This window comes from Glycine max, chromosome 16 (genome assembly GCF_000004515.6).
Source record: "Glycine max cultivar Williams 82 chromosome 16, Glycine_max_v4.0, whole genome shotgun sequence".
NCBI classification, from domain to species: domain Eukaryota; kingdom Viridiplantae; phylum Streptophyta; class Magnoliopsida; order Fabales; family Fabaceae; genus Glycine; species Glycine max.
The window spans coordinates 27,750,816-27,814,079 of NC_038252.2; the positions used below are offsets into that span (position 1 = coordinate 27,750,816).

At 30.9% G+C, this 63,264-nt stretch overlaps 3 protein-coding genes and 2 pseudogenes across 4 annotated transcripts; 4 read left to right on the forward strand and 1 right to left on the reverse strand.

Annotated features, from left to right (window-relative positions):
- Window positions 1-7,875: 7,875 nt before the first annotated feature.
- Window positions 7,876-9,712, forward strand: LOC102668819 (receptor-like protein EIX1; annotated as a pseudogene).
- Window positions 9,713-10,047: 335 nt separating this feature from the next.
- LOC121173690 (receptor-like protein 38) lies at window positions 10,048-20,199 on the forward strand. The gene is made up of 4 exons (XM_041010366.1): window positions 10,048-10,589; window positions 10,997-11,123; window positions 16,127-16,181; window positions 20,045-20,199. Exons 1-4 carry the CDS (start codon window positions 10,048-10,050, stop codon window positions 20,197-20,199), a joined length of 879 nt encoding a protein of 292 aa, XP_040866300.1.
- Window positions 20,200-20,512: 313 nt separating this feature from the next.
- LOC121173691 (secreted RxLR effector protein 161-like) lies at window positions 20,513-22,966 on the reverse strand. Its single transcript, XM_041010367.1, has 2 exons — window positions 22,514-22,966; window positions 20,513-20,575 (listed from the first exon to the last, which is right to left on the reverse strand). Exons 1-2 carry the CDS (start codon window positions 22,964-22,966, stop codon window positions 20,513-20,515), a joined length of 516 nt encoding a protein of 171 aa, XP_040866301.1.
- A 13,248-nt stretch (window positions 22,967-36,214) lies between these two features.
- On the forward strand, window positions 36,215-39,094 carry LOC121173721 (mediator of RNA polymerase II transcription subunit 15a-like). Of its 2 annotated transcripts, none has more exons than XR_005889025.1 (4): window positions 36,215-36,292; window positions 36,497-36,800; window positions 37,525-37,599; window positions 37,866-38,562. XR_005889025.1 is itself a non-coding variant. In XM_041010462.1 (4 exons), exons 2-4 carry the CDS (start codon window positions 37,534-37,536, stop codon window positions 39,059-39,061), a joined length of 297 nt encoding a protein of 98 aa, XP_040866396.1. In that variant the 5' UTR covers window positions 36,299-36,800; window positions 37,525-37,533; the 3' UTR covers window positions 39,062-39,094. The 2 variants fall into 2 exon arrangements, 1 of the variants encoding a protein (XP_040866396.1); XM_041010462.1 differs by lacking the exon at window positions 36,215-36,292 and adding an exon at window positions 38,956-39,094 and having other exon boundaries at window positions 36,299-36,800; window positions 37,866-37,990.
- Window positions 39,095-46,646: 7,552 nt separating this feature from the next.
- LOC102668069 (receptor-like protein EIX2) lies at window positions 46,647-58,302 on the forward strand (annotated as a pseudogene).
- Window positions 58,303-63,264: the final 4,962 nt, after the last annotated feature.

Consider the following 63,264-nt stretch of genomic DNA (forward strand, 5'->3'; position numbering starts at 1 on the left):
TAAAATAGGTTCAACTTATATATTTGGCAGGTTAAGCATGAGTTATGTAACATCCTATTTTTCGTAAGCTAATTTAAAAAAATAATTTTTATTTATAAATAAATAGAGTTTTAAAAAAATGATGAGATTCTATAAATAAATAAATAAGGAGATATAATCATTAATTAAAATAATGATTTGAGAGAAAATAAAGAGGGTATTTTATTTATTTGTTTGATAGAGAATAAAATAGAATTTATCTTTATAAAATAATAAATAAATAAATAAATAGAGTAAACCTAGCTATAAATAGTGTTAGGTCAGTTTTTACACTGACGCTGTCTCTTTTTTCCCTCATTTTCGTTTTTTTCCTTCTCCTCTCAAAATCCTTTCTTTTTTCCCGCGGCCCATCATCTCAGAAAAACGACGATCTCGGACTCATTCACCGTTGGATCGTCGTGAAATTTGAGCACCACGTTTGCAACACAATTCCGAGCATTCTCACCGTTTGTAATTTTGATATCATGTCTGAACTGAGAGAAACACCCTTCGCATTGTAGCCTTTTTCTTTCCCGCAGAAACCCAGAGCTGTCTTGATAAAACTACGATCCCGGTTTCGTTAACCGTTGGATTATTGTGAAATTTGGATATGTTGTTAGAAATTCAATTGCGCACGCTTTGACCGTTGGGATTTACGAGATGATGTTCGTGGAGAGAGGAAAAGGAATCGCATGAAGATAGTCCAAATGGAGGCTTCAATTCCTTTTACGTTTCTCTGACGTTTGGGAACTCTATCGGAGCAGTCATAGGAGAAACTGGAGAAATCTTAGGGAACCGCTCGAGATGCTGTTATCGCTGTTGGAAGACACGTGAGTCCACTTAGAGGTAAGGGATGAGCTATTCACAATTGGGGATGAGTGAGAACATGTGTAGGGATCCTTAAAGAATTAAATTGGGGTTTTATTTTGGGATGTTTATTAAATTACAATTTTTCCTTTATGATTATAAATAAAATATTGATGTCCTAATGAAGATTGCTTGATAAATTGTGCTCTTGATATTTGTATGTTTCGATCTATGATTTTGATATAATTGTGTAATATTATTTGATGGGTTTTAGTTCTCATGTTGTGATGGTCTTTTATATAAATTGTTATATTGAGGATATGAAATGATGATTCAAATTGTGAGTATGTGATGAATTGTAGAATAACATGTTGCTTTGAGATTATAATATTGTTATTGAGATTGAGTATAAGTGTAAAGTTGTACATGTGTTAATTTGTGAGATACGTGTAAACATGTGATGGTGGATTGTGACATTATGAGATGTGAAATTGTGAATGGGTTTTGGTTGTGAATAAGTGTGTGGTTAACTCTTGATGTGACATTATTTGTGTTGTAAGTTGTGAATTGTACAATAACCCGACCAGTGTTATCTTGAGAAAAGTGTAAATGCGCAGTGTTAAAGAGAAAATGTAGGTTTCCTATTTAGGAACCAGTGTTAAAGAGAAAGTGTAGGTTCCTATTTAGGAACCAGTGTTAAATTGTAGCGCAATATGTTGTACGTGCTTAAGACACGAGTGTGAGGTCGTGGGTATTGTATAATTCACTAGCAGTGTCTGTGTGCTAAAATGATTTTAGGGGTTGGACCTGAATCAGGAGGGAGAGGCCCTGACGGACTCTTCGGAGTGTAGGCCTTGGGGGTCACCGGGTTTGAGTGCTCCTTTAAGTCTATGCTGATCCCATATGGTTGGAGCATTCTCGCAAAACATCGTGACCCTGACTGGTCTCCCTATGATCTTACTTAGTGAGAGTGACCTGACAAACCCATGGTGTGGTGTGTCTTGTTATGTACTCCTAAGCGCCCCAGGGTGGTTTTTCACTGACATGGTACCACATTGCATATAGGATTGAGTCTTAGCATAACTGTTGCATATGCTTGCTAATTGATGTGTTATTATATCTTGATCAAAGTGTGAGATTCTTGTATAATGTGATTGATGATTGAAAAGTAAATTTTGAATGATGAAGTGGTGAAGTTACGTGAGCTATGTTTAAACAAGTGGTATCTCATTTATATAACATGTATATTTAATTGTCTTGTTTCTCTATTAGCTAGGAATGTGATAACTCACTCCCTGTGTGTGGTTGTGTTTGGATCCTGTGATGATCTTGAACTTGTGTTCGGGGGAGCAGAAAATAGGTGGATGACTATGAAGAATCTCATGCTAGAGGACACGGGAACACAACGCTCTGATAGGATGTGACATTAGGATATAGGTTCTATATTAATTGTATGAAGCTTAGACGACCTTGTTGAGTCGAGAATATTTTATTATTTATTTGGACAAGTTTGAATATGATGTGAAAGAAAATGAATGTGAACCTTTTTCCCCTTTGAAAGACTTGTAAAAAAAAATGTTTTAAAAATACTTTTAATTAATATTTGAATTTTTTTATTCCTTATTAGTATATATGTGAGGGGTAGAGGGTGTCACAAGTTAGGTTGGATCAACCTGTCGAGTCAACTTATCTTTTGATTTTTGTTTCTTGTATTTGTTATAACTCATCTGAATTTGTTGAGGAGGAGGGTTGTTTTGTTATTTTTGGTTTTTCTTTTTACATTTTGTGGTTGCTTTGTTCCCTTTTATTTTTATTTCATGAGTTTTAAGAGTGATTATTTGGATGGGGAAAAGAACATTTCAGGTGTGATTTTCATGTGGATGTTTGTTGATTATTATGGGAGAGAAATTGATGATAGAAAGAGTGGTCATGGTTGTTTCATAACCGATGTAGAAAAATACTTTTTATGTTGGTTACTGTTGAACGATTGACAAGTGCACCAAAATAGCACAAGTAATAAAGTTAAAATGGAGGTTTGAGTGTCGAATCTTTAGGGACTTTGTTTGTACTTAGGAAGATGAAGTTTTTATTAATAAAATAATTTAAAGAAAATTTATTTAAAAAGGTTGTGAGAAAAATAGTAAATTAAATTGGTAGAAAAGTAAATTAAAATAAACAAGATAAGAAATTAAACATGAATTTAACTTAATTAATAAAAAATAGAAAAGAGAATAAAACCAATTTTTATAGAAGTTAAATTCAAAAGATGAGAATGTTGGAAACTTAGCCTACCAGAACTATTCTTTGATGTAATATTAATTATTATTTTTTATTTATAATTTTTTTAATTTACACCTGCATCTACTAATATACCCTAACCAAGATCCTTCGAGTGGAATAGCCTAATTTATCTATCTTTTCTCTCAAATTCCTTTGTTGATAGCAAATACTTAAATTGCATTAAGAATAAATATGTATAACATGCTAAATAAAATCAATCTATCCCTAGTGATGAACTTATTTTAGATATTCTTTTCTAGTTATATTAGAAAATAACATTTCCCAGTATGACCCCTAAAACTTACTATGCGAATTAATCCATAAACAAAGAAATTAGGCACATGAAAGGATAATGCAAAAGTAATAATATTAAATAGATTGGAAGAAAAAATTACATTAAGAGTAGTTTGTTAGCCAAGTTTCGAAGAATGAGAGTTCAACCTCTCATAGTCATAGGAAACCTTACAATTGCAAGAAAGATGTAAATATAAAGGGAAGAAGATAAGAAAAGGGGATGAAGGAAAGAAATAACTCTTAATGATAACTTTTCATTCTTCTAGTCTTTGTCTTCTTTAAGAAATTATATTCTCTTGAAATTTAGGTGTATTTTTTCCTTCTTCTCTCTCTTTCTTTTATAGGTATAGATCAACTTAAATTTTATGCAACATTCGTGCTTAGTGAGTATGACGTATTTGTGCTCAGCGTGTGTCTCGCGCTAAGTGTGCCTTCACTTTCTTGATTTGACTAACTTTCCTAAATTAGTCTTACTTCGCTTAGCGTGTTGTACCTGTTAAGATTGTGCGCCTCGGGCTAAGTGTCTGAGATGCGCTAATATGCTCTTTTGGATTTTACTTTATTTTCCCGTGCTAATTCTATAGTGAGCATTTATAAATTCAACAATTTTAATATTTTCTGTACAAAACCTTAAATGATGTTAAAATAACAATTATTTGCATAAAAAGGAAGAAATGAGAGAGAGAAAATATCAATTTCTATATCATTTAACCCCTAAATATACTTATACATAGAAAAAATAGCAATTTCTATATCATTTAACCCCTAAAAAGGGAATACATTTTACATAAACAAGATTTACACATTGGTGTTAGAATTGATTCAAAAAGTATGTTTCAACTGACACAAAATATCTCCCCTCCATTGGTAAATTTAAAAACAAGTGGAAAGACTGTTTCATTTCTTGGGGACAAGTGTAAAGACTTGAAATTGTTGGTCTATGCAAAACATCCATGTAAAGACAAATTAGTCTTGCATTTCTTCTACGTTGACCAAATAACACATCATATTTCTTGGTGGTGGGCTGAAGTAATTTTTTGGTCCCTATAGAATTAGGGATTCTTTTAATACTTCAAATATTTTTTTAATATTTTAGTCCTTCTAATTTTGATATTTGATTTTAGTCCTTGCTATCACCTATCAATATTTATTTATTATGTAACATTGATGTTGGTAAGCCATTGATTTGTCACGTTACCAATGAATTTAACAGGGTGTCATGTGTAAAATTTTTAAGTAAGCCGGATTGTTCAAAACAAAGAAAGATGTAAGATTAGTCGATGAGAGATTTAAAAATGTAATTTATAAAAAATAATTACATATGAATTATAGATAAAATCTTTGATAACATGATAAGTCAATACACTATTAATGTAACTACATGTTATGTCATGGATTGATGTGCAGCTCACGTGTTATTTAGTGATATTACAAAAATTTCCTTGATAATGTAAAAATAAAATCATAGTTATATTTTTTATTTAATAAAATTATTAAATCATTTTTTTTTCAAATTATCTGATGAAATTTTTGTTGTTACAACTTGCTGGTACTATATGAAGAAGAGCTTGATGAACCTATAATTAATATATGAAATAATTTTATTACACAATTATATAATTATTATTATAAAATATATTTTTCCCATGAAGAATAGTAAGATTTTATAAGAGTGTTTATTTTAAAAGTCATGTTTTAATTAAAGAAAAAAATCAAATAACAACTTTTAAGAAATATGAATAAATAATGGTACAATAAACCATACAAACAAAAACAAGTTTAAATTACTTATTATCGCTGAGTTTATTAAAGGAAATTAAAATATATAAACCTCGTATATGGAGTCTTCGTATTTTAATTTTAAAAATATTTTTTTTTAAATTTCCACGAAATGTATATTTTCTAGTGTTATATAAAGGGTTGGACAAGCTAGATATTAATTAAAAACAATGAATTTGACAGGGTGTCATGAAATGTATATTCTCCTCATGCTATTTCGTTGATCAAGGCTCCTATCATCGTGACTCATCGGTATGCTTCTCTTATTCAGAATATGTCTTTACCTGAAAATATTAATTAATATGTGACACCTACACCCAACGAAGAATAGTAAATTTGTCGAAGTGCTTTCCATACACTTGAAAAATAAAATTATTAGAGACATTTATAAACATATTACAATATAATGAATTAATGATTGTTTGTTCGTCACTGATAAAATTGAGTGGAGCTTGGAGACCAATAAGTACATCACAGGAAATTAGTTAAAAGAATCTCTCAACGAATAATATAGTTGAGAATTTGATTTTTATTTGAGTCTAATAGTAATACAATACAAATATTATAAATGTTATTGTTATATAATAATGATATATATAATAATAATTAGACAAATTATAGTTTTTTATTATATTCATATTGATTGTATGAGTATGAAATATTGATATTTTTGTATTGCAATATAAAGATTATATTTTAAATAAACAGCGTATATTAAAATTTTCATATGTATCAAAATATATTAGTACTTTTAAATAATGACAAAAAAATGATATTATGGTCTTTTTTGTTTTCTAACTCGATCTTTTAATGGGTTAGAAAATTAAGCACACAATCACATCAAATTTTAAAAGTAAAACGATTGCATAGACTTTGAAATTATTAGTCTTTGTGGAAATTTTATATCAAGACAAATTAAGCTTGCATTTTCTGATTTAGCCAAATGATAAATGATATTTATTCATATTAGTTCTAAGTAGACTTTTCAGGATGGTATGATATAAATCCTAGAAAGACTAGAAATACTCTGACGTGCAACCACTTTTTTTATTTTTTGGGGACTCAAGTGCAAAGACCTAAAATTAGTAGTCTGTGTAAAACATTCATGTAAAGATAAATTAGTATTACATTTCTTGTACTGTTATAAAATAACACATCATATTTTTGGTGGGTTTAAATAATTATTTTTATCTCTATAAAATTAAGGACTCTGTTAGTACTTTAATAAATATTTTTTTATTTATATTTTAGTGCTTATAATTTTAATATTTGATCTTATGGTTTGCTATAAACTATCAATAGGTTATTATGTAATAGTGATGTTGGTAGTCGATTGATTTGTCCACAATATCAATAGTTTGACATGATATTATATGTAAAGTTTTTGGTAAATTGAATTTTTAAATTAAATTCTCATATGTTTAAGCCTTGTTTGTGTTAATTTTACATAAACTTTTTCTAAGCATGGTGTGTTCGTTAAAGTGACAAACTCAAATACTTTTTATGGGAAGCTCACTGTGTCATTTAATGACATTACAAAAATTCCCTTGATAATTTAAAAATAGAATCATAGTTATATTTTTTATTTATTAAAATTTTTAACATCATTTTTTTGTCGAATTATCTGATGATATTTTAGTTATTACCACTTGCTGCTACAATACAAAGTATATCTTCATGAACCTGTAAGTAACATACGAAATAATTTTATTACAAAATTATATAATTATTGATTTTTTTATTATATATTCTATTTTTTCCTTGAAGAATGGTAAGATTTTGTAAGAGTAATTTTTTAAAAGCCATGTCTTGATTAAAAAAAAATCAAATCACAACATATAAAAATATGAATAAATAATTGGTACAATAAAACATACAAACAAAAACAAGTTTAAATTGCTTATCACCATAGTGTAATAAAGGAATTTCCTTCAAAAATACCCGTGAAAAAATACAATATTTCTTTTGGTGGAAAATATTGCGTCAGAAATATATATTTTTTAGTGATGGATTACTAAAAAAAATTAGTTTGTTAATGGGGTGATTATAATTTGCTTATTTATTAGTATAAAATAAAGCAAATATCATCAAAATAGAGAGAATGAGAGGGATAGAAAGCATGTTGTGGGTGAGTAGAGGTTTCTTTAGCCAAAAAGTTCGACACAAAGTTTCCAATTTTCTACCCCATGCAAAAGATTGCTATAGTGAATTTTGTTTTGTGTTGACTTGGAAGTCAATTTATGCAAAGATGGAAGGCAGGTATGTCAAAGAAATTAATAAGGTTGTTGCAACATTGCCATCGAAATTAATTTGCAAGTCATTATCAGAAAATATGACAATAACAAAATTAAACTAAAATAAAACTTAAGTGTTAAATATTAGGAATAGAGAAGGCAACACTATCCGATCAATATTTTTGTTAAATATTAGATGTATGAACAAAAAATTATATTAGGAGATTTGTGCTCAAGTCGAGAAAATTAAACTATATAAACCTCGTATATGGAATCTTCGTATTTTAATTTTAAAAATAATTTTCTTAAAAGAGAAAATTTCCTTAATTTTGTTGTCTTGGATAAGTGAACGAGAATAAACAACTGTCATTTAGCCATATACTATCAGCTATATAAATCCTGCCGCAGCCTCCATCTTTCATACTTGACAATTAAAGAGAAAACTGGTCACAGTAACCGATCTTTGTTTTAATCTTAGTCATTTCATATCAACAAAAATATAATGAGTTGTTATTTTCTGAAACTATTTTATGCACTTTTGCTGCTTTTATTGCATGCTGCAGGATCCATTCTTGGATTCAACAGCCTTCCCAATAGCGCAGAAATTAAGTGCATTGAGAGTGAGAGACAAGCACTCCTCAACTTCACACATGGCCTCATAGATGGCTATGGCATTCTCTCTACATGGAGGGACCATGACACTAACAGAGACTGTTGCAAATGGAAAGGCATTCAATGCAACAATCAAACTGGTCATGTTGAGATGCTTCATCTCCGTGGTCAGGATACACAATATTTGAGTGGTGCAATCAATATCTCTTCATTGATTTCCCTTGAAAATATTGAACACTTGGATCTCAGCAATAGTGCTTTTGAAGGGAGTCATATCTCAGAACTCATGGGCTCGTTCACCAATTTAAGATATCTCAATCTCTCTTATTCTTTATTTGGTGGGAGTATTCCTTCTGATCTTGGAAAGCTTAAACATTTACAATATCTTGATCTAAGTGGTAATGATCTAGATGGGGAACTCCCATATCAACTTGGAAATCTCTCAAAGTTGAGGTATCTTGATCTTCGTGTGAATTCATTTTCGGGAGCACTCCCTTTCCAGGTTGGGAATCTTCCTTTGTTGCACACTCTTGGACTTGGTGGCAATTTTGATGTGAAATCTAAGGATGCAGAGTGGTTGACTAAGCTTTCTTCATTGACAAAACTTAAGCTAAGTTCAGTACACAACCTTTCCTCTTCTCATCACTGGCTACAAATGATCAGCGAGCTTATTCCAAACTTAAGAGAGTTGAGGCTATTTGATTGTTCTCTTTCAGATACAAATATTCAATCTCTGTTTTATTCACCTTCCAACTTTTCTACTGCTCTTACCATCCTTGATCTTTCTTCAAATAAGCTCACATCCTCAACATTTCAACTGTTGTCAAACTTTAGCCTTAATCTTCAGGAGCTTTATCTTGGTCATAATAACATTGTTTTGTCATCTCCTCTCTTTTCCTTCTCTTGTGATCCTTGATCTTTCCTATAATAATTTGGCATCATCAGTCTTTCAAGTTGATTTCAACTTCAGCTCAAAACTTCAAATTCTTGATTTGCAAAATTGTAGTCTTACGGATGGAAGTTTTCTTATGTCATCTTCTTTCATTATGAGTTCTTCATCTTCTCTTGTTTCCCTTGATCTCTCCTCAAATCTGTTGAAATCATCAACTATATTTTACTGGCTCTTTAACTCCATCACCAATCTTCATAACCTTTTCCTTTATGATAACATGTTAGAAGGTCCCATTCCAGATGGATTTGGGAAAGTAATGAACTCTCTTGAAGGTCTTGACCTCTACGGTAACAAACTGCAAGGCGAGATTCCATCTTTCTTTGGTAACATGTGCGCATTGCAGAGTTTAGACCTCTCATATAACAAGTTGAATGGGGAAATTTCTAGCTTCTTCCAAAATTCTTCATGGTGCAACAGAGACATATTTAAGAGCTTGGATTTATCTTATAACCGGTTGACTGGCATGTTACCTAAAAGCATTGGATTGCTATCAGAGTTGGAGCTTCTTAACTTGGCTGGGAATTCTTTGCAGGGTGACGTTACTGAATCCCATCTTTCTAATTTTTCCAAATTAAAAGACTTGACGCTATCAGAGAACTCGTTGTCTCTGAAATTCGTCCCGAGTTGGGTTCCTCCATTCCAATTAATTTCATTGGAACTCAGATCTCTGATATTTCTGATAACGGGATTAATGACTCTGTACCAGACTGGTTTTGGAATAACTTGCAATATATGAGAGATTTAAATATGTCTTTCAATTATCTCATTGGTTCAATTCCTAATATATCATTGAAGCTTCGTAACAGACCGTCTATACTTCTGAATACAAATATGTTTGATGGTAAAATTCCATCATTTTTACTACAAGCTCCCGACCTGATGCTCTCTGAAAATAATTTTTCAGATTTGTTTTCATTCTTATGTGACCAAAGCACAGCTGCAAATTTGGCCACTTTAGATGTATCACACAATCAAATAAAGGGGCAACTCCCAGATTGTTGGAAATCAGTAAAGCAATTAGTGTTTCTTGATTTAAGCAACAATAAATTGTCAGGGAAGATTCCTATGTCCATGGGCGCCCTTGTTAATATGGAAGCCTTGGTTTTACGAAACAATGGTTTAATGGGTGAGTTGCCTTCTTCTTTGAAGAATTGCAGCAGTTTATTTATGCTGGACCTGAGTGAAAATATGTTGTCGGGTCCAATACCATCATGGATTGGAGAAAGTATGCATCAATTGATAATCTTGAACATGCGAGGAAATCACCTCTCAGGAAATCTACCCATTCATCTCTGTTATTTGAAGCGTATTCAATTGTTGGATCTTTCAAGAAATAACTTGTCAAGTGGAATTCCATCATGCTTAAAGAATTTGACTGCATTGTCTGAACAGAGCATCAACTCAAGTGACATTATATCTGATATATATTGGAATGATAAGACTTCCTTTGGAATTTATGGTTACACATTGGGAGGTTATACGCTAGACATAACATGGATGTGGAAAGGTGTGGAACGGGGGTTCAAGGATCCAGAGTTAGAGCTCAAAAGCATTGATCTTTCTAGTAACAATTTAATGGGTGAAATACCAAAAGAGGTCGGATATTTGCTTGGGTTAGTTTCTTTGAATCTATCAAGAAACAATTTGAGTGGAGAAATTCCTTCTCACATTGGGAATATAAGTTCACTAGAATCACTTGACTTGTCAAGAAATCACATCTCTGGGAGAATTCCTTAATCTCTTTCTGAAATTGATGATTTGGGAAAATTAGACTTGTCACACAACTCTCTTTCTGGAAGAAACCCATCAGGAAGACATTTTGAAACCTTTGAAGCCTCTAGTTTTGAAGGAAATATTGATCTTTGTGGCGAACAACTTAACAAAACTTGCCCTGGGGATGGAGATCAGACAACAAAAGAGCATCAAGAACCACCAGTCAAAGGTGATGATTCTGTTTTCTACGAGGGATTATACATGAGCTTGGGGATTGGATACTTCACTGGATTTTGGGGCTTATTAGGGCCATTACTATTGTGGCGTCCTTGGAGAATTGCTTACATCAGGTTTCTGAACAGATTAACAGACTATGTATATGTATGCTTATGGTGAATGTGGGAAGTGTTGCTGATCGCTCCAAGGCAGAAAAGGTATGTTCTAGATTTTATTTGTCAAGTTCATGCTTTATGTTCTGACTTTGTTTTACATATATCAAGAATTGCTTTACTGATAAAAAAAAAAAGACGATATGTATTTCGAACATAAAGCTCATATTGACTGTAAACCAATTGTTAGAAGTTAATAATTTATTTCTTCACCCCAACTTGACAAATCTATTGCTGCTACTCTAATAATTATTATTTTAACTACAGTGCTATGTGAATAGAGGTAATCTATGAGAAATGAAAAAATAATTACATATATAAAATGATTTTGTATAATTATATATGTGCACTTCAACATTAGAAATACTTTATTATTACCTTTAATTTATTTTTATCTCACTTTTTACCATCACACTATCACATTATATTATTTATTATACTTACACGTTTCTCTTCTTTTTTTTCTCCCCGTAAGTGTTAACTACATGTATTATTTTAAATATTTTTTCATAAATTTTAAGGGAATCGACCGTAATTCTTTTTACATGGTATTTTAAATACACTTTGTGAAAAACTTGGGGCCATGGCCCCTGCATGTATACTTCCATTTTCAATTTTATTTAACAAATAAAATTCTGTCTATATCTTTTAATCCACCACATTAATTTTTGTGCAAAAAAATGCTGTTTGTTGCAGATGTGCTGCGTGCTTCTGATCAGAGAAGAAAGCATTATTGGCTGCTACAAGTGCGAAATATTTCTTTAGTATATGAGTTTACAATTAATGTTTTGTATTTAAGTAATGAACTGCAAAATCTTGTTTCCGGAAACTTGCTATGATATTGTTGTATTTTATTGTATAATATATTTGTAATGCTGTTTATTTTTCATTAATGTGCTTACATCTGCGAAATCTAAATAAAATTTGACCACTTCATATTTCATCTTCATCGATGCTTTCTGCTATATTCTCCTAGTTCAGCTATACTTACTGTGAATCAAATTTGTGCATGAGAAGAAGATTGCAAGATACCCTATTTGTTTCCTAGTTACTTCCAATATATTTGTATCCTTGTGTTAGACCCCTTCAGTACATGCACTTTTGGTTCGCCTAAATTTGAATGTTCAATCTTGCTTCAAGAAAAATATGACATTTTAATTTTACGAGGATGAAAAATATACCGAAATTTTATCAATAAATTTTGAATATTTTAATATTTATGAGAATTAAAAAAATATTTTAGTCTTATAAAAATGTCAACAACTAAACAAAATGTATTTTGTTTAACAATTTTAAGAATTAATTAATTGATAGTAATCATAATTTTAAAAAATTAATTAACGTATTATACAAAATGCTGAGCTAAAGATCAATTAAGGGTATTTTTGAATGTTCATGGCCCAACCATTCTTTTACAAGCTAGGTCACTGCCCATGAAACCTACTGATATCGCATCAAAATTTTCTCACTTCTTCCATTAAAGGAACTGGAGGCTGAAAGTCGTAATCATCATTTTTATACTTTTTAGATTATACAAAGTTGGAAAAATTAAAACATTAATGCAAATTAAACAAAATATTGATAATGAAAGTGGCGAAAAAATAGAGGACAAAGTATGAGATCTGCACAGGTTATTCTAATTTAATTCTAATTAAGCAATTAATTATTTTCCATTTTACTCCCTTTATGACAAATTTAATTTTTACTTATAAGCCGGTCTCTGATAAACCTTGTACCATATTTTAAAGCAAACCATAACACATCATAAAACTTAATTTATGTATTTCAGGTCTCACATAAAGTTTGACGATATTGTAATTAAATTGGCATGGATAAAAAGAAAGTTACTAAAATGTTATTCACAATCTCTTGTTTGGTAAGACACTTTAGAGAGCTTATAAGCTTCTTTCACTAACTTAAAAACCAGTTTGGCTGAGTTTTGTTTGACACAAATTTATTTTAGTAGCTTTTGGGTTTATTTTACTTTAAGTATTAGAACATTTTTTCTTTAAAGTGTCTTACCAAACAAGAGATTTATTTGAACTGGAGCAAGTCAGAGGTGTCATGAGGGTGGCATAAGGAATGAGAGGGTGAAAAATAAAGGAAGAGCAAATGGGAACAGAGAAGGAAACACCACATCCATGATTCCATATTCTACTCAAAACTGTTTACGTGCCCTTACTATAAGGGAACCAAACATTAATATTTACAGCAAAAATAAAAAGATGATATGAAAAATTAAGCATTGATAGCTGTCCCAGCAGCTTGGAGACTTCAACAACCCATCCATCACTCAAAAACGAACGTTCATTTTCCAATCCTCTCATCACGCCATTCTAATTAATTCACTCGGAACACATTTCCCCAAACATGATTTATCTGATTTTTTTTATTTCATTTAGAATACCAACTTACTATAAGTGAAATCACATCATGAAAGTAAACCTCTGGCTTGTATTTTATTGATCGAGAGGCAAAATATATACAAGTGAATACATTGTCAATTACATAGCATTAGGAGAGAAATAAGTTAAATTTCTAGAAACTAGACAACTATCTTTCCTATATCAAGTAGGTATTCTTATTTAAGCTAATTACAATATTTGACAATAATTAAAATCATATCAAAGAGTTGAGTGAATAATCAAAATATATCAGAATCAAATCCTTGACTGAGTAATTAAAATCAATCATAATCAGATCCTTGATTGTGTAACAAAGAGCATTTTGTACACCTTGAATGGATCGGATGAGGATGATCCATTTTAGTAATTAGTTAAGTGGAATGAAATATTAAATGAGTTAACTCCAATAAGTAATGAATAACACACATATATATAATGAAAAATATTAATCCGTGCCCACTTAAATTTAGGTATTTTCTATGTAGTAGAAATATGTAGTACATTTTAATTTTTTATTATTTAAAATTAGGTATTTTCTATTATTTTTTAATTTAAAAAATAAATAATAATTCTTAACAATAGTAAAAATTATTTAAAAATATTAAATACATTAAATAAAATGAAAAAAATACAAAAATATTAAATAAAATCATATACAAATATTAAATAAAACTAAAAAACATTAATTTATCAAATAACCAAAATAAAAAAATTATTTATGATTTAAAAAAATACATTAGGTGTAAAATAAATTGAAGTCATAAAATAAGTTACGAATTCAATAAAAAAAGTTTATGACTTTAAAGTCTATGAAAAACAAATTTTACAACTTTAAAATCATATTTTAAAAAAATAAAAATGAAAGTCTGTAAAATTTCTTACAACTTTAATGGGAAAAAAAAAATCATAACAAATGTCACTACTTCTAATTTAGAAGTTGCATCATTTATTATGACTTATTTCCTTTGAGAATATCAACTTAAATTGTATCTCCAAATGATAAATTTTAAAAGAAAAAAATATCCTTGATCAACAGTTTTGAGATTTCTTATGTGTTTGGTTGACGTTGGAAAATTAAAGAAGAATATAAAATTGATTTTAATTTCATAATTGATTCTAAGTTAAAATATCTTTAAATAATTTCAGTATTGGATCCAAAATTTTATAATAAATTTTACTCCTAATTTAATTTTATAATAAAATATACAAATATAAATTATATCATTTTAAAATCAATTTTATTAACACTCAACGAAACATACACTTCAACAACCCATCCCTCGCGCAAACCAACATTCATTTCCTAACTCTTTCATTATTATCTCGAGGTTCTGCCCAGAATTTTCATTTGAATTAATTTGGAACTCTTTGCAAACACGATTTATTTGGTTTTTCTACTTTGTACATCTATTTTATCGTTTTAATTTTTCTCTTTAAAATGTATTTTGTAATTTTTAAACCTTCCAACTTCAGCAAAGGCGGATAATCAGTTTTAGCAAGTAGTAAACTGAAATTAAATAACACTGAATAAATTAATTTGAATAAATAAAATTAATAAACTAAATACTTTGTCACATTCTTTTCCTTACTAATTCTGTTCTAGTTTCTCTGAACAATATTAATTCAGTTTGATAATTAGAAAACTATATTGATACGTTTCATATGAACTATTCATTATTTCTTGTTCATGCCTATCAAAAGTGGAGTTTTTTCAAGAATGCTTGACAATTTATGACTAAAGATTCTGAAGTTTTTATTTTTTAATGTATCATTAAACTTTATCAGATGTCAAATTAAAATGAGGGAAATCTAATTAAAATGCATACTTCAAACACTAAAAATGCTGAAGTCGACTGATATCCAGAATACAGATTGATAGTTATTGTTCTGCAAGTACATTTAATTGGGAGGTTCTCTGTATACTTGAGAGGTGATGTATTGCTTCTGATTTCTGGGTTTGCAGAAATTTTTCTATTATTTCTTTATGTTCTTGTTTATTCTTAATGGTCAAGCAAAACGGTTTTCTGTATTTCGAATAAAGGTATTCCTAGAAAGCCTCAATAGAGGGAACAGGCGCATTGGAGCAGTAGAACCTATAATTTATGTCCAAATAAATTACAATAAAGCAATACTTTTGGCATTATGAATTTAATACTATGAATAATATGATAGGTAATTGCTGTTTTTATTAAGACACTTTTAATGGAGTGGGAAATGCATGGTATTTTTTTTCCTGTCACCAACGAAATTTGCTAGTTGATAGCAACGGACTAATTCCTTTTGAACATCATACAGATCACAAACGGCATTGGAGCAGTAGAACCTATAATATCTGTCTAAATAAATTGTAACCAAGCAATAATTTTGGCATATTAATTGAATGCGATGAATAATATGGTTGGTAATTGCTGTTTTTAATAGACACCTTTAATGGAGTGACAAATGGTATTTTTTTTTTTGTGAAAAAATGTAAATTATATTAAACCCAAAATGATACAACAATAAACTGGGCATACCCGCAGCTAGAGAAAATCAAAAGTCTCCCTAATGCAAGAAGACTTATATCAAGATGTTAAAACAAATGCAACAGATGCGCTTGTCTATACATAAGAAACTTAATCTTGCTAATAATTTCTATTACAGAAAATTGATAATCTTCAAAATCAGTTTGTTCCTACACAGTCAGATGCAATAGACTGTAATTGAATTGTTATAGCCAGACAACGAAATTTTTCTTGAATACCTGATATGGATCTGTCCCTAATTAAAGAATCAGTAAAGCGCTACAAAGTAATGAAACGCCTACGAAAAGGAACCAAATCACGAATGTGAGTCCAAACTTGGAGAGATTTCTGGCAAGAAAAGAACAAATGAGTATTTAACTCAGCCTCATTTTTATTTAAGCATCAGCATGACTAATTTCTTTTAAAATATCGAGATCATCCAAATAAATTTTGTTTCTTTTCGTAAAGTCTTTCTTAGACACATGGTCATTAAGGATTATTAGGCATGATTGCAATTGAATGGTCGGTAATTGTCAATGGAAAAAAATATATATTGATGGATAAATTATTGATAACTTAGTTAAGATTGTCACGAGATCAAGTCAATGTGTAGTGCATAGAATCATCATAAGAAAATATAATGGTTCATCATTTTGGAATTCAAAATGTATTGTGGGGAGTTGTTGGAGATTTCGAATCATGACCAGAAAAAGTAAGTAGTAATTGTAAGTCATGATCTAATAGAAGGATCCCTACAACTTTATATAAACTGTCTATTAACTTTAAGATGTATCTAATTTCTTGTGCTCCATATTTTAGGAAGATAATCAATCAAATACAAACTTATTATATCTTATATTTTATCTTTTACATTTAATTTCAGCCTTTATTATTTTCCTTCATTGTCTTTTTTTTACCACTTTGATTTCTTGTTTTCATTTACATTTCAAACCTTTGTCTTTTACACAATCCTATCTTTTACATTCTTCTTCATTCACCTAAACCTAATTTCTTTTAGGACTGGTTTGAGAACCCATAATCAAGAAGCATATTCCCCCTTCTTGCACAAATCGTTTGATTATTCTGGCCTTTCCAGATCTTGTTGAGATAAGACTAGGGAAAACATATTTCGTCTGATTTTGAATTTTTAAGCGACATTAATGATAAAATTGTTTTTACTTTTATTTTAAATGAGAATTATAGTAATTATAGCAATTCTTGACATCAATTCCTGATATCTTGCCTTACCTACAGTTGAAGCTCCAAGTCAATCATAGTCTCGGCTTCTAAAAACTCTCATGTAAAGTAAAAACTCTTGCAGACCTTTCATGTCATGTGTTCCACCAAATGATATACGTACATGTCCTGTCAGATTCTCTTTGCAATTGCCTTGCCATTGAAGCAGCAGTTTAACATAATTACGCTCTTAGATGAGATCATTTAAATTGTATTAGAAAAAATGGGTGTGCAGACCAATGAGATGCAAATGTTTTGGGATTTTGGCAGTGCATATGAAAATAGTAAATAAGTTGAAACTCAACGGCTGGTAGAAACAAATGAAAAAAAATCGGACGTATCTCAAAATAGGAAACTCTGTCTTGAGTGGCTCCAAAAGCCTTGGAAATTGAGAGAGAGAAAGTTTTGCAGTTTTTAACAGCATAAAACTTAAATTTGATTTTGAAATGTACTTTGTTGTTCAATCATCACAAATGATGTTTTTAAATATTAAATGGACATTTCATTATTCTTTCCAAATATTAGGAACAAATAAGATATGAAGCAAAAATGAGAAGCAAATTATTTAATATATATATATATATATATATATATATATATATATATATAATATTTTTTTAGGTATAAGATCGACTTTATGATTAAATAATGAAGGAAGGAGACAAATGATAAATTTGAATCTCTTTTACTAACAAAAAAATAATAAACTTAAAGTTAATATTTGAATAAAAAAACTTAATATTTTTTATAAAAAACTATACAACTATATCAACCACAAACACATTACTATCTAATTAATTGTAACATTTATATGAAAAATAAATAGATACATTTTTTTCTTCCTAATTATTACAAACATAAACTCTTTCAAATATATTAATTATAGATTTATAGAAGAAACAAATAGATGCATTTCTTTTATGCTCTTTATTGTGAAGTTTACAAATTAGACAATCAATCATTTCATACAAAAGTGGATATATTTATTGATTTATTAACAATTTAAGTCAATCTTATAGGTGAAAAAAATTATTCAGTAATATTATCAAATATAACTACTACTTAAATTATTTAAATATATGCGTATTTCTAGAATAAAATTTTAATTTATGACATTTTTAATTAAAATAGTTAACTTGATTATTTTTATTGATTTTGATGAATTAGTTATTTATTTTTTAAATATATAAATAAAAGTAATATATCAAAAAAGAAAAAAAGTAATTAGATATATAAAATGATTTTCGATAATTATATATGTACACTTCCTCATTACAAATACTTTATTATTATCTTTAATTTCTTTTTTTCTCACTTTATACTATCACACTATCACATTATATTACCTATTATACCTTCACTTCTCTTTCTTTTTTCCTTTTGTCTCCCTAAGTGTCAACTAACATGGCATGTATTATTTTTCAATATTTTTTCCATAAATTTTAAGGGGACCGTAATTCTTTTAACATGGTATTTTAAATACACTTTGTGAAAAACTTGGGGGCCATGGTCCCTGCATGTATATACTTCTATTTTCAATTTTATATAAACAAATATAATTCTGTTTATATCTTGGAATACACCACATTAGTTGTTGTACGAAAAAAATGCTGATAAGTGCAAGATATTTTTTAGTATTACAGTTTACAATATTTTGTATTTAAGTAATGAATTGCAAAATCCTGTTTCCAGGGACTTTCTATGATTTGATTGGATTTAACTTGTAATCCACTATTAACTCTTTGGCAAATATACCAAATTTGTCAAGTAGTAAAATAATGAGAAGTTCGAGTGTCGAATCCACAGGGACTTCGTTTGTACTTAGATTAATGTAAATCCAATTTAAAAATAATAAATTAAAATAAATATAAAAAAATATAATAGATAAGATAAAGATTTAAAGATGAAAATAAAAGATTTAAATTAAAAGATGATAAAGATAAAATATAAAGGAAATAAAATTAAAAGATAAGAAAAATAAGATAAAAAAATACTGATTTTATATAAACAAATATATTTATGTCTATATCTTGTAATCCACCACATTAATTTCTGTACAAAAAAATGTTGATTGTTGCAAATGTGCTGCACGCTTCTGATCAGAGAAGAAATCATTGTTGGCAGCTACAAGTGGGAGATATTTCTTTAGTATAGGAGTTTACAATGCTTTGTATTTAAGTAATGAACCGCAAAATCTTGTTTCCAGAAACTTAGTATGATGTTGTTGTATTTTATTTGATAATATATTTGTAATGCTGTTTATTTTTCATTATTGTGCTTGGATCTGTGATATCTAAAATTTGACCACTTCATATTTCATCCTCAACAATGCTTTCTACTATAGTCTCCTAGTGCAGCTATACTTACTGTGAATCAAATTTGTGCATGAGAAGAAGAATGCAAGATATCCTATTTGTTCCTACTAACTATCAATATATTTGCACCCTTGTGTTAGACCCCTTGTGTACTTGCACTTTTGCTTCGCCAAAAGATGCAAGCAGAGCATTAAAATTTGCATCAAGCTAGTGTTAGGTTGCTGGTCTTATCACATTTTATGAATTTATCTCACAATTATCATGAAGATAGACAAGGGATCTGTAAATGAAATTCACCCAATGAATGCTAATTTTACTTTTGAAAAACTTAGTTTGTTTTCTTGTCTTTGAACAAGAATTAACAACATATTCATATAGTCGTACTATCATCACTGTTCCTGATCTTCATTTTATTGAGTTGTTTCATATCAGCAAAAATATAATGACCAATAGTTGTTTTCCAAAACTAATGTATGCACTTGTGCTGCTTTTATTGCGTGCTTCAGGTTCCATTCTTGGATTCAACTGGCTTTCCAATGGTGTAGAAATAAAGTGCATAGAGATGGAGAGACAAGCACTGCTCAAATTCAAGCAAGGCATCCTAGTTGAACCTGGCATTTTGTCTACATGGAGTGACGACGACAGAAACAGTGATTGTTGAAAATTGAAAGGCATTCAATACAACAATGAAAAAGGTCATGTAAGAATCCATGATCTCCGTGGTCAGAATACACAATATTTGAAAGATGCAAACAATATTTCTTCATTGGTTGCCTTGCAAAATATTAAACATTTGGAGCATTCCTTCTGAACTTGAAAAGCTTTCACATTTACGGTATTAGGATCTAGGTGACAATCTTCTTTATGGAGAAATCCCTCACCAACTTGGAAATCTTACACATTTACGATATCTTGATCTCAGGGGTAATGATCTCCAAGGACAAATCCCTTATCAACCTGGAAAGCTTATACATTTAAAGTATCTGGATCTGAGTACTAATGATCTCCATGGTGAACTCCCTTAACAACTTGGAAATCTGTCAAAGTTGAAAGTTGAAGTATATTGATCTTACTGGAAATTCATCTTCTGGAGCACTCTGATAGGTTCCAACACTCAGAATAATGCTGGAAATGAAAAAAAAAAACAAAACAAGAATACTAAGGTAAATTGGATAAATTTTTTCTGTGTACTCTTCTCATTCATACTTCCTTATTTATACATAAACTTCTATACCAAAGATGTAACTAACTTTGGCCTGTAGGTCTAATAACAAATTCATAACAGAATGTATATATTCTTTTATTACAGTAACTAACTAAATGGGAAGGATAGTGAAATAGGTAGTGGGGATAACAGAATGGATTTAGTGCTTGCTTAGTAGCTTCAAATAAAGTCCCAGAAGCGTGTGGGTTTTCTGGTATTCCATCTGGGCCTGCTATGGTCCAATTCCCTGTCGCTATTATGCTCTTCATGTTCCTGTATGTCTGAATTGCTATCACACTCCCTTTCCAGGTTCGGAATCTTCCTATTTGCACACTCTTAGACTTGTTGGCAACTTTGATCTCAAATCTAAGGATGCAGAAAGGTTGTCTAATCCCTCTTCCCTAACAAATCTTGACTTTAATTCTTTGCATGATCTTGACTCCTCTCGTAACTGGCTACAAATGATCACCAAGCAGCTATTCAAAACTTAAGAGAGTTGAGGTTAGTGGATTGTAGTCTTTCAGATAATGATCACCAATATGCTGACATCCTCAACATTTCAAGTGTTGTTAAACATTAGCCTTAATCTTTAGGAGCTATATCTTGTAAAAATTCTTGAGGGTTTTCTAGACTAACAATTATAGAAAACCAACAGGATTTTGAAATTTATGGTTCTCACAAACAATCAATAAAGAATAATAGATAATGATGTGTACCTTTCTCCATAGGAACTTCTCTCTGGTGCACTTTGATTTCCTTGATCTTGAGAGAAATAGGATTTCACTTCCTTTGGCCTTTCTTTTCTGTCTCTCTCCGTTCGTGATGACTATGGGTGAGAAAAGAGCACTTTCTGGTCAGGAAGGGGACCTTATTTCACGTTAGTGGGTATTAAGCCCCTTTTATAACCACTACTCCCATCAAGTAGCAGTTAACCTAGAAACTTCTCCTATTAAGCCCAATTACAATTTAGCCCTTAATCGTTAATTATTTATTTATTAGTCCCTACTAAGTCATATGCCTCTCACATGAGACATTAATTCTAACATTCTCCCACTTGGCTCATGTGACATTAATAAACATTATGGACTAAATAAATAAATAGATTAACTAACATAATGCGCATTAAAAGTTGACTAAATTGTTTTATACATTGGGTACATCATAATTTCATGATTAAGAATAGGAACCAATTCGAGTCATGGCGGTTGTACATCATCTAATCGACATAGTCCCTTCCATGTACTACAAATTAGTCTTCTCCTTAATATGACCATTAGTTAGGAGTACATAATTGGTCCAACATAATGTCTTCATTCAAGACAAAACCTGTTAACATTACTTTAACACAAACATGCATGCAAACATAGAGAACAGGTAATCAGAAACATATCATAATTGAGCTCAGAGTGTCAGCAAAATTACATAAGGTAAATTACACTTAATGATCATCAATAACAATAATGCCCATACTTTCAACATGTTCTATAAATGTCTTGGGCGGTAATCCCTTTGTCAAAGGGTCAGCTATCATAAGCTTTGTGCTAATATGTTCTATTGACACTCTTTGTTTCTGAACTTCTTCTTTCACGGCAAAGTACTTCAATTCCATATGCTTAGCACCCGTAGAGTACTTGTCGTTCTTAGAAAAGAATACTGCTGCGAAGTTATCACAATACATTTTCAGCGGCCTAGCAATACTGTCGACAATTCCAAGCCCTGAAATAAAGTTCCGCAGCCAATTAGCCTGAATTGTAGCCTCAAAACATGCTACAAATTCAGTTTCCATGGTGGATGCAGCAACAACTGATTGTTTTGCACTCTTCCATGATATTGCTCCTCCGGCTAAGAGAAATACAAAGCCAAGAGTGGATTTTCTTGTATCCACACATCCAGCAAAGTCTGAGTCTGAATATCCAATCACCTCTAGGTGATCAGACCTCTTATATGTAAGCATGTGGTCTTTTGTTCCCTGTAAGTATCTCAGAACTTTCTTTGCAGCTTTCCAATGTTCCATTCCTGGATTACTTTGATATCTTTCCAACATTCCGGTTGCAAAGCTTATATCTGGTCGAGTGCAGGTCTGAGCATACATAATACTCCTAACAACTGATGCATACGGAATTGCTTCCATTTGCTTCCGTTCCAGATCATTTTTAGGACATTGTGCGAGACTAAATTTGTCTCCTTTCTGAATTGGAACGGGAGATGCTGAGCACTTTTCCATCCTAAATCTCTCTAGTACTTTATTGATATATGCTTTTTGAGACAAGCCTAATAATCCTTGTGATCTATTTCGGAATATTTCTATCCCTATCACATAGCTTGCCTCACCCATATCCTTCATTTCAAAGTTACTAGAAAGAAACTTCTTAGTCTCATGAAGAAGACCAAGATCATTAGTTGCAAGCATTATATCATCAACATACAGGACTAGAAACATAACCTTACTCCCACTGACCTTCAAATATACACACCGATCAACAGTGTTTTCCTTAAATCCAAAGGAAACAATGGTATCATTAAATTTCAAATACCATTGGCGAGAAGCTTGATTAAGACCGTATATTGATTTCTTTAATTTGCACACCATGTGTTCCTTCCCTTCAACTGAGAATCCCATTGGTTGGTCCATATAAACATCCTCCTCTAAATCTCCATTCAAAAAGGAAGTTTTCACATCCATCTGATGTAGCTCCAAGTCATAATGGGCTACTAATGCCATGATAATCCTGAAAGAATCCTTTCGTGAGACTGGTGAAAACGTCTCTTTATAATCAATGCCATCTTTCTGAGTAAATCCCTTAGCAACAAGTCTAGCCTTGTAACGTTCAAGGTTGCCATGAGAGTCACGTTTAGTCTTGAAGACCCACTTACAACCAACTCTCTTACAACCCTTTGGTAATTCTACAAGGTCCCAAACACCATTATGTTCCATGGAATCTATCTCTTCTTTCATGGCATTTAACCACTTCTCAGAATTATCACAACTTACAGCCTGTGAAAATGAAACTGGATCATTATCATTAATGCTTAAGTTTGTTTCTGTTTCATGTAAGTATACCACATAATCATTCGAAATAGCTGGTCTTCTTTCTCTTTGAGACTTCCTTAATGCTACTTCATGTGGTTCTTCCACAATGGGTTCATTATGTATCATGGGCTCATCATTGTGTTGTACTTCTTCATTACTGTTTGTAGCAATAACTGAAGTAGTAATCACCTTACTGCTAGAGGCAAAAGCTAAAGGGACTTGCACTCTAACTTCTTTAATTTCCACTTCTCGTGGAACTGTACTCCCACTGATTTCACCGTTTTCAATGAACCTTGCATTTCCAGTTTCGACAATTCTCATACTATGATTAGGACAATAAAACATATACCCCTTTGACTTTTCTGGATAACCAATGAAATATCCACTGATTGTTCTTGCATCCAATTTTCTTTCTTGCGAATTGTAAATTCTTATTTCTGCCTGGCAACCCCAAACGTGCAGGTGCCTCATACTAGGTGTCCTATTTGTCCACAGTTCAAAAGGTGTCTTTGGAACTGCCTTACTAGGAACCCTATTTAACAAATACATGACAGTTTTCAAAGCATACATCCACAAAGATACGGGCAAGGTTGAATTGATTAACATACTCCTAACCATATCCATTAAAGTTCTGTTACGCCTTTCTGATACACCATTTTGTTGTGGCGTACCAGACATTGTGTATTGCGCACAAAGGCCTCGTTTCTGAAGGAGCTTAGCAAATGGACCTGGGTGTTGCCCAGTTTCATCATATCTTCCGTAATAATCACCACCTCTATCAGATCTAATAATTTTCACCTTTCTGTCTAATTGTCTTTCTACTTCATTCAAGTAAATTTCCAAAGCATTCACTGCCTGAGATTTCTCATGCAGTAAGTAGACATAACCATAACGTGAATAATCATCAATAAAGGTGATAAAGTATTTTTCCCTTCCGAAAGAACTAACATCAAAAGGTCCACAAATATCTGTATGCACAATTTCAAGAAGCTGAGTGCTTCTTGTGGCTCCTTTCTTTGTGTGTTTTGTTTGTTTTCCCTTGATACAATCCACACAAATATTTAGATCCGTAAAATCTAGATCAGGAAGAATTTCATTCTTTATTAATCTTTCTATCCTCTCTCTAGAAATGTGACCTAAACGTTTATGCCACAAGAAAGCAGATCGTTCATTCACTAAACTACGTTTAGTGCCAACATTATGATGCAGAGTTAAAACGGTTTCAACATACAAACCATCCAATTTCAATCTATATAAACCATCGCAAAGAACACCAGTACCAATGAGATGATTATACTTAAATAAACTGAAACATCCATTACCAAAATTAAAAGAGTATCCAGTAATATCATGTTTAGATAATGAAACCAAATTCCTAGATAAACTAGGTACATAAAGAGTTTCCAGTAAATCTAAATGATGTCCAGTGTCGAGTTTTAAACGATAAGTCCCGACTGCTTCCACTGGAGCTTTCACTCTATTCCCCATGAAAACAAACTTCTCATTTGGGCTTATGGTCTGGATTGTAAGGAATCCCTGCATAGTATTAGAAACATGAGTTGTACATCCAGAATCAATCCACCATGTATTATGGGGAACTTCAGTTAAGTTTGATTCAAAACATACAAGAGCATTGAGCTCACCTTTCTTTTCGAACCAAGACTTACGCTTTGGGCAATCTTTCTGGAAGTGTCCAGATTTTCCACAAAAATGACAATTATTGTTCTTTGATGCTTTCTTCTGGATTTACACAGGACCGTCCTTGATCTTTAATGGTCCTTTGCCTTTATCATGTTTCTTTACAAATTTTTTTCCAGCTCCTTGATTCCCTCGGTGGCTTACATAATGGATTGAGTGACTTCCTTGATTCTTAAGCCTCGTTTCTTCCTGAACTAACATACTGTGCAATTCATGCACATTCCATTTATCTTTCATGGTATTATAGCTCATTTGAAACGGGCCATACTCAGACGGTAATGAGTTTAGAATAAACTGAACAAAGAAGTTCTCATTCACAGCCATTCCCAAGGTCTTAAGTCTTGCTGCAATGTTTGTCATCTCAATGACATATTCATGCATAGTACGTGAACCATCAAACTTCATGGTGGTTAGTATACTCATTAATGTCCCAGCAAGAGACTTATCAACTGTTTGAGAGCGCTCTCCCACTAACCCCATAAACTCTTTAGCACTATCGGTTTTAGGGAGAGCTGTCTTAATACTGTCTGCAACAGTCATTCTCATGAACATTAGGCTGAGTCTGTTAGATCTTTCCCAAGCTTTATAATGAGCTTTCTGTTCATTGCTACTAGCATCAGTAATAGTAGCAGGCTTCTCTTCCAATATAGCAAGGTCAAGATCCAAAACACCGAGATGAAATTGGACTTGCTCATTCCAATCAGAGAAGTTAAGCCCATTAAAAATTGGTACAGATGATACATGAGAATTTAATGAGTTGGGAACAGGTACTGCATAATAAAACTTCACATAAGCATTTTGGTACATGAAACACAAGTCATGCATATAATTTACTCAGATAAAAATCAATGTATATTGATGTTCTCCTTTGGGTGACACACCAACACACAACATACAAACATGATGATGCTAATAAAATTTTAACATTATTTGACAATTAAATATGCACCAATTAGTAGTATCTATTTCCTTTGGGTATATAAATAAAACTAATGATACACACAAATTGCCTACAATAATATTCATTAATTATAAGAACAACTAATCAACCTTTGGGCGATCCATAAATGCCTTATAACAATGAATTTCAATTACCCATAAGCCAACAATCATATAATTTAGCATCCATTATTCTATGAATATTTGAAATAATTATTAATTTGGAATTAAATAACCTTACAAATTTCGCCACTTTGGTGACTAAAAAATTTAACATACATTTAATTCCAACCAAATATATATGGCCTGCACATACTTATTGCTATTAACAATTCATAGCCATTCCATTAATTCCATTCTAGGCCATAAAATAATATTTGCATTTATTTGTGTTTTTACATTCTAACACGTTCAAGCAAATATGTAGTATATACATATATTTACTGCTACCAATAATTGCAAAACATTCACATTAATTTAATTATAGAACATAAACTTTCAATCCTTTAATCATGTTTAATGATCATTTTCGAGAAAAAAAAATAGGCAAGTGGGATTGGAAATAGCAGAAAGGGGTTTGCAAATAGAAATTCGAAAAGGAATCCTTCCCTACAATAAAGGTACCTGACAGCTTTTCAAAGTTGGAATTAACAATAGGAGCGTAGCACTTTCTCCATAACATGAAACTTGCGGTTACGTAATGGTATATGGCTTTCTCCAAAACGTAATTGGTATTTATTATTATTATTATAATATATAATTTTCATCTCTAATTCCAATAAAAGACATGAATTGGAAGTCCAGCAAAGATCACTCTGGCTTTCTTTCTCAAAAACAGAATTTCCAAAAATTCTACCGCTTTCATGGCTTTCCTTCTCATGAAATTTTATATATCTAGAATTTCATACTTTGCAGCGGAAAATATAATTAACACGAAAGGCACGTTATCAAAACATGTAATTAAAAATACATGTAACATAAATTAAAAATCCCTAAATTTCATAATTAGGGTTTATGCATAATTGGGAGAAATTAAATCATTCTTGGAGAATCATAAATTTCATAACACATGCTCTGATACCACATGTAAAAATTCTTGAGGGTTTCCTAGACTAAAAATTATAGAAAACCAACAGGATCTTGAAATTTATGGTTCTCACAAACAATCAATAAAGAATAATAGATAATGATGTGTACCTTTCTCCATAGGAACTTCTCTCTGGTGCACTTTGATTTCCTTGATCTTGAGAGAAATAGGATTTCACTTCCTTTGGCCTTTCTTTTCTGTCTCTCTCCGTTCGTGATGGCTATGGGTGAGAAAAGAGCACTTTCTGGTCAGGAAGGAGACCTTATTTCACGTTAGTGGGTATTAAGCCCCTTTTATAACCACTACTCCCATCAAGTAGCAGTTAACCTAGAAACTTCTCCTATTAAGCTCAATTACAATTTAGCCCTTAATCGTTAATTATTTATTTATTAGTCCCTACTAAGTCATATGCCTCTCACATGAGACATTAATTCTAACATATCTTTCTTCCAAAAAAATTGTTTTGTCATCTCCTCTCTATTCAAGCTTTCCTTCTCATGTGACGGTTATCCTTTCTCCTAATAATATGACATCATCTATATTTCAAGGTAGTTTCGGATTTTGTTCAAAACTTCAAAATCTTTATTTAGGAAATTGCAGTCTTATGGATGGAAATTTTCTTATGTCATCTACTTCCAATATAAAACTCCATACCCTTCTTGTCTTCCTTGATCTCAACTAAAATTTGTTGAAATCTTCGGCTATATTTTACTGGCTGCTTAACTTCACTATAAAACTTCATACCCTTGACCTTGTTGGGGAGATTCGAGGGGTACACCTGTGGATCACGAGCCACCACATAAGGAGATCTGACACCACACTCTAACCCAAAACCTTAAGGCTCAGGTTTATGGGTCTTCTCCTCACTTATATGGTGCTCAACCTTTCCACTTCTACCCGATGTGGGACTTCACCTCACACTTGTAACCCAACACATCTCCCCCTCGAGTGTGAGTCTCTTTCACATTGTAGCCTCCCCCTCGAGCGAAAGTCTTTATCATCCACGAGTATAGCCATGGCCACCTGCGGTACTTGCCCTGCCCGCTAGCCATTTTGGCTACCCCGCTCCACCTGCGATACTTGCATACTCGTCTGAGCCGATCACCAACTTGAACCATCAGCTCTGATACCAATTGTTGGGGAGATTCGAGGGGTACACCTGTGGACCACGAGCCACCAGATAAGGAGACCTGACAGACCTTTCTGATAACATGTTACAAGGTCCCATTCTAGATGGATTTGGGAAAGTAATAAACTCCTTCTCTATCTTTCTCTCTAAACTATTCTAATAGCTAGTAAAGGTAAGCATGTGATGTGCCTTGAGGGGGTGAAAATGTGTGGGGCGAGGGTTCTTACTTTTGATCAGATTGAGGGGTTGAAGAACCCTGATATGCAGTGTTGGGGCACTGAGGAAGGTGATGATGCTGACACTCTAAAGTTGTTCGGGCCAACCATATTTGAAGCCTCAAAGCTTAGGTTTTGTTCTTAGGAGTGGACGAAAATAAACACCTAGGAAATCTCCCAAGGACTTATACTCTAACCCATACGGATATAACCGCTAAGCTCACCTTGGCAATCTCTCAAACCATAAATAATTCTCAGGTATTTTTTTTATCTTTGATCTTACAATTTTGTTTTCATATTCTTTTGGAATCGTTGTTAAGCAAAAATTTAGTGAAGAGGATGCAGATGTTGCCGCAAAACAAAAGAAGCCAGTGTATCTTACATTCTTGCTGTGTAAGAGAACACTTTTTGGTCCAAAACGGTAGCATATCACGATAGATGGTAACATGTGAATCATACTGCCGACCAATTAGATGGGTCCTTGGTTGAATTCATTGAATTTATTCTGTAAAAATAGTCGTTTGAGAAAGTGATTATTTTGCATAATTAATTTGATACGCAACACCCACAGAAATAGGAACGGATTGTTCAACACTCCAACCTGATAGAAAATGAATCCTTTTAAGTCCAAAATGTGTGTTTGACTTATAATTTGGAAACTGCCAACCTAAAATTGGTCATTGTAAATTGTTCTTGTTTACCAATAATAATATATTTTGGTAAATCAAAATAAATTGTATATGTAATTAATTTGAATCAAATCATGGTTTTTGTAGTTCCATAAACCTAATAAATAATGCTTTTGCAGAGATCATTATGAAAACATTAGTAAGTAGGGCCGTGGTCACAATTAATTTAGCAATTAGCTAAAGGTAACCCATTTTTTCTTTTCAATTTCGATTTGCAAATCATTATGAATATTATTTATAAATGAAACCTAGTTTACAAAGTTCAAATTGATCTTCCTCAAAGGAATTAATCCGTCATCATCCCTATGAGTCGAGGAACGTCATTGTCGTTAACAATTCGCCCAACGTGTTTCTCTTCCTTTTCCTCCTCATGTGAGATCGAGATCAAAAGCCCTAACACATCGACATAAGAGAAAGAAGAAATATTAACATCGATTTTTATAAAAAAAAATCAATATTAACATATAAATACAACATCAGTTTTCAAACAATACCAGTTATTATGAAAATTGATGTTAATATCGACACACAACATTAGTTTTCAAAAGAATCGATATCAACGAACTCAACTTATTTATAATTATGTCATTGTATTTTGTAACATCGATTTTTATTAAATTGATGTAAAAATATTGACATTAAATTTATATCTTTTAGTATTATATAAAGTGTTGTATCAAGCTAGATCGAGAGGAATTCAGAATCTGACTTGCTACTCTCATTCTCCTCATGCTATTCCGTTGATCAAGGGTCCTATCATCTAGTGGTGTGTCACTTATTAGCTTTTATTGCTAGAAAATAGAATACTCGTTTTGCCATTTAAAAAAATTATGTATTTCATTTTAAAAATAGTATAATATATAATTTATATCAAATTAAAAATATTACTTAATATGTTTTTACCTAAAAATATTAATTAATATGTCACACTTGCACCCAACTAAGAAAATATAATAGTAAATTTGTCGAAGTACTTTGCACACATAAAAATAAAATTATTAGAGACATTTATAAAGATAGTAAAATATAATGAATTAATGATTGTTTGTTGGTCATGGAAAAAATAGAATGGAGCTTGGAGACCAATAAATACATTATAGGAAATTAGTAAAAACGAATCTCAACGAATAATATGATTGAAAATTTGAATTTTATATGAATCTAATAGTAATAGAATATGAATATTATAAATCTTATTGTTATATAATAATGATATATATCATAATAATTAGATAAATTATAGTTTTTATTATATTCATTCTGATTGTATGAGTATAAATATTGATATTTTTGTATTGTAATATAAATATTATATTTTAAATAAATAGTATGATACTTACATTATAATTTTTTTCTTAAATTTTTACATGTATCGTAATATATTAGTACTTTTAAATAATGATAAAAATTGATATTGTTAACTCTTTTGATAGGTTAAAAAAATAAGCACACAATCACATCAAATTTAAAAGGTAAACTGATTGCATAGACTTTGAAATTGTTAGTCTTTGTAGAAATTTTATATCAAGACAAATTAAACTTGTATTTTCTGTGATTTAGCCAAATGACATGATATTTACTGGTCTTAATTCTAAATAGACTTTTATCAATCCTAGAAAGATTTAGAAATACTCTAACGTGCAACTAATGACATATGTTTTGGAAGAGAGGAAAGAAAATGAAAAAGAATAAAAAAAGCGTTTAAAATTTGAATTTAAAAAATTAGAAGGAAAAAATTTAAATTGGCTGAAAGTAACACACATTTCCATCACTTTGCCTTTTATTTTTCTTCTCTTATACACCTTACAACTAATTTCATCTTTGAGGAAGACTAACAATACTCTTTTGTGTTATTTATTAAAATTTTTAGAAAATCACGAATTTTAATAGTTTCACATTTAAATATATATATATATATATATATATATATATATATATATATATATATATGTATGTATGTATATTAGAGGTCAGAAATTCAAATTTATAATTTCTAACTAATTTTAGTCAATAATATACAGCATTAAAAAATATTTTTTTTTCTTTATAACAAAAGAAGAGTACTAGTTTCTGTTATTCAGAATATGCCTTTACCTAAAAATATTAATTAACATGTGACACTTACACCCAATGAAGAATAGTAAATTTGTCGAAGTGCTTTCCACACTTGAAAAATAAAATTATTAGAGACATTTATAAACATATTAGAATATAATGAATTAATGATTGTTTGTTCGTTTCTGATAAAATTGAGTGGAGCTTGAAAACCAATAAGTACATCATAGGAAATTAGTTAAAAGAATCTCTCAACGAATAATATAGTTGAGAATTTGATATTTATTTGAGTCTAATAGTAATATAATACAAATATTGTAAATGTTATTGCTATATAATAATGATATATATAATAATAATTAGAAAAATTATAGTTTTTATTATATTCATATTGATTGAATGAGTATGAAATATTGATATGTTTGTATTGTAATATAAAGATTATATTTTAAATAAATAGTGTATACACTATAATTTTTTAAAATTTTCACATGTATCGAAATATGTTAGTAATTTTAAATAATGATAAAAAAAAGATGATATTGTGGTTTTCTTTGTTTTCTAACTCTTTTAATGGGTTAGAAAATTAAGCACACAATCACATCAAATTTTAAAAGTAAAAGGATTACATAGACTTTAAAATTATTAGTCTTTGTGGAAATTTTATATCAAGACAAATTAAGCTTGCATTTTCTACGCTTTAGCCAAATGACAAATGATATTTATTCATATTAGTTCTAAGTAGACTTTTCACGGTATGATATCAACCCTAGAAAGACGCAGAAATACTCCAACGTGCAACGATTTTTTTATTTCTTGGGGGCAAGTGCAAAGACTTGAAATTCGTAGTCTGTCAAAACATTTTCGTGTAAAGATAAATTAGTATTTGCATTTCTCGTACTGTGATAAAATAACACATCATATTTTTGGTGGGTTTAAATAATTGTTTTTGTCCCTATAAAATTAAGGATTCTGTTAGTACTTTAATAAAGATTTTTTATTTATATTTTAGTGCTTATAATTTTAATATTTGAATTTATGGTTTGCTATAAACTATCAATAGGTTATTATGTAATAGTGATGTTGGTAGTCCATTAATTGGTCCACAATATCAATAGTTTGACATGATATTATACGTAAAGTTTTTGGTAAATTGAATTTTTAAATTAAATTCTCATATGTTTAAGCCTTGTTTGTGTTAATTTTACATAAACGTTTTCTAAGCATGGTGTGGTCGATAAAGTGACAAACTCAAATACTTTTTACGGGAAGCTCACGTGTCATTTAATGACATTACAAAAATTCCCTTGATAATGTAAAAATAGAATCATTGTTATATTTTTTATTTATTAAAATTTTTAACATCACTTTTTTGTCGAATTATCTGATGAAATTTTAGTTATTACCACATGCTGGTACAATATGAAGTATATCTTCATGAACCTGTAATTAATATATATACGAAATAATTTTATTACACAATTATATAATTACTGAAACATAAAAGGTTCACAAAAAAATCAGTCACACCAAATTGAATCCTCAAAACTATAAAATCAAACTACCAGGTACCAACCAAAAAGGCTCAACCTATCCACTCCCATCTGCATGACATATAGGTATTACAGTTGGAACTGAGTGATCAGACCTATAACTAATAAGCTAAAAACAATTCTTACAATTGTAAATAAACTTGTTAATAAGCACTTATGGAAGAAGAAGAAAAATGAACTAAACTTCTCAAATCAGATAAAATTAATTTATACATCTCAGCTTTTGGAGAAGTAGAGCGAGAGTGTTTTTTTTTTTTTTATAAAAGTTGAAGAACATAAGTTGAATTATGAAACTTTTCATAATCCTGCAAATTCTAAGATCTAGTACTGAATTATATTTCATATTGTTCCCTCTCTAGCTCTCTTTCCCTTTCCATGCCCTTAAATTTTCAACAGGTATATGCAGAGCAATACCATCTATATCCTTGTAAGCCCCTCCCACAGTTTCATTCTCTTCTATATTCATAGGATAGCCATTACAGAAAATAGATGGGAGGGATTCCGTTAAATTATATCATAAAAACATTACAGTAAAAAAAATGTTAAACTATATGTGCTAAAAGTTACAATTACGTCTGGATTCTAAAACTTAAATGTCTTCATCTTTTTTCCAGGCAGGGTAGCATCTGACCCAACTTTTTTTGTGCTTCTCTCCTCCTTAAAAGGAGAAGTCAAACCAAACACCATTACAGTGAAGCTCTGGGAAATAAAAGTAGCTTTTAAAATGAACAAAAGCCCAGAAAACAGAGCTTCTGTAGAAGCTCATTAGAGGAGCTTCTACTTTGAAGGAGAAAAGAAGCCCAAAAAATAGTAGGTGAAACACTACCCAAGTAGAATTCTATAAAGGTTGACGAAAAATGACTTACATGGTCCACAGCTGCAGGATAGATATGTTCAAACACTTGTCACCTGATATTATTTCCGCTAGATCAACATGTGTGATGAAAAATTTTGCCCCAACATCAGGAAGTCCAAATTGCGTTGCCTCCCACGACACTTCCACTGGAGTCTTGTACACGTAAAATAATGTCTTCATCAATTCGCCCAACGGATCAACTTCAGCTGCAACCTCAGCCTCACCAAGACGTCCAACTGGAAAACGCGCATTATGATTTGAATCCTATATGGTACAACAAAATAAGTAGTAAAGTTAATCACAAATGGTGTATTACCAAATTTGTATTCAATTAAATGACATTAGGCAGGGCGATAATTATATTACTTACATCAGTTATAGGCTTCACTAGATGTCTGGGCCATGCAATGAATGTGCTACTCGCGTCCCTGACATACTGAATCTCTGAAGTTGGAAACGGGACACTGGCGTTACCATCGTAAATTGTCTCAACACAAACCCTTACTACATCATCTGCGTAAGCAACATTGTGTATAATGCCACCAACTCCATACATTTTTCCCGCAGCCACCACCTGTGTACTATCGCCACACACAATGTATAACCCCACAATAGAAGCATCAAGTGTAGACCACTCCTTAGCAACAACATTTGCAGCAGCCTCGGCACAACTTTCTTTGGTGCTGACACGTGCAACCAATACATCAGGGATAGACGGTCTAAAAGGAGCTGACTGTTGCGTTTGAATTTGTGATAACTCACTCTTGATCGCATCCAACTGCTTCTGCAATAAGTCGATAGTCCGTTTGTTTTCGTCTTCTACCTCTTTCCTCAACTCTTGCTTTATACTTCCTATGATTTCCACCAATTTATCTGCACTCATCGTCGCCGAAGAAGTGTTGGAGCCACTACCACTACCACGCGGTCCATAGTAATTACCTATAGTGACACCATGTCCAGCAACACGAACCCGACCTGGGTGCTCTGGACGGCCAATGGCAGTGTTCAGAATGTCTTCACGACCATGCGGGACAAAAGTTCCCTGTGTTGATTGTTCCTGCAAATCATCCTGTAACAATCACAACAAGTAAACTTATAAGTGTCATTACAACTTAAAATTTTTAAGGGTGACATATATTGAGCTTACAATTTTGTCTGCGATTTCTTGAGCTGCAGCAGATGTCATTTGCCCAAATTTGTTTGTTCTAGCCTTCTTCCACTTCACATGTCTTGCAATAGGGGATGGAGGGTCGACGACCACATCTGTATTGTCAGTACCGTCACCTTGATTGACTCTTGACTTTGTTTTCTCAGCCATCAATTTTTTTTCAAGCACGTCGTACCCTCCACGAGACAGTATGTGGGGACAGTCGTTAAATTTTTGAATTTTCTGTGCTTTTTTACGGATTCCCTGTCAACATTATTAAATACAAGTCAATATATCAAAACTTTGACAACAATTAAATAAGTTAAATGTTGAGTAAAAGCAATTCAATTTAAACCTTCCAAGTAGGTGTCTGTCGAGTCTTTGAAAATGCTTCCCATGTTTCTCGATCGAAACCATACTTAGCAGATGGATCAATGTTTTGTTGATCGTCTTTGTCATTGTATACATATCTGGAGGTCAGGGAGGACTTAAATTGCCTCCATCTTGTCGCAACCGTGGACATAACCTTCTTCTTCGCAGTTAAACCTTCTGGAATATCAAATTTGGCCTAAAATAATAAATACTTTTCAATCAGTAACTGCATAAACCAAATTTCCACAGGCATTAAATATACACAAAAGTAAACTCGTTACCAGTTGAGTGGACTTACCAAAATGTCATCCCATACAATAACTTTTAGAGTGTCGGGGACATCTTTCCAAGTAGCATGAACAATAGGGATTTTCTCCCGCGCCACTACCCCCAAGTAACTATGGAATTTTTCTTTATGCGGGCCAGATCCTCTACCAGTACTAGTGTTGACGTGGACAGTTGGTCGTGCTTGATATAAGCTTCGTGCAGTCAACCTTCGGAGCCTGGTAGTTTGTCTAGTCTTCCTTTTTGTGGTTGCACTAGGAGAATCTGGTGGTGGAGGGGATCTCGGGGGTGTTGTCATGGCTGCAATCAAAAAGAAAAATTAATTATGCCAACTTAATTGTCACAACATACAAGTATGAAATTGAAATTATAATTGAAATTGCAAGGTTTCTAATGCATTGATTATTTGTTTCTGGCAGATTAAATCTATGAAAGAAAGTTACTTGCCAGAGTTGAATGAAATGTACCAAAAGATTGCTACCCAACTTCAACAGGTATGATTTGTCAGACAATTTTTAATAACTGCTATTGATAAATAATCTTTTTCCATTATTGTTATTCTTGCAAACTCTAGAGATTGTAGCATGTTCTAAGCCCTATATCAGGTCATCACCTTTCCTCAAAGGGAGTCCTTTATTGTTGTTTTTTCCTCGTAAATTATTTTTACTATGTTTAACCCTGTATCTTTCCTTTATCAGCACAATTCCCTTCCAACACAACCAAAGTTAGATCAACTTGAAAAGATGAATGTATTTAAAATGCTGGAACGTATTATAGCATTCCTTCAGGTTTCTAAGAGCAACATCTCACCCAATTTCATGGAGAAACTAGGTTCATATGAGAACCATATTATAAACTTCATAAATAGAGAAACTAGGTTCATATGAGAACCATATTATAAACTTCATAAATAGAAAAAGACATAAGAAAGCTATGCCTCCAATGCAGTCAAGGCAACTTCCCCTACCTCATATTGATTGGCAATAAGAAGTGTATCAAAAGGTAAGGTAATGTACTTTTTTGTTATCATTTTATTTCTAAGTGAATTGGATTGAACAGCAGATATTTGTCAAATGAACAAAACCCAAAATGATGAAGAATGATGGCTTTTATTGTGAGAAATTATCAAGAAGAAAATGAAACTCTTCAGTAGTCTTGTAGGAAAAATAATGAGAACTCTTCTTAAATCCATACTACTCAATGTTTATATATATTGATGAACCTTCACATAATATTTGAAAAAATGTGTAATGTAGCAGTAGAAATTACTTGTGCTTTACCCAATAAGGATTTTTTTTGTTTTTTTTTTTTTCTAGAGTTAATTTCTTTTAGTGCTGTCGTTTTATTCTCTATTGGTTATTTGTATTGAGAATATCTGGTAATTGTTAACATGTCTTTGTGTTGATATGAATGGTATTTCTTTAGTGAGATTTTTGAAGTTTTCAATTTAATATTCAAAGTCATGGTTGGTGTGCTTAAGTTCCACATCTAGTAGTATGGTACGCTTGATGGAGTATTAAGTGACATGGTTCTCCAAGTGTTTAGGTGCTTATCTTACATGCATGATGTGTGCACAATTAAGCATGAAATTTATAATGCATTACAAAATGAGAAATTTTTTATCATCCTTCCTTAGTGGAACAATGGTACAAATTTTCTTGCACAAGAGACGACAAGGTTTCTAATTAACCGATCCCTATTTGATTTGGTTGATTTTATTTTGCAGATTAAGTCCATGAAACAAAATTACTTGCCAGAGTTGAATGAAATGTACCAAAAATCTGCTAGTAAACTTCAGCGGGTATGCTTAGTCAGATAAATTTTTAACAACTGCTCTATGAATAAACCAGCCTTTTCCATTATTATTATTATTATTATTATTATTATTATTATTATTATTATTATTATTATTATTATTATTATTATTATTTTGGTAATCTCTAAAGATTGCTAAGCACTATTAAGTCATCACCTTTCCTGAAAGTGAAAGGGTGCCCTTTATTATTTTTTTTCTCATCAATTATTTTTAATGTGTTTAACCTTGTACCTTTTTTTTTTCTTTATCAGCATACCTCCCTTCCACAACAACCGAAGTCATATAAACTCGAAAAGTTGAAGAAATTTATGAAGATGTTGGAATGTGCTATAGCATTCCTTCAGGTTTCAAAGAGCAATATCTCACTTAATTACAGGTTGAAACTGGATTCATGTGAGAAGCAGATTATAAAGATCATAAATATAAATAGACCTAACAAAATCGTGCCTCCACTGCAATATGGACAATTTCCTCCACCTCATATGCAGTCTCATTAAAATCAAGTGAACTCTCAATTGCAAACAACAAATATGCAAGGAGGCTTTGTAGCAGCAACCCAGTAGAATAATATCACAAGCTTAAGAATATGGAATTGAACAAAGTTAACAAAAATGGTAGCATGCAGCAAGCTTCATGTGCTTAGGATACAGTAGAACATGAAAGTTTGTATTAGAGTCAAGTTGCGAACTCAACTCATTTCTAGACTTTTTTTTTTTTTTCTGAATTCTCATTTCGTGTCAACTATCCCTACTCTAATTTTATTTATTATGTTTTAATATTTAATGTTCTATACTTTTGTAGATTTAATTTATTGTTTTAAATATACTATAGCAATGTGTGTGCGCGCACGAATTTATGCATTTTTAGGTTTGGTGTATATTTTTTTATCAACAATTATTAATATACCTCCTCTAATTGTTTACTTTTTTTTTTAATCCCAAATTCAAAAGCTAGCCTCCATAATTCTATATTGGGTTATCCGATTTTAACCTTTGCAATCATATTTTATTGTATTCTCAATGTCCCTTGGTCCATATGTCTCTCAATTGAACACGAGAGTAAGAGTGTGTTATTCTCGTAAAGTTCTAATCATTGATTCTTTTATACTTGAGTGAAAGAGTAAACACAAATATGTCAAATATCACATATTGGTATGCATGGTCACACATATTTCATGTTCTACTCTATCGAGAGGTCCAATAGCATAACTCCAGATGTAACAAATCTATATATGTGACTGTTTTACTTAGAGTATAGTCTAAAAGGGACATAAAAATCTAACTTAGGAACAATGATTTGAATGAAACAAGTGAGTAATAATGTTGAAAGTTGAAATTGCAGAGATAGATACCTGGCAGAGAATGTGAAACGCAATGAGGACGAGAGAGGCACTTGCAGAGATAGATACCAAACAAATGTGAACCCTAGCACAGATCTATATGAATAAAGTAATTTTCCTTAGTAAGGAACAGAATTCAATTTGCTGCATCAGGAATTGTGGCAAGGGATAACGAATTGGTGGAAATAATAATAAAGAAGGGTGAGGGTTACTTACGTAGACAGAGTGAGTGGTCGAAGAAAGAGAGAGGAATAGACTGCGACGGAGGTGCAGCGGAGGACGGAGGTGACGGCGAGCAGAGAACTAAAGATGCGAGACTACAATGAAAGGGTAGCAAGTCTGGTTCAAGGTTTTGATTATTAAATTGAAATAATTAATTTTATTGTACAAAGTAAATGAATAAATAAATAAAAATATCTAAAATAGTTATAATTTTAAATCAAACTGAGCTAACAACTGCTCATAAGTTTGGTTCGGGTTCAATATCAGTCAAAAATAAAAGTTTGTATTAGAGTCAAAGCTGCGAACTCAACTCATTTCTAGACATGTTTTTTTTTTTTTGAATTCTCATTTAGTGTCAACTATCCCTACTCTAATTTTATTGTATTGTCAATGTCCCTTGGTCCATATGTCTCTCAATTGATTATTAGTGATCATCATTGCTGGGCAATCTTACAAAACATGAAAACACAATCCATTGACAAGTGGAAGAAAGCCTTAGCCAAGTAAAAGCCTTATTATAAGATAGATTCATTTAGCAATTAGCATGATACAAAGTAACTTAGCCCATGTAGTGCACAACTAAATGAAAATATGAAATTAGAGAAAAGGGCCCCACTTTGCTTCAAAGATATAGAGAGACATAATATGCAAGATACATGGTTCCTGGCCCCCGAATTGAGGCAAGTGCTGAGGTGCAGAACTGAAATTACAATTATGTCGTATAGAGAGCAATAACATGTATTTTCCAATGAATTGTCCCCCCCCCCCCCCCCAGTCAACCACAGGACCCTCCGAGCACAATGCACTCAGCTTTGTACAATAAATCAAACTGAATAGCTTTTTAGTATTTTAGACTCGCTAATTTGAACTTCTGGTCTAGAGAATACTATAATCTGAACAGCTTTGTATTATAAAATTTGCCAAAACCTATGCCAATGTTCCTTAGACCCGAGCACACATGCAGCTTATAGTCAGAGGCTACTAATATAGAGAGGCAACATTCACATATCATTTAATCTTCTCTCAACTATTATCAGAAAAAGGTACAACTAAATTCAGCTTTAGGCATCCCAGGCTTATCAACCCACAAGCAGAATATCTTTTGCACAGTAAGGTGATAAATTTATCAACATATAATATGTTTATGTGGAGATACCTGGATTTTAGCTCCACGATATGTGATGACACCTGGGATGCAAGTTAAAGTGGTAAACTCATAGGAAGCAACCTATAAACAAAAACAAGTAAAAACTTCAGAAAGTTCTTTAATACAAACTAAACTTTAGATAATTTGGAAAATTATTATGCTACCCACCACCCAAACCCAATACAAAGATAAAATCACCCTGCATGCACATTATAATTGATTACTTAATGAACATAATGCATAACCTTTGTTGCATTATTAGAAAGAAAAAGTAGAGCACTCTAATCCTTCTTGAAATCATACAACAAAACTCAAACGTAACCATCAACAAAAACCCCAAAATAAGTTAGGAAACAATCCTATACCAAAGTATATAAAAAATACACTAACTGAAAAGTGAAAAGACATGCATTTTGCTTAGCCAAATACACTGCATACCAGCTAATTAAGCACACACCCACAAAGCACTGCAGTGCCTCTTTTCCTTATAGAAACTAAAGAGCCAAAATATGACTTGACTAGAAGCCAATATTGGAATCAGAAGTTTACATGATGATTATTCCTTTTTATGTTCGATCTTTTTTCTTTTCTTGTTTTACTATATGGATAGTTTACATGATGATTATTCTTGTTCCACTATGAATAATAAAATTTATCATTTCAATATAAGTATATTGGACAACAATATGCTCCATTTACCAAGTGAACATTTTTTTGGGTGAATTTTACCTAGTGATTAGTGAACTATTAAACAGTGCAAATAGGACATGCAACTTCCTTCACCTGTCTTGCACATCCATCAGACTTGGAACCTACAAACAACACCACTAAACAGAGTTATAGAGATAAAATTCAAAATCTAAAAGAAAATAAAAATTCAAGCCATCTCAACTAAATTATCTATTACAACAAATTGCTTCAAACCTGCTTACAAGTTATGAATAAAAAATTAAAATTCTATATAGTAATTACATTACCTGATGCCTTTTGATTTCTCTCTAGTTCCTCCTGCCAAGACATTCACCAACAAGAAAGATTACCAAAGTAACTAAAAGTCTATTGGGTTTTACTATGTAACTATGCTATTAACTAATAAACATGGGGAACAATTTGTTCTTGATTGCTGATTATATCTCTAATCTTTAACACTACTTGTGCTTAAGATTAGCTTTTTACATCAATATAATTGTTTGCTTATTTAAAAAAAACATTGACTTGTAATCAGTAAAATTGTCGATTTTCATTTGACCTGTGATCTTGTAATTCTGGCTTAACTTAATGTCCAATGAAACACTCAGAGACCCATTTTTTATTTCACTCACTTGAAAGCAATCTTCAATCTGATTCTAATCTTGGAATTCATATAACAAATGTGATATCAAATGGGAGAGAATTTTTTTACGAGTGAGATTATTTTTTTTTAAAAGTTACTTGTTGTTTCGATTATTGTTATTTTTTATACCTAAAACAATAATAAAATGAAATGTGATTTTCTTGGTGTGATTAGTACCATGCTGACTCAACTGAGTGAGGCTTAAAATAAATTTTATGAGGTTTTTTTTCTTTTAATGAGAAAGTTATATGTTTGAGTTTTTTTTATAACATATGGTCTTTTTTAATTTTATAAAATTAATGAAAATATTATTTTTGTTGGTGGACCTTAAACTTAGGTCCTGATTAGTATTGTGTGACTTAGATGTATCTATCAAAATTGATTTTCATCCAAACTTATATAAGTGTACTGGTCAACAAGTAATAAAATTAAAGAAATGGTCATCTCATATAGATCAATTAGCATGTTCTTATCACTAAGTGTTAATTTAGTGAATCAAAATACAAGATTGTCATGGTTAGTAGTTAGTGAAAATTGAAAATCTAATAGCCTATGAAAGACATTTGGACTAATCAAATATTCAAATACTCAAGAAACACAATGACTAAAGGTGGAAAATATAAATCAAGATCCTATACTCCCTTGTTCCTAAATTCACTCACTTGAAATCTTAACCTCACACATTAGATGAACGTTCAAATGTTGCAGTAGAGTAACTAGTCTTGATTCCTTGTAACTATAATTTTATGAATTATTAAATAAGAGCTTTAATTCTGTAAGCACTCTCACTTAGCAAGTCTGCATTAGGTTCAGGATTCTAAAGAATGCACATAACCATATACTTATATTCCTAAATCTACGTAATAATGTCTCTTAATTTTAATCAGTTCAACCTTAGATCCAACTTTCCAAGTGCAACTAAAGACATTGAGAAAAGAGAACAAGATTGAATCACATTATATGAAATACAATTGAAGGAATCATTCACAAATTTAGAACAGAGTTTTATTAATTACAAAAAAAAGTACATGAAAATGAAATTAAGAACTTAGCACAAGATATATATCCAACACCACCAATAGCCTTTTTCATTGCAAAGTTACCTCATCGAAAGAAGTTACATGTTCAAGAACTCCAGCTCTGATAGTAGCATCATTCAACACCTTTATTCAGCCAAGGATCTGAAGTGGTCCATCAAATATGATTTACACAAGATAAGGAAAAGGTTATTACATGCTTCAAGGATACTAAGATCACTATTATACAAGTTCATTCCCACAGAAGACAACCAGGAGTTCTCAAATGAAGAGCACAACAGTGATCTATATTATGTGCATGAATACTTAACAGCACACACTCAGGCAACTCAACAAACAGATTCACTGAAAACCTTAGCTGTGTCGTCGTGTCATTTTACTAACAATGATGTTCAGAACAAGGTTTTGCCAGCAAACATGTTTCGGACACTCACACTCCCCAAATTGAGAAGATCAGAGGTAAGTAATAAGGGATTCTTTTATGCGACCACAATAGGAAATTCATACTCAAATCACATTATTTTGAGTGTATACAATTTCATAACCCTTTACATTATAAATTAAGCAATCTGACTCATTAAGCTAACAGGTTCATAAAGGAACCAAACCATATTGGATAACCTCAAAAGAGAACAGGCAACAATTTAGCAGAGAATCAGGATGGAAAGAACCATTACCTAATGCAGGTTCGACACTTTCACTAAAATCAGAAGGGAGGAAAAGTATTAACAAGCATGCATTAATTTTAATTTTTAACTAGCTAGCATTATTTTCATTGTGGTGGAACAGTGTGTGACTTAAAGAGTTCAGAGGGCCAGGCTCCAACTTTGTCCCAGAAACTTGTTAGAGAGTATGTTAGAAAGCTACTAGTGAACTCAAATATTCTGAAATTCAGACGTGCAAAAAAAGACAAAGACAAAATACAGGAGATATACGGAAGATACAGAAGGAAGCAGCTACAGTTTGACTATGTAGAAAATGAAGGTAAAGCAATTTCAGAATCTGAAGACTTCAACTTGTTGGAGAAACAATATAGACAGGTTAAAAAGATGAGCCAGCTGTTGTACGCAGAATCCTGTGTAGTTTCAGAAGAGTGGAAAAGTTTCCAAATCGTAAATTGGGACATATGCAAGGAGATAGGAAATACCCACAACTCCATATGTTAGTTTGTCGTGCCCATGGAAATACCCACAACATGCATAAAACTCTGTGGCTTGAACTAACAGTCCCAAAAGGAAAAGCACGAGAACATACCTTGATATGACTTTCTTTGTGGCTTTTCCTCTTCTTCGTGGCGTTGGGAGACACTGTGTGATGGGGGGTTTTGTTTCCAAGAGATTGCGATTGAAGGAGAGGGCGGCATATGAACGAAACGGTGGCGTAAGACTGCGCGGTTGAAGGAGAGGGCGACCACGGATGAGAAAGCGGCGTAAGAGCAAAAGAACCTTCGTGGGCTAGGTTAAAAATTAAAAAGATATACAAAGACGGTCTTTCGTAAAAACGTCGTTGTCTTACTTTTTGGTAATTACAAAATTGCCACTGGAGGACATTCTAAGACGGTCGTCTATAACCGCCTTAGAATGTACGACGTTAAAGACAAAAATTTTCTCTTTTATTACAAAATTGCCACCGCTTCATATTCTAAGACGGTTTTAAACAACCGCCTTAGAACACGCGTCTTAAAAAATGACTTTTGTAGTAGTGTTATTGATTTTTTATTATATATTCTATTTTTTTCCTTGAAGAATCGTAAGATTTTGTAAGAGTAATTTTTTAAAAGCCATGTCTTAATTAAAAAAAATCAAATCACAACATATAAAAATATGAATAAATAATTGGTACAACAAAACAAACAAACAAAAACAAGTTTAAATTGCTTATCACCAGAGTGTAATAAAAGAATTTCCTTCAAAACCGTGGAAAAATACAATATTTTTGACGGAATTAATAAATTTGGTGGAAAATATTCCGTCAAAAATATCTATTTTTTTGTAGTGGTGGATTACTAAAAAAATTAGTTTGTTAATGGGGTGATTATAATTTACTTATTTATTAGTATAAAACAAAGCAAATATCAATGGAGAGGATGAGAGGGATAGAAAGTGTGTTGTGTGTGAGTAGAGGTTTCTTTAGCCAAAAAGTTCGACACAAAGTTTCCAATTTTCTACCCCGTGCAAATCGTTGCTATAGTGTCTTTTGTTTTGCATTGACTTGGAAGTCAATTTATGCAAAGATGGAACACAGATATCTCAAAGAAATTATTAAGGTTGTTACAACATTAGTTGCCATCGAAATTGATTTGCAGGTCATTATCAGAACATATGGCACTTAAGTTTTATTTTAGTTTAATTTTGTTATTGCCAACTTTGAAATTTGGTCCCCCATTTTTTTTCCTTGTAAATTTGATCTTTCCCCATCTTAACTTTTATTCATAATTAATTTAATATTTAATATTTAACAGAAATGGAGATGACAACACTATTGGATCAATATTTTTTGTTAAATATTAGATGCATGAACAAAAATTATATTAGGAGATTTGTGATCAAGTAGAGGAAATTAAAATATATAAACCTCGTATATGGAGTCTTCGTATTTTAATTTTAAAAATAAAATTTTTGTAAAGAGAAAATTTACTTAATTTTTTGTCTTGGATAAGTGAACGAGAATAAACAACTCTGTCATTTAGCCATACTATCAACTATATATATAAATCCTGCCGCAGGCTCCATCTTTCATACTTGACAATTTAAGAGAAAACTGATCACAGTAAGCGATCTTTGTTTTACTCTTAGTCATTTAATATCAACAAAAATATAATGAGTTGTTATTTTCTGAAACTATTTTATGCACTTTTGCTGCTTTTATTGCATGCTGCAGGATCCATTCTTGGATTCAACAGCCTTCCCAATAGCGCAGAAATTAAGTGCATTGAGAGTGAGAGACAAGCACTCCTCAACTTCAAACATGGCCTCATAGATAAGTATGGCATGCTGTCTACATGGAAAGGCATTCAATGCAACAATCAAACTGGTCATGTTGAGACGCTTCATCTCCGTGGTCAGGATACACAATATTTGAGTGGTGCAATCAATATCTCTTCATTGATTGCCCTTGAAAATATTGAACACCTGGATCTCAGCTATAATGCTTTTCAAGATATCTCTATCTCTCTGATTCCAGAACTCATGGGCTCGTTCACCAATTTAAGATATCTCTATCTCTCTGAGACTTGATTTGGTGGGAGTATACCTTCTGATATTGGAAAGCTTACACATTTACTGTCTCTTGATCTAAGTGATAATGATCTCCATGGAAAAATCCCTTATCAACTTGGAAACCTTACACATTTACAATATCTTGATCTAAGTGATAGTGATCTAGATGGGGAACTCCCATATCAACTTGGAAATCTCTCACAGTTGAGGTATCTTGATCTTGGTGGGAATTCATTTTCGGGAGCACTCCCTTTCCAGGTTGGGAATCTTCCTTTGTTGCACACTCTTGGACTTGGTGGCAATTTTGATGTGAAATCTAAGGATATTTGATTGTTCTCTTTCAGATACAAATATTCAAAACTTAAGAGAGTTGAGGCTATTTGATTGTTCTCTTTCAGATACAAATATTCAATCTCTGTTTTATTCACCTTCCAACTTTTCCACTGCTCTTACCATCCTTGATCTTTCTTCAAATAAGCTCACATCCTCAACATTTCAACTGTTGTCAAACTTTAGCCTTAATCTTCAGGAGCTTTATCTTGGTGATAATAACATTGTTTTGTCATCTCCTCTCTGCCCAAACTTTCCTTCTCTTTTGATCCTTGACCTTTCCCATAATAATATGACATCATCAGTCTTTCAAGGTAGCTTCAACTTCAGCTCAAAACTTCAAAATCTTGATTTGCGAAATTGTAGTCTTACGGATGGAAGTTTTCTTATGTCATCTTCTTTCATTATGAGTTCTTCATCTTCTCTTGTTTTCCTTGATCTCTCCTCAAATCTGTTGATATCATCAACTATATTTTACTGGCTCTTTAACTCCACCACCAATCTTCATAACCTTTTCCTTGATAATAACATGTTGGAAGGTCCCATTCCAGATGGATTTGGGAAAGTAATGAACTCTCTTGAAGTTCTTTACCTCTTTAATGACAAACTGCAAGGCGAGATTCCATCTTTCTTTGGTAACATGTGTGCATTTGCAGGGTGACGTCACTGAATCCCATCTTTCTAACTTGCAATATATGGGATATTTAAATATGTCTTTCAATTACCTCATTGGTGTAATTCCTGATATATCAGTGAAGCTTCCTATGAGACCGTCTATAATTCTGAATTCAAATCAGTTTGAGGGTAAAATTCCGTCATTTTTACTACAAGCTTCCGTGCTGATTCTCTCTGAAAATAATTTTTCAGATATGTTTTCATTCTTATGTGACCAAAGCACAGCTGCATATTTGGCCACTTTAGATGTATCACACAATCAAATAAAGGGGCAACTCCCAGATTGTTGGAAATCAGTAAAGCAATTAGTGTTTCTTGATTTAAGCAGCAATAAATTGTCAGGGAAGATTCCTATGTCCATGGGCGCCCTAATTAATATGAAAGCCTTGGTTTTACGAAACAATGGTTTAATGGGTGAGTTGCCTTCTTCTTTGAAGAATTGCAGCAGTTTATTTATGCTGGACCTGAGTGAAAATATGTTGTCGGGTCCAATACCATCATGGATTGGAGAAAGTATGCATCAATTGATAATCTTGAACATGCGAGGAAATCACCTCTCAGGAAATCTACCCATTCATCTCTGTTATTTGAACCGTATTCAATTGTTGGATCTTTCAAGGAATAACTTGTCAAGTGGAATTCCATCATGCTTAAAGAATTTGACTGCAATGTCTGAACAGACCATCAACTCAAGTGACACTAAGTCTGATATATATTGGAATGATAAGACTTCCTTTGCAAGGCGAGATGCTGACCCTCTAAAGTTGTTCAGGCCAGCCATATTTGAAGTCTCAAAGCTTAGGTTTTGTTCTTAGGAGTGGACGAAAATAAACACCTAGGAAATCTCCCAAGGACTTATACTCTAACCCATACGGATATAACCGCTAAGCTCACCTTGGCAATCTCTCAAACCATAAATAATTCTCAGGTATTTTTTTTATCTTTGATCTTACAATTTTGTTTTCATATTCTTTTGGAATCGTTGTTAAGCAAAAATTTAGTGAAGAGGATGCAGATGTTGTCGCAAAACAAAAGAAGCCAGTGTATCTTACATTCTTGCTGTGTAAGAGAACACTTTTTGGTCCAAAAGGGTAGCATATCACGACACATGGTAACATGTGAATCTTACTGCCGACCAATTAGATGGGTCCTTGGTTGAATTCATTGAATTTATTCTGTAAAAATAGTCGTTTGAGAAAGTGATTATTTTGCATAATTAATTTGATACGCAACACCCACAGAAATAGGAACGGATTGTTCAACACTCCAACCGGATAGAAAATGAATCCTTTTAAGTCCAAAATATGTGTTTGACTTATAATTTGGAAACTGCCAACCTAAAATTGGTCATTGTAAATTGTTCTTGTTTACCAATAATAATATATTTTGGTAAATCAAAATAAATTGTATATGTAATTAATTTGAATCAAATCATGGTTTTTGTAGTTCCATAAACCTAATAAATAGTGCTTTTGCAGAGATCATTATGAAAACATTAGTAAGTAGGGTCGTGGTCACAATTAATTTAGCAATTAGCTAAAGGTAACCCATTTTTTCTTTTCAATTTCAATTTGCAAATCATTATGAATATTATTTGTAAATGAAACCTAGTTTACAAAGTTCAAATTGATCTTCCTCAAAGGAATTAATCCGTCATCATCCCTATGAGTCAAGGAACGTCATTGTCGTTAACAATTCGCCCAACGTGTTTCTCTTCCTTTTCCTCCTCATGTGAGATAGAGATAAAAAACCCTAACACATCGACATAAGAGAAAGAAGAAATATTAACATCGATTTTTATAAAAAAAATCAATATTAACATATAAATACAACATCAGTTTTCAAACAATACCAGTTATTATGAAAATTGATGTTAATATCGACACACAACATTAGTTTTCAAAAGAATCGATATCAACGAACTCAACTTATTTATAATTATGTCACCGTATTTTGTAACATTGATTTTTATTAAATTGATGTTAAAATATCGACATTAAATGTATATTTTTTAGTATTATATAAAGGGTTGTATCAAGCTAGATCGAGAGGAATTCAGAATCTGACTTGCTACTCTCATTCTCCTCATGCTATTCCGTTGATCAAGGGTCCTATCATCTAGTGGTGTGTCAGTTATTAGCTTTTATTGCTAGAGAATAGAATTCTCGTTTTGCCATTTAAAAAAATTATGTATTTCATTTTAAAAATAGTATAATATATAAGTTATATCAAATTAAAAATATTACTTAATTGTTTTTACCTAAAAATATTAATTAATATGTCACACTTGCACCCAACTAAGAAAATATATTAGTAAATTTGTCGAAGTACTTTGCACACATAAAAATAAAATTATTAGAGACATTTATAAAGATAGTAAAATATAATGAATTAATGATTGTTTGTTGGTCCCGGAAAAAAATAGAATGGAGCTTGGAGACCAATAAATACATTATAGGAAATTAGTAAAATCGAATCTCTCAACGAATAATATGATTGAAAATTTGAATTTTATTTGAATCTAATAGTAATAGAATATGAATATTATAAATGTTATTGTTATATAATAATGATATATATCATAATAATTGGATAAATTATAGTTTTTATTATATTCATTCTGATTGTATGAGTATAAATATTGATATTTTTGTATTGTAATATAAATATTATATTTTAAATAAATAGTGTGATACTTACATTATAATTTTTTTCTTAAATTTTCACTTAGTATCGTAATATATTAGTACTTTTAAATAATGATAAAAATTGATATTGTTAACTCTTTTGATGGGTTAAAAAAATAAGCACACAAACACATCAAATTTAAAAGGTAAACTTATTGCATAGACTTTGAAATTGTTAGTCTTTGTAGAAATTTTATATCAAGACAAATTAAACTTGTATTTTCTGTGATTTAGTCAAATGACAAATGATATTTATTGGTCTTAATTCTAAATAGACTTTTATCAATCCTAGAAAGATTTAGAAATACTCTAAGGTGCAACTAATGACGTATGTTTTGGAAGAGAGGAAAGAAAATGAAAAAGAATAAAAAAAGCGTTTAAAATTTGAATTTAAAAAATTAGAAGGAAAAAATTTTAATTGGCAGAAAGTAACACACATTTCCATCACTTTGCCTTTTATTTTTCTTCTCTTATACACCTTACACCACCTAATTTCATCTTTGTGGAACAATACTCTTTTGAGTTATATATTTATTAAAATATATAGAAAATCACGAATTTTTATAGTATATATATATATATATATATATATATATATATATATATATATATATATATATATATATATATATATATATATATATATATATATATATATATATATATTAGAGGTCAGAAATTCAAATTTATAATTTCTAACTAATTTTAGTCAATAATATACAGCATTAAAAAATATTTTTTTTCTTTATAACAAAAGAAGAGTACTAGCTTCTGTTATTCAGAATACGCCTTTACCTAAAAATATTAATTAACATGTGACACTTACACCCAATGAAGAATAGTAAATTTGTTGAAGTGCTTTCCACACTTGAAAAATAAAATTATTAGAGACATTTATAAACATATTAGAATATAATGAATTAATGATTGTTTGTTCGTTTCTGATAAAATTGAGTGGAGCTTGAAGACCAATAAGTACATCATAGGAAATTAGTTAAAAGAATCTCTCAACGAATAATATAGTTGAGAATTTGATTTTTATTTGAGTCTAATAGTAATATAATACAAATATTGTAAATGTTATTGTTATATAATAATGATATATATAATAATAATTAGACAAATTATAGTTTTTATTATATTCATATTGATTGAATGAGTATGAAATATTGATATGTTTGTATTGTAATATAAAGATTATATTTTAAATAAATAGTGTATACACTATAATTTTTTAAAATTTTCACATGTATCGAAATATGTTAGTACTTTTAAATAATGATAAAAAAAAGATGATATTGTGGTTTTCTATGTTTTCTAACTCTTTTAATGGGTTAGAAAATTAAGCACACAATCACATCAAATTTTAAAAGTAAAAGGATTGCATAGACTTTGAAATTATTAGTCTTTGTGGAAATTTTATATCGAGACAAATTAAGCTTGCATTTTCTACGCTTTAGCCAAATGATAAATAATATTTATTCATATTAGTTCTAAGTAGACTTTTCACGGTATGATATCAACCCTAGAAAGACGCAGAAATACTCTAACGTGCAACGATTTTTTTATTTCTTGGGGACAAGTGCAAAGACTTGAAATTCATAGTCTGTCAAAACATTTTCGTGTAAAGATAAATTAGTATTTGCATTTCTCGTACTGTGATAAAATAACACATCATATTTTTGGTGGGTTTAAATAATTGTTTTTGTCCCTATAAAATTAAGGATTCTGTTAGTACTTTAATAAAGATTTTTTATTTATATTTTAGTGCTTATAATTTTAATATTTGAATTTATGGTTTGCTATAAACTATCAATAGGTTATTATGTAATAGTGATGTTGGTAGTCCATTGATTGGTCCACAATATCAATAGTTTGACATGATATTATATGTAAAGTTTTTGGAAAATTGAATTTTTAAATTAAATTCTCATATGTTTAAGCCTTGTTTGTGTTAATTTTACATAAACGTTTTCTAAGCATGTTGTGGTCGTTAAAGTGACAAACTCAAATACTTTTTACGGGAAGCTCACGTGTCATTTAATGACATTACAAAAATTCCCTTGATAATGTAAAAATAGAATCATTTAATTTATTAAAATTTTTAACATCACTTTTTTTGTCGAATTATCTGATGAAATTTTAGTTATTACCACATGCTGGTACAATATGAAGTATATATTCATGAACCTGTAATTAATATATATACGAAATCATTTTATTACACAATTATATAATTATTGATTTTTTATTATATATTCTATTTTTTTCCTTGAAGAATGGTAAGATTTTGTAAGAGTAATTTTTTAAAAGCCATGTCTTAATTAAAAAAAATCAAATCACAACATATAAAAATATGAATAAATAATTGGCACAATAAAACATACAAACAAAAACAAGTTTAAATTGCTTATCACCAGAGTGTAATAAAGGAATTTCCTTCAAAACCATGGAAAAATACAATATTTTTTATGGAATTAATAAATTTGGGGGAAAATATTCCGTCAAAAATATCTATTTTTTTTTTGTAGTGATGGATTACTAAAAAAATTAGTTTGTTAATGGGGTGATTATAATTTACTTATTTATTAGTATAAAACAAAGCAAATATCAATGGAGAGGATGAGACGGATAGAAAGTGTGTTGTGGGTGAGTAGAGGTTTCTTCGTTGCTATAGTGTCTTTTGTTTTGCATTGACTTGGAAGTCAATTTATGCAAAGATGGAAGGCACATATGTCAAAGAAATTATTATAAGGTTGTTACAACATTAATTGCCATCGAAATTGATTTGCAAGTCATTATCAGAACATATGGCACTTAAGTTTTATTTTAGTTTTATTTTGTTATTGCCAACTTTGAAATTTGGTCCCCCATTTTTTTTCCTTATAAATTTGATCTTTTCCCATCTTAACTTTTATTCATAATTAATTTAATATTTAATATTTAACGGAAATGGAGATGGCAACACTATTGGATCAATATTTTTTGTTAAATATTAGATGCATGAACAAAAATTATATTAGGAGATTTGTGATCAAGTAGAGGAAATTAAAATATATAAACCTCGTATATGGAGTCTTCGAATTTTAATTTTAAAAATAAAATTTTTGTAAAGAGAAAATTTACTTAATTTTTTGTCTTGGATAAGTGAACGAGAATAAACAATGTCATTTAGCCATACTATCAACTATATATATAAATCCTGCCGCAGGCTCCATCTTTCATACTTGACAATTTAAGAGAAAACTGATCACAGTAACCGATCTTTGTTTTACTCTTCGTCATTTCATATCAACAAAAATATAATGAGTTGTTATTTTCTGAAACTATTTTATGCACTTTTGCTGCTTTTATTGCATGCCGCAGAAATTAAGTGCATTGAGAGTGAGAGACAAGCACTCCTCAACTTCAAACATGGCCTCATAGATAAGTATGGCATGCTGTCTACATGGAGGGACGATAACACTAACAGAGACTGTTGCAAATGGAAAGGCATTCAATGCAACAATCAAACTGGTCATGTTGAGACACTTCATCTCCGTGGTCTGGGTACACAATATTTGAGAGGTGCAATCAATATCTCTTCATTGATTGCCCTTGAAAATATTGAACACTTGGATCTCAGCAATAATGTTTTTGAAGGGAGTCATATCTCAGAACTCATGGGCTCGTTCACCAATTTAAGATATCTCAATCTCTCTTATTCTTTATTTGGTGGGAGTATTCCTTCTGATCTTGGAAAGCTTACACATTTACTGTCTCTGGATCTAGGTAACAATTATTTACTCCAAGGACAAATTCCTTATCAACTTGGAAATCTTACACATTTACAATATCTTGATCTAAGTGGTAATTATCTGGATGGGGAACTCCCATATCAACTTGGAAATCTCTCACAGTTGAGGTATCTTGATCTTGGTTGGAATTCATTTTCGGGAGCACTCCCTTTCCAAGTTGGGAATCTTCCTTTGTTGCACACTCTTGGACTTGGTGGCAATTTTGATGTGAAATCTAAGGATGCAGAGTGGTTGACTAATCTGTCTTCCTTGACAAAACTTAAGAGAGTTGAGGCTATTTGATTGTTCTCTTTCAGATACAAATATTCAATCTCTGTTTTATTCACCTTCCAACTTTTCCACTGCTCTTACCATCCTGGATCTTTCTTCAAATAAGCTCACATCCTCAACATTTCAACTGTTGTCAAACTTTAGCCTTAATCTTCAGGAGCTTTATCTTGGTGATAATAACATTGTTTTGTCATCTCCTCTCTGCCCAAACTTTCCTTCTCTTGTGATCCTTGATCTTTCCTATAATAATTTGACATCATCAGTCTTTCAAGGTGGTTTCAACTTCAGCTCAAAACTTCAAAATCTTGATTTGGGAAGTTGTAGTCTTACTGATCGAAGTTTTCTTATGTCATCTTCTTTCAATATGAGTTCTTCATCTTCTCTTGTTTTCCTTGATCTCTCCTCAAATCTGTTGATATCATCAACTATATTTTACTGGCTCTTTAACTCCACCACCAATCTTCATAACCTTTTCCTTTATAATAACATGTTAGAAGGTCCCATTCCAGATGGATTTGGGAAAGTAATGAACTCTCTTGAAGTTCTTTACCTCTCCGGTAACAAACTGCAAGGCGAGATTCCATCTTTCTTTGGTAACATGTACGCATTGCAGAGTTTAGACCTCTCAAAGAACAAGTTGAATGGGGAAATTTCTAGCTTATTCCAAAATTCTTCATGGTGCAACAGAGACATATTTAAGAGGTTGGATTTATCTTATAACCGGTTGACTGGCATGTTACCTAAAAGCATTGGATTGCTATCAGAGTTGGAGGATCTTAACTTGGCTGGGAATTCTTTGGAGGGTGACGTCACTGAATCCCATCTTTCTAATTTTTCCAAATTACAATCCTTGTACTTATCAGAGAACTCGTTGTCTCTGAAATTGGTCCCGAGTTGGGTTCCTCCATTCCAATTAAGTTCATTGGGACTCAGATCTTGCAAGTCGGGCCCCACCTTTCCTAGTTGGCTCAAGACTCAAAGTTCTTTGTATGAGCTTGATATTTCTGATAACGGGATTAATGACTCTGTACCAGACTGGTTTTGGAATAACTTGCAATATATGAGATATTTAAATATGTCTTTCAATTACCTCATTGGTGCAATTCCTGATATATCATTGAAGCTTCCTATGAGACCATCTATAATTCTGAATTCAAATCAGTTTGAGGGTAAAATTCCGTCATTTTTACTACAAGCTACCGACCTGATGCTCTCTGAAAATAATTTTTCAGATTTGTTTTCATTCTTATGTGACCAAAGCACAGCTGAATATTTGGCCACTTTAGATGTATCACACAATCAAATAAAGGGGAAACTCCCAGATTGTTGGAAATCAGTAAAGCAATTAGTGTTTCTTGATTTAAGCAGCAATAAATTGTCAGGGAAGATTCCTATGTCCATGGGCGCCCTAATTAATATGAAAGCCTTGGTTTTACGAAACAATGGTTTAATGGGTGAGTTGCCTTCTTCTTTGAAGAATTGCAGCAGTTTATTTATGCTGGACCTGAGTGAAAATATGTTGTCCGGTCCAATACCATCATGGATTGGAGAAAGTATGCATCAATTGATAATCTTGAACATGCGAGGAAATCACCTCTCAGGAAATCTACCCATTCATCTCTGTTATTTGAACCGTATTCAATTGTTGGATCTTTCAAGGAATAACTTGTCAAGTGGAATTCCATCATGCTTAAAGAATTTGACTGCAATGTCTGAACAGACCATCAACTCAAGTGACACTATGTCTGATATATATCGGAATGGTAAGACTTACGTTGTATTTAATGGTTACATATTCGGAGGTTATACGCTTGACATAACATGGATGTGGAAAGGTGTGGAACGGGGGTTCAAGGATCCAGAGTTGGAGCTCAAAAGCATTGATCTTTCTTGTAACAATTTAATGGGTGAAATACCAAAAGAGGTCGGATATTTGCTTGGGTTAGTTTCTTTGAATCTATCAAGAAATAATTTGAGTGGAGAAATTCCTTCTCGGATTGGGAATTTAGGTTCACTAGAATCACTTGACTTGTCAAGAAATCACATCTCTGGGAGAATTCCTTCATCTCTTTCTGAAATTGATGATTTGGGAAAATTAGACTTGTCACACAACTCTCTTTCTGGAAGAATCCCATCAGGAAGACATTTTGAAACCTTTGAAGCCTCTAGTTTTGAAGGAAATATTGATCTTTGTGGCGAACAACTTAACAAAACTTGTCCTGGGGTTGGAGATCAAACAACAGAAGAGGGTCAAGAACCACCAGTCAAAGGTGATGATTCTGTTTTCTATGAGGGATTATACATGAGCTTGGGGATTGGATACTTCACTGGATTTTGGGGCTTATTAGGGCCATTACTACTGTGGCGTCCTTGGAGAATTGCTTACACGAGGTTTCTGAACAGATTAACAGACTATGTATATGTATGCTTATGATGAATGTGGGAAGTGTTGCTAATCGCTCCAAGGCAAAAAGGTATGTTATAGATTTTATTTTTCAGGTTCATGGTTTATGTTTTGACTTAGTTTTATGTCAATATATCAAAAATTGTTTTACCTATAAAAAAAAGGTAATATGTATTTCGAACAGAAAGCTCATGTTAACCGTAAACCAATTGATAGAAGTTAATAATTTATTATGTGTCATTTTTTGTGTCTTCCTTACGAAATTCCCTATTTTGACTCTTAATGAGTGATGAATTAAGTTATTGAAAGCTTTTTCTCATAGAAAATTTGGGAAATAATTATTATTCTCAAATCACATATTCTTCCATTTTCACATCTTTTTATGATGCAACCATCTACACTTTAAGAGCGATTTCTTGTAACATATTTTAGTTCCTATGTACTGTTTCTGCATATATGACTACCTTGTTCTATGGCCCATGCTTCTCTTATACATTCTACTCAAAGGCAATGATTACTCTAATTTTTTGAAACAGATACAGTTTGTTTCGATTCCTTAACACCACCAACTCCTGCCCAATCCCTCAACTGCAAACACAATTCCCCTATTAACTATGCCAAATATGAAGTGCTTGTTGTTACTATATTATCATGTACAGGGTCAAAGCTAGGAATTCACTTAGAGGGACCAAGAAAAATAATAATAATTCAAATTTTTATAGTATAAAAAATACAAAAATATTTATTTTATATATATATATATATATATATATATATATATTAGTTTTTTGAATTATAAGATTTACTTTATGATTAAATAAAGAAGGAAGGAGAGACATGATGAATTTGAATCTCTTTTACTAAAAAATAATAATAAACTAACAGTTAATATTTGAATAATAAAAAACTGGATATTTTTTATAGAAAAAATATACAACTATATTAAGCATAAAGACATTACTATCTAATTAATTTTATCAAAAAATAAATAAATACATTATTTTCTTCCTAATTATTACCAACATAAACTCGTTCAAATATATTTATTATAACGACTACTTAAACTCGTCACAAATTAGACAATCAATCATTTCATACACAAGTGGATATATTTATTGGTTTATAAACCAATAAATATTATAGGTGAAACAATTTAAGTCAATTTTATAGGTGAAAAAATTATTCAGTAATATTATTAAATAAAACTTCTACTTAAACTATTTAAATCTGAGTATTTTTAGAATAACATTTTAGTTTATGACATTTTTAATTAAAATAGTTAACTTAATTACTTTTATTGATTTTGATGAATTATTTATTTATTTTTTAAATATCTGAATAGTAGTGCTATATGAGAAAAAAAAATTAAATATGTAAAATGATTTTTCATAATTATACATGTACACTTCAACGTTACAATTACTTTATTATTATCTTTAATTTCTGCTAATCTCATTTTACTATCACACTATCATATTATATTACCTATTATACCTACACTTCTCTTTTTTTTTTCTTTTTGTCTTTCAACTAACATGGCATGTATTATTTTTCAATATATTTTTTTTCATAAATTTTAAGGGGACCGTAATTCTTTTAACATGGTATTTTAAATACACTTTGTGAAAAACTTTGGGGCCATGGTCCCTGCATGTATACTTCCATTTTCAATTTTATATAAACAAATATAATTCTGTTTATATCTTGTAATCCACCACATTAATTGTTGTAAAAAAAATGCGGATTGTTGCAGATGTGCCGCATGCTTCTGATCAGAGAAGAAAGCATTGCTGGCTGCTACAAGTGCGAAATATTTCTTTAGTATAGGAGTTTACAATGTTTTGTATTTAAGTAATGAACTGCAAAATCTTGTCTCCGGAAACTTGGTATGATATTGTTGTATTTTATTGTATAATATGTTTGTAATGCTGTTTATTTTTCATTAATGTGCTTACATCTGTGAAATCTAAAATTTGACCACTTCATATTTTATCTTCATCAATGCCTTCTGCTATATTCTCCTAGTTCAGCTATACTTACAGTGAATAAAATTTGTGCATGAAAAGAAGAATGCAAGATACCCTATTTGTTCCTAGTTACTACCAGTATATTGGCATCCTTGTGTTAGACCCCTTCAGTACATGCACTTTTAGTTCGCCAAAAGTTGCAAGCAGAGCATTAAAATTTGCATGAAGCTAGTGTTAGGTTGCTGGTCTTATCACATTAAAATTAAGCACTGATAGCGGTCCCAGCAGCTTGGATACTTCAACAACCCATCCATCACTCAAAAACGAACATTCATTTTCCAATCCTCTCATCTCGCCATTCTAATTCACTTGGAACACATTTTCGGCAAACACCATTTATTTTATTTTTCTACTCGAAAACTAAGATTATACGAAGACTGAGTTTTCGTTTGGAGTATAGCTTATTCCAAGTCAACATAACCTTGTTTTAGTACATTAAATTCCAACTACTCGTTCAATCCTCCATTTTCTTTTTCACGTGGCCGCGAGTCTCTCTTAGCTGGCACATTACAGTTGACTTTGTTTGGTTCTATGAAGAAATGTGATGTGATGTGATTATTTGGGGATATTTTGTTTTAATTTATCATAGTAAAATTTAAATTAATATCTAGAAAGAAATAAATTATAATATTTATTATGATTTTTTAATTAAAAATTATTATATATGTTATGAATTTTTTTTACATTGAAGTCGAGATTAAACTTTTTTTACAGCATCAATTTTTATTTTTATAAACAAGACATTAAAGTCGTAATAATTTTATTTTATACGACTCAAAATCTTAACAAAAATTCATATGATTTTAAAGTACTATTTTAATTTTTTTGCACATAATGTATTTTTTTTAATCATAAATAATTTTTTATTTTAATTATTCGATAAATTAATGTATGTTTTCTCTTTTTTAGTTTTATTTAATATTTTTTTATATTGTTTTATCTAATATTTTTATATTATTTTATTTATTATATTTTTTATATTCAATATTTTTTATATTATTTACTAATGTTAAGGATTAATATTTATTTTGTAAATTATAAATTATTAATATTATTTGATAAATTATAGCTTAATTTTATTTTTTAATATTAATAACAAAACATTTTAATATTTTTGTTAAAGAAATGTATGGTAGATTTTTTTATTTAAAATTAAGTCTTTTGTATTATTTTTTTAATTTATAAAACAAATAATAATTATTAATTAACATCAGTAAAAAAATATAAAAAAATATATTAAATAAATAATATACAAATATTTTTTAAAAATTATATAAAACCATATAAAAATATAGAAAATATTAAATAAAACTAAAAAAAGAACCCATACATTAATTCATTAAATATTTAAAGTAAAGAATTATTTATGATTTAAAAAATGCATGCAAAACAATTGAAATAGTAAAATAATTTACAACTTTAATAAAAAAAACTTCTTTTATGACTTTAGAGTGAAAAAAAACTCTTAAAACTTTGACATTGTATTTAAAAAAATGAAAAAATGAAAGTCATAAAAATTGTTAGAAGTTCATAGTAAAAAAATTGTAACAGATCTCTCAACTTTCAATTCAAAAGTTGAAATATTTGTTAAAACTTATTTCTTTTGGGATATTAATTTAAATTTTATCCGCAAATGATAAATTTGAAAAAATAAATTATCCTTGATTGGTCGTTGGTCCTTTTGAGTCTCATGCAGTCCCAAGAGCTTCAAGACTCGGTGCGTGTTTGATTTAGTATTGGAGAATTGATCTTGAATACATTTTCATTTATTTTGTTTCACGTTAAAGAAGAATTCAGAAAATTAATTTTGAGTTGTTAATTGATTCTAGGTTGAAACAACTTTGAATAGGTATTAGATCCAAAATTTTGTATTGAATTTTACTTCTAACTTTATTTTATAATAAAATATCCAAATATAAATTGCATCACTTCAAAATTAATTTTACGCTATCTCTGGCTGTGCCCATGATTTTCATTTGTATTAAATTGGAACTCTTTGCAAACATGATTTATTTGGTTTTTTCTAGTTCATATATCTATTTTATGGTTTTAGCTTTTCTCTTTAAAATGTATTTTGTAATTTGTAAACCTTCATACTTCAGCGAAGGTGGATAATCAGTTTTAGCAAGTAGTTGACTGGAATTAAATAATATTGAATAAATTAATTTGAATAAATAAAATTAATAAACTAAATAATTTTTCAATTAAAAAAGAATACACCTTTATTATAGTAATAGAATTATATAGTTTCTATCTTTTTGAACTTACATATATAATTGATATTTGTATCCCAAAAACTTTAGAAACCATAATCGCATAAATTAGCCAAATAAATCTTGCAAATGAGTTTGTTAATGGATTACTAAAAAAATTAGTTTGTTAATGGGGTGATTATAATTTGCTCATTTATTAGTATAAGACAAAGCAAATATCATCTATGGAGAGAATGAGAGGGATAGAAAGTATGTTGTGGGTGAGTAGAGGTTTCTTTAGCAAAAAAGTCAGACACAAAGTTTCCAATTTTCTACCCCATGCAAAACGTTGCTATAGTGTCTTTTGTTTTGCATTGACTTGGAAGTCAATTTATGCAAAAGATGGAATGCAGATCTGTCAAAGAAATTATTAAGGTTGTTACAACATTGCCATCGAAATTGATTTGTAGGTAATTATATATCAGACAATATGGCACTTAAGTTTTATTTTAGTTTAATTTTGTTATTGCCAAATTTGAAATTTGGCCCCCCAGTTTTTTTTCTTCTGAATTTGGTCTTTCCCCCATTTTAACTTTTGTTCATAATTACACAATTTTACTCCATATTTATTTTTCGATATCTCCTTCATTGCCAAACTTTTTTTTTCCGACATAATTTACTCTTTCTCCTATTTATAAGATCTTCCAATAAAGCTACACCTTCAAAAGTGCTTCTGATATGATATGCTTAATTTCTTAATCTCTATTAATAAATAGATAGGAGTTAAAACAGTTGAATGAGATGTGATAACATCTCAAAACTTTTTTTTAATAAAAAATCTAACAAAAAATAATAATATCTGATTTATTTAATAAAATTTATTTATAAATAATATTAGATTTTAAAAAATAAAAAATAAAATTAAATATTTTGATCTGTTGACCAAACTGTTCAAAAAAAGTTGATTTGGGTTACGTTTTATTTTTTTTCTTAAAAAACCTAACCAAACTAACTCATTCAAACAACTCACTTACATTCCTAAATTGAAGGCCAAAAGGTGCCCTGGAAACTTCATTTGACCAAATTAGGCAACCCCGACAACTACTCAACATTCCATTAATTGATAGGGAGTACTGTTGATCAGTTGTATAGGACTGTAGATATCCTAAATTGAGAAATTTAAGTTTATTTATGGAAGATAAAGGTTTTTGTCATGGGTTGAGGTGATCTTCTAATCGGAGTTGTGTCTAGAAGTTTGAGTTGTTAGGAGTTGAAAAGCAATGTCTAGATAAATACTAGGTCCCGATATATCATTGAAGCTTTTTTTTATGCTCATTCAACCCTGCTCTTAGACATTAACAGTAAATAATTTATTTATTAGTAAAAATCAGAAGAATGCAGGGGAGAATGAATATGATACGACTTACCAGTAGGAATAGGACTTCTTAGAACACCTGAGAAGTGTAATGTTAATGTAGAACCAGAATACAGTTTCGTGGGAATCAATTTTCAATTTCACATGAATGTAGGTAGCGAACTAGTAATTATTATAATTTCGAAAACAAAAGTTGTCAGAAGATCATCAGCATGTTCTCACTTATACAAATTCAATCGTTGGCACAAAAAAACAAATTCCTGTTCAATTTCCATTCCATGTCTGGAGCAAAAGTACTTCCGCAACAGCAATGGGAACAAAATAGCGTGCATAATGCAAAAGGGTATTAATGACTGCTACAATTTTGTAATCTGCAGTGCAGCATATAACAAAGCTTTGGAGGATGCTATTGCTGTTCTTATCAAAATAGCAATGCGTATTGATTCTTGGGATTGTAATTTCTTTTTGCTTAATTAGTACCTTTTTGTGCTGAGAATTTCTTCCTCTCAATACTTGGCAAAAGTTTACATTGTGTTGAGAATTTCTTCCTCACAATAATAATAAGATTGATTGTTGACAATTTGGCAACTCTTATTTTAATCTATGATAACATATTCTGATCCACGTGAGTTAAGGGAGAAAGATTAATTAAAATTTAGGTGTGCTCTATAGTAATAGGATTTGGTGCTCTGTTTTAGGTCCAATCCAATATTGTTCTAGAGGGTTCTAGTAGTTTCGGTGATGTCTTATGTGTTTTACAACTTCTGTTTTTATTTTATATTTTCGCTTCTCTGAACTTGTCTTGGTTTTTAACTCAAACGAGATGACTTATTTATATTTAAAAGAGAAAAAATTCTTATCTGCTCAGTTACAGACATTGGTTATGATATCTACATGTGAATAATAAATTCAGTTATCAAGATGATTTTGTATGCTCTTTTTCCAATCTACTCTTCATGTCTTATCAATAAATATTCTGGAAAGGGATATCACATAGATGCCAAGCATTTTAATTGCATAATTTTAACATCATGTTTTAGAGTACTCTTTTTGTTATATTTTTCCCAGTGCAAGTAAACCTCCCGGAAAGAGCAATAGAGCAATATTTTGTTTCCACAAAATAAGAACCATATATGACATAAAGCTTTTTTTTTTCTTTATTTGGAGCTAAGGATAGTATGACAAAAGTTTCTGTAACAATGTGTAAAATTCATAACCAACATGTTGATGTAATAATAGTCTAATTTGCACTGAACACTTTGATGATAAAAACAAAAGCATTTTTAATTATTCAATTACGAACAAATCAGTGTAATTAAAGAGAAATGCTAATGTAATTATAATCATTATTTTGTATGTTGTAAGAGTATTTAAATTTTCCAGGCTTAAATAAGTAGTCAGAACATACTAGCCTGATCAACATACTACTCTTTTTGTGACAAGATGTACATAGCGAGTGGACATCTTAAGTTTTTTTTTTTTTTTAGAAAAAAATACTGGTAGTAAGTAATAAATATATTAAAAATTTAAAATATATATATATATATATATATATACATAAAATTATCTTCCTATAAATTACTTACAATATTATTTT

What these genes read in the sequence shown, in the direction of transcription:
- LOC121173690 (XM_041010366.1), top strand. Translation starts at nt 10,048, where the DNA reads ATGGGCGCCCTTGTTAATATGGAAGCCTTGGTTTTACGAAACAATGGT. An exon ending in GAGGTCGGATATTTGCTTGG is followed by an intron (nt 10,590 to 10,996) that starts GTTAGTTTCTTT and finishes GGGGCTTATTAG; the next exon opens with GGCCATTACTATTGTGGCGT. An exon ending in ACAGTCAGATGCAATAGACT is followed by an intron (nt 16,182 to 20,044) that starts GTAATTGAATTG and finishes TGCGTGCTTCAG; the next exon opens with GTTCCATTCTTGGATTCAAC.
- LOC121173691 (XM_041010367.1), bottom strand. Translation starts at nt 22,966, where the DNA reads ATGGAAAAGTGCTCAGCATCTCCCGTTCCAATTCAGAAAGGAGACAAA. An exon ending in CCACCATGGAAACTGAATTT is followed by an intron (nt 20,576 to 22,513) that starts GTAGCATGTTTT and finishes CAACTTTGACAG; the next exon opens with ATTTCCAAGTTGTTAAGGGA.
- LOC121173721 (XM_041010462.1), top strand. Translation starts at nt 37,534, where the DNA reads ATGAAACAAAATTACTTGCCAGAGTTGAATGAAATGTACCAAAAATCT. An exon ending in CTGCTAGTAAACTTCAGCGG is followed by an intron (nt 37,600 to 37,865) that starts GTATGCTTAGTC and finishes TTTCTTTATCAG; the next exon opens with CATACCTCCCTTCCACAACA. An exon ending in AATATCTCACTTAATTACAG is followed by an intron (nt 37,991 to 38,955) that starts GTTGAAACTGGA and finishes TTGAAATTGCAG; the next exon opens with AGATAGATACCTGGCAGAGA.